Raw genomic sequence first — 72089 nt, 5'->3', positions numbered from 1 at the left:
TCCAGGGTGTCTCCCCCTTTGAAGAGGGGGATGACTGCGGCAGCTTTCCAATCCTTGGGGATCTCAGACGATATGAAAGAGAGGTTGAACAGGCTGGTAATAGGGGTTGCGGCAATGGCGGCGGATAGTTTCAGAAATAGAGGGTCCAGATTGTCAAGCCCAGCTGATTTGTACGGGTCCAGGTTTTGCAGCTCTTTCAGAACATCTGCTATCTGGATTTGGGTAAAGGAGAACCTGGAGAGGCTTGGGCGAGTAGCTGCGGGGCGGGCGGAGCTGTTGGTCGAGGTTGGAGTAGCCAGGCGGAAGGCATGGCCAGCCGTTGAGAAATGCTTGTTGAAGTTTTCGATAATCATGGATTTATCGGTGGTGACCGTGTTACCTAGCCTCAGTGCAGTGGGCAGCTGGGAGGAGGTGCTCTTGTTCTCCATGGACTTCACAGTGTCCTAGAACTTTTTGGAGCTACAGGATGCAAACTTCTGCAAACTTCTGCCTGAAGAAGCTGGCCTTAGCTTTCCTGACTGACTGCGTGTATTGGTTCCTGACTTCCCTGAACAGTTGCATATCGCGGGGACTATTCGATGCTATTGCAGTCCGCCACAGGATGTTTTTGTGCTGGTCGAGGGCAGTCAGGTCTGGAGTGAACCAAGGGCTGTATCTGTTCTTAGTTCTGCATTTTTTAAACGGAGCATGCCTATCTAAAATGGTGAGGAAGTTACTTTTAAAGAATGACCAGGCATCCTCAACTGACGGGATGAGGTCAATGTCCTTCCAGGATACCCGGGCCAGGTCGATTAGAAAGGCCTGCTCACAGAAGTGTTTTAGGGAGCGTTTGACAGTGATGAGGGGTGGTCGTTTGACTGCGGCTCCGTAGCGGATACAGGCAATGAGGCAGTGATCGCTGAGATCCTGGTTGAAGACAGCGGAGGTGTATTTGGAGGGCCAGTTGGTCAGGATGACGTCTATGAGGGTGCCCTTGTTTACAGAGTTAGGGTTGTACCTGGTGGGTTCCTTGATGATTTGTGTGAGATTGAGGGCATCTAGCTTAGATTGTAGGACTGCCGGGGTGTTAAGCATATCCCAGTTTAGGTCACCTAACAGAACAAACTCTGAAGCTAGATGGGGGGCGATCAATTCACAAATGGTGTCCAGGGCACAGCTGGGAGCTGAGGGGGGTCGGTAGCAGGCGGCAACAGTGAGAGACTTATTTCTGGAGAGAGTAATTTTCAAAATTAGTAGTTCGAACTGTTTGGGTATGGATCTGGAAAATATGACATTACCTTGCAGGCTATCTCTGCAGTAGACTGCAACTCCTCCCCCTTTGGCAGTTCTATCTTGACGGAAGATGTTATAGTTGGGTATGGAAATCTCAAAATTTTTGGTGGCCTTCCTGAGCCAGGATTCAGACACGGCAAGGACATCAGGGTTAGATTCCATGTGTTATTTTATAGTTTTGATGTCCACTATTTTTGTACAATGTATAAAATAGTAAAAATAAAGATCTTGGAATGAGCAGGTGACTGGTACTGTCTATATAACTATTAATAACAGAATATCACTTCTCTCTGTCTTCACAGGCGCCCGTCGTGACAGTGACACACAAAGCATGCCTGATTTCCGCAGTAAGTAGAATAGACGAAGGCAATGGGAAAAATATATCAATATTTCAACATACCTGAAAACTGCTTAACCCCATATCATAGCGGAGTTGACAACACCAGCATAAGCACTATGATATGCAAAGTAACACGGGGTTACACAATTTGAGAAGAAAACAAGTCACCCCTTCTTCGCCCTCTCTCCCCTGTAGATGATAGGTACAATGGTCATGATGAGGACTATGCAGAAGCAGAAGCTCAGCGATACAAAATGGTAAACAGTTTCTCCTCTCAATATCGTTCTTGAGAAACTGGATATCATATCCCAGACTCACTACTTCTCCATCCTGTTGTTCTGTCAGATGCGAAAGAACAAGCGCCTGCTCTCTGTTCATCCCATGGACTTGGATGTGGATATAGAAGAGTATTTTCCACCCCACTCTCGCACTCACTCTCGTCGACAATCCTACCAGGTAGACGGACAAAACAGTCCTGGTTTCTACGAGCCAAAAGTAGTGCATTGTGGGAATAGTGGGTTATTTAAGGTTGTGATGGTTATGTCACCTACAGCAGATCCAGGAGGAGCGAGGTGGTGGTCACCGGGGTGACATGGAGTTCATGGATTCCATGCAGCAACAACAACACCGCATGAACCGTAGGAAGAGCCTGGATAGGTACAACATGCGCCCTGGTAAGCAACAAGCACACACACACTCCCACACACACACAGACATTAAATCAGAGCTGGTTAGTTTGCAATGTAATGGCATTACAATACTACAACAACAGTAATCTCACACCAAACCGACATTTTGTAATATAACCTGAGCTAAAGCGATGGTCCTCAGACGATGGGCAGTATGGGATGGTGCGTGCCCGCTCCCTATCCAAGATCAGCTCCTCTATGAACCGCCAGCACTATGTGGACACGTCAGAAGAGGAGGAGGGAGGGCGCAACACCATGTACCAGACCCCCTATCGCCGACGCCCTTCCTACAGCCGAGTTGGCTCTCACGAGAACCTGCAGGCCCCAACACAGCAACCGGTAGGATGTGTGTTGGTGTGTGTGTGTGTGTGAAGGAGAGAGTGAAATAGAGCTGAAACAGAGATGAGACAGATGACGTCTCTCTACACTATTAAACTACCCTGACATGAGACAGATGACGTCTCTCTTCACTATTAAACTACCCTGACATGAGACAGATGACGTCTCTCTTCACTATTAAACTACCCTGACATGAGACAGATGACGTCTCTCTCCACTATTAAACTACCCTGACATGAGACAGATGACGTCTCTCTTCACTATTAAACTACCCTGACATGAGACAGATGACGTCTCTCTTCACTATTAAACTACCCTGACATGAGACAGATGACGTCTCTCTTCACTATTAAACTACCCTGACATGAGACAGATGACGTCTCTCTTCACTATTAAACTACCCTGACATGAGACAGATGACGTCTCTCTTCACTATTAAACTACCCTGACATGAGACAGATGACGTCTCTCTTCACTATTAAACTACCCTGACATGAGACAGATGACGTCTCTCTTCACTATTAAACTACCCTGACATGAGACAGATGACGTCTCTCTTCACTATTAAACTACCCTGACCATAGAAAATGATCCACATTAACTGACAAACAAGGGTGGGCTTGTCCTTCCACTCAAGCCTGGGAAGATGGATTTCAAACACTGTTGGGCTGATTTACATTGTACATGTATTTATTGGAAGTTGTGTGTCTCAAGTGATGCATGCTGGGGTTTTTAGTGGATTGAACTTCAGAGAGCAGAACAAAGACAACTTTGTTTCTTGATTTGGATAATTAAAGATTCTTTTAAATTTGTATTTTATTTTATTTTACCTTTATTTAACCAGGTAGGCAAGTTGAGATCAAGTTCTCATTTACAATTGCGAACAGGCCAAGATAAAGCAAAGCAGTTCGACACATACAACAACACAGAGTTACACATGGAGTAAAACAAACATACAGTCAATAATACAGTAGAAACAAGTCTATATAAGATGTGAGCAAATGAGGTGAGATAAGGGAGGTAAAGGCAATAAAAAGGCCACGGTGGTGAAGTAAATACAATATAGCAATTAAAAACCCTGGAATTGTAGATTTGCAGTAGGTGAATGTGCAAAGTAGAAATACTGGGGTGCAAGGGAGCAAAATAAATAAATAAATACAGTAGGGGATTAGGTAATTGTTTGGGCTATTTATAGATGGGCTATGTACAGGTGCAGTGATCTGTGAGCTGCTCTGACAGCTGGTGGTGTTTCCAGTTTCAGAGATTTTTGTAGTTCATTCCAGTCATTGGCAGCAGAGAACTGGAAGGAGAGGCGGCCAAAGGGGGAATTGGCCCTGGGGGTGACCAGTGAAATACACCTGCTGGAGCGCATGCTACGGGTGGGTGCTGCTATGGTGACCAGCGAGCTGAGATAAGGCGGGACTTTACCTAGCAGTGTCTTGTAGATGACCTGGAACCAGAGGGTTTGGCGACGAGTATGAAGCGAGGGCCAGCCAACGAGAGCGCACAGGTCGCAGTGGTGGGTAGTATATGGGGCTTTGGTGACAAAACGGATGGCACTGTGATAGACTGCATCCAGTTTGTTGAGTAGGGTGTTGGAGGCTATTTTGTAAATGACATCGCCAAAGTCGAGGATCGGTAGGATGGTCAGTTTTACAAGGGTATGTTTGGCAGCATGAGTGAAGGATGCTTTGTTGCAAAATAGGAAGCTAATTCTAGATTTAACTTTGGATTGGAAATGTTTGATATGAGTCTGAAAGGAGAGTTTACAGTCTAACCAGACACCTAGGTATTTGTAGTTGTCCACATATTCTAAGTCAGAACCGTCCAGAGTAGTGATGCTGGACGGGCGGGCAGGTGTAGGCAGCGATCGGTTAAAGAGCATGCATTTATTTTTTACTTATATTTAAGAGCAGTTAGAGGCTACGGAAGGAGAGTTGTATGGCATTGAAGCTCACCTGGAGGGTAGTTAACACAGTGTCCAAAGAAGGGCACACTGAACTCTATGATTTGACACACTGAACTCTATCGGAAAAGTAGTTGGTGAACCAGGCGAGGCAATCTTTTGAGAAACTGAGGCTGTTGAGTCTGCTGATGAGGATGTGGTGATTGACAGAGTCGAAAGCCTTGGCCAGATCAATGAATATGGCTGCACAGTATTGTTTCTTATCGATGGCGGTTAAGATATCGTTTAGAACCTTGAGCGTAGCTGAGGTGCATCCATGACCAGCTCTGAAACCAGATTGCATAGCAGAGAAGGTACGGTGGGATTCAAAATGGTCGGTAATCTGTTTGTTAACTTGGCTTTCGAAGACCTTAGAAAGGCAGGGTAGGATAGATATAGGTCTGTAGCAGTTTGGGTCAAAAGTGTCCCCCCCTTTGAATAGGGGGATGACCGCAGCTGTTTTCCAATCTATGGGAATCTCAGACGACACGAAAGAGAGGTTGAATAGGCTAGTAATAGGGGTTGCAATAATTTAGGCAGATCATTTTAGAAAGAAAGGGTCCATATTGTCTAGCCCGGCTGATTTGTAGGGGTCCAGATTTTGCAGCTCTTTCAGAACATCAGCTGACTGGATTTGGGAGAAGGAGAAATGGGGAAGGCTTGGGCGAGTTGCTGTGGGGGGTGCAGTGCTGTTGACCGGGGTAGCGGTAGCCAGGTGGAAAGCATGGCCAGACGTAGAAAAATGCTTATTGAAATTCTCAATTATGGTGGATTTATCGGCGGTGACAGAGTTTCCTAGCCTCAGTGCAGTGGGCAGCTGGGAGGAGGTGTTCTTATTCTCCATGGACTTTACAGTGTCCCAGAACCTTTTGGAGTTTGTGTTGCAGGGAGCAAATTTCTGCTTGAAAAAGCTAGCCTTGGCTTTTCTATGCCTGTGTATATTGGTTTCTTACTTCACCGAAAAGTTGCATATCACGGGGGCTGTTCGATGCTAATGCAGAACGCCACAGGATGTTTTTGTGTTGGTTAAGGGCAGTCAGGTCTGCAGAGAACCAAGGGCTATATCTGTTCCTGGTTCTACATTTTTTGAATGGGGCATGCTTATTTGAGATGGTGAGGAAGGCATTTTTAAAGAATAACCAGGCATCCTCTAACTGAAGGGATGAGGTCAATATTCTTCCAGGATACCACGGCCAGGTCGATTAGAAAGGCATGCTTGCTGAAGTGTTTCAGGGAGCGTTTGACAGTGATGAGTGGAGGTCGTTTGACCACTGACCCATTACGGTGTCTTTGGAGGGCAAGTTGGTTAGGTTGATATCTATGAGGGTGCCCGTGTTTATGGCTTTGGGGTTGTACCTGGTAGGTTCATTGATAATTTGTGTGAGATTGATGGCAACAAGCTTAGATTGTAGGATGTAGAATAGGGTGTAATCAGCTGCTCTGCTCAGCCAATGATTAGAAGGTCTATTTTGAGTGATTACTCCATGCAAGTCTGGTGTAATACAATATCCAACCTTGTGTCAGGTTTGCGTCTCGATTCGTGCAATGTACATTTTGTATTGGTCTCACCTCATTCCTCTCCTGTCATTTTGTATTGGTCTCACCTCATTCCTCTCCTGTCATTTTGTATTGGTCTCACCTCATTCCTCTCCTGTCATTTTGTATTGGTCTCACCTCATTCCTCTCCTGTCATTTTGTATTGGTCTCACCTCATTCCTCTCCTGTCATTTTGTATTGGTCTCACCTCACTTGGTCTCACCTCACTCCTCTCCTGTCATTTTGTATTGGTCTCACCTCACTTGGTCTCACCTCACTCCTCTCCTGTCATTGTGATACAGGTCAATGCGCTAAACAAGCGCATGTCAGCCATAGAGAGTCTCCTGAACCGGCTGGAGTCCAAGATGACTCTACCCCCCGACGATGAGGTAAGAAAGGGTTAAAAACCTTACTACTGCTCTCCTAACAGAGCTTCTTATTTCTTATTGCCTAACCCTTTCTTGGAATAATCATATTAGAGAGAATCACAGCTGTTCATCAAAGGGTAACTTGTTAGCTAACTCTGGCTTTAACCTGTTGTTGCCCAACTAGAGTTGGGCTCGTTTCCATTACAAACTCCTCCTTGTTTAATTTCTCCTTAAGACATAAGCAATTCAACTCCTAAACGTTCAAGTCTTAAACTGACGAGAACCTAGATGGAACTGACCCCAACCCTATTTCTGTCCACCTGGAATAAAGTCAAGAAAACTGCCCAGAACAGAGTTCACTGGAGATGCACTGTTGAGGCTCGAGGTTCCACCAGCAGCAAAATGGAAAATAGTCTAGTAAGTCAATCCTGTTTGTATCCACAGGAGACGCCCCCGACCGCTGCACAGATAGAGGAGGAGAAGCTGAGGAGGAAGCTGAGCGAGCTGGCGGGGAACATCAGCGTTCCGTCCTCCGACGAGGAAGCAGGAGGGGGGAAGAAGACCCCTTTATTAAAGAGGGCCGCTGTGAAGAGTAACCTCCCAGTCCTCCCCCTAGAGCCCCTCAGTTCCTCCAGCGATGAGGGGCCCACCGAGGCTCAGCAGGTGAATTTTGGGGGTCCTGTTACCCTGTTACATCTCAGACACACACCAAAAAGCTGTAGCGGAGGTGATAGGATCCAACCAATGATGTGTATAAACCCTGGATTGCTGATGCTATGTAATGGCCAATGAGATGTTTTGAAGCCACCTGCCTCCATATTGGTACTCTTCCATAGGAGAACTACATAGGAGAACCACATAGGAGAACCACATAGGAGAACCACATAGGAGAACCACATAGGAGAACCACATAGGAGCACTACATAGGAGAAACCACATAGGATAACCACATAGGAGAACTACATAGGAGAACCACATAGGAGAACCACATAGGAGAACTACATAGGAGAACTACATAGGAGAACTACATAGGAGAACTACATAGGAGAACTACATAGGAGAACTACAGAACTACATAGGAGAACTACATAGGAGAACTCTTTCATAGGAATGAATGGAATTCTACAGTATTTCAATAAAATGTTTCAAGAACAAAATAACATGTATTTAGGTATTTCTCTGTTGTAGTGGGGACAGTATCATTAGTACAACAACAACACATATTTTAAGGAATATATTTTGTATTTTTATGTTCAGTTCACATAATATAAATGTGTTTTGTTTTTTTGTTTTTTTTACCCCTTTTTCTCCCCAATTGGTGGTAAGTCTTGTCCCATCGTTGCAACTCCCCTACGGACTTGAGAGAGGTGAAGATCGAGAGCCATGCGTCCTCCGAAACACGACCTTGCCAAGCTGCACTGCTTCTTGACACACTTCTCGCTTAACCCGCCACAATGAGTCACTAGAGCGCAATGGGACAATGACATCCCGGCCGGCCAAACCCTCCCCTAACCCGGACGACGCTGAGCCAATTGTGCGCCGCCTTATGGGTCTCCCAGTCACGGCCGGCTGCAACAGCCTGGGATTGATCCCAGGTCTGTAGTGACGCCTCCAGCATTGTGATGCAGTTCCTTAGACAGCTGTGACACTTGTGAGGCCCCACATAATGTCATTTAAACGTATGCATTAAAGTGTCTGTAATAGAATATACTTGCCAAAAACCCAATGTAGACATTAATAAATGCAGGGGGAGTACCAAAATGGCCGTATGGTGGCTTCAAAACAACACCCCCTGTCAGTCATCTAGGGTTTACATCATTGGCTCCAACCAGGGACCTCTCGCACGCAGAGTTAACATCTTAAAACAATCCCTAACACTCTTTCTAGCGCTAATACTCACACTTGTCTTTTCTCACTCGCACTTCAGCACTTTGCTGATAGCTGCTTTACTGAGGAAAAGTTGGACTTACTATGACTGTGATATGTGGTTGCACCAACTGTCAGTCCCTCTGGATAAGAGTCTCTTGCTAAATGACCCGCAATGTCAATGTAAATGTCTTCACCATTAGACCAAGACAAAATCCTTGTGGTCTCAGGGTGACATTTGGGCTAGCAAGTCTCAGGCATGGCTATCTGATCACGAAAGTGTGATTCCAAATCACCTCCGCTACATATAGGAGACGTAGGTACTTTCCCACCGGCTAATTTCTGTTCCCTTACATGGCTTTCAGAGATCCACCGCGGCGGCCCTCTGTGACATCACCAAAGAGTTTCTAAGAACCATTAATGCCGCTGAAAGCGCGATGAACGAGTACTTCCCCTCAATAACGTCTAATGACAGCCCCATGATAACTGACGTGGCTGACGTAAGGAAAGCAGCTGAGTCTTACAGGGAACTTGAGGAAAATGTAAGCTTAAAAATCACACTCTTTTCCTCCCAAGCAATCATAATCCAATCAAAATAGCTGTGTCAAGTGTAGGTCTGGAGCCTTTTGTTTAAATCATGTGAAGAGACATCTTGTGTTGTCTTAAAGCAGAGATTCGCTTTGTATTCCAAGCAGTCTAGTCTGGAAACTGTTAGCTTGCTAATGGTGTTTGGTTAGCAGCTCGTCTGTAAGGGTACATTTGTGGTGGTTGTCCTGTGCCCTGTTCCAGGTGTACATGACCTCAGGGAAATCCTTTGATCTGGAGAAGAAGCTGAGGCATCTGGAGCAGAGTGCCAAGAACCGCTTCGGAGGGGCCACAGACTCGGAGCTGTCTGACCTGGAGGACGTGGTGGCTCTGACTGCACATCGGGTCCAGAGCACTGAAAGTGAGGTAGGTAACGAGGCCCTACTGTGGGTTCTACTGAGCAGGCTTTCTACTCAACAGGGATGTGCTGTATGGACTGAAAAGCACACTGTGAACTGTAGATTTCCAAGAACCATTGTAGCCTACAGAGATGCATGAAGAGATAACAATAAAACACAAGAGCTGATTTAGTTGATATATCTATTATTTTCAGATAACTTGTTTTCCTTCAGAAGGGGTAGAATTTGTACTTTCTGTCTTTTCCTTCTCTCTTAGGTGTCTGATTTGGAGAACAAACTTGCTGCTCTAAGTGCTTCAGGGAAGAAAAAGGTGAGTATGTTGTGCAATTCCACAATTCTCTTCAGTTCCTCTTGGGCTTGCTTTGATGCTTATTGTTGTCTCATGCTGTTGTCTAAAACAACTATTCTATCTGACAGATATCAGGTTCACAGAACAGGAAAAGGTTTAACCAAGACTTCCCCACAAGTAAGGCCCAATGCATATTGTGATGCCCCTAATATGTTGTCTTTGAGTCCTGACCAACTGTGCTTATGACCATCTCCTCTTGTTTCCACCATCAGAACCCAGCAACGGCTCAGGATCCCTACGGAAATCCAATCACATGTAAAAGGACTGTACGACGAATGAAATATTATGTCTGTATTATCTTAGTTACTGAAATATACCTTCAACCTTATCTGTCACTGATCCACTGTATATCTGATGTCAATCTCATATCCACATTGTTACAGTATGTGAATGGTATATCCACACCCACAATGCACAGCAGTTATGTGCTGTAAAAGCAGGCTACACCATAGCTATGTTCAATGCAAAAACAACCCTGGTTTACTGCCTGAAAGCCATACGCATTCTAAAGTATCCTCTCAGTCTCAATGTATCTGATGTCTAAACTCATGAAATGCTCTGATGTGATTGGTCAAAAGGGCAATTTGTGGGGAAAAAATATCAGAATTGGGCTTCCTGCTGCAAAACAGTCTAAGTTTCCTGATTTAAAAAATGAATCTGTGCCATATAGGCTACCAACATTCAAGCAGAGGCCAGAGGTGACTTTCTGTGTTAAAATGGAGTTTGATTAGTGAACACTGGTAAAGTGGTAGTTTCTGTACACTATCATGACCTCGTCTAATAATGACCTTTTGGGTTGCATGGGATTCTGGGAAACAAGCACCACGACTTACTATCTTACATCACCAACTGTGTTACATTCAAATAACAGAGTGTCTGTTACATATTGTCGTAGTACATCTCTTTCTGAAAAAGAACAGTGAAATGTTGTCTTGACACTGACCAGACAAATATGATATGAAATAACAAGTTATCTAGTCTGGATAATGATCTCTGTTTGGTTTTCTCTCAATTCATATAAAAAAATATGTCTGAAACCGTTTTCAAGACAATTATAAATATTGCAGTAGGATGAATATATATACTGTATCATTTGAAAAGCTCCAGTGCTGTCACTGGGCTTCTGCATCTAATAAATTGTATCACATCAACTGTTGAGTGTTTGAGTGTTTCTATTCTGAGGGGATCTTAACATACACTACAGGTAAGAAGGCCCGCTCTGCCATGCCCATATTGGTATAGTGATTGCAGGCAGACACGTGCTGCCACCTAGTGACACAGCGTTTTCACATTCATACATTATTGCTTAGCCAATCACGGTAGTTTTGAGATCCTGTTAGCGTAGCATTCTCGAACGTCGATGAGGAAAAAACATTGTCTTCAACATACTGTGGCAAAGCATTGCCAAGGATTTTCACTGATGTTCAACCAAGTCTATGTTTAAGATGTCAATTGTTATTCTGGTGAACGAGCGCACTTGATATAATGATCACAGGATATTGCAATAATAAAAAATACAAATTGTAGCACTTTTTAAACAAACACGTGTACGTTTAAGATTTCGATTAGACTGTAATAACATATCAATGACACTAAAACATCAATTAAACTAATACCATGTCAATGCACTCCACACTGCCCTTCCCACCTGGACAAAAGGAACACCTATGTGAGAATTCTGTTCATTGACTACAACTCAGCGTTCAACACCATAGTGCCCTCAAAGCTCATCACTAAGCTAAGGATCCTGGGACTAAACACCTCCCTCTGCAACTGGATCCTGGGCTTCCTGACGGGCCGCCCCCAGGTGGTAAGGGTAGGTGACAACACATCCGCCACGCTGATCCTCAACACGAGGGCCCCTCAGGGGTGCGTGCTCAGTCCCCTCCTGTACTCCCTGTTCACTCATGACTGCACGGCCAGGCACGACTCCAACACCATCATTAAGTTTGCTGATGACACAACAGTGATCAACGACAACGATGAGACAGCCTATAGGGAGGAGGTCAGAGATCTGGCAGTGTGGTACCAGGACAACAACCTCTCCCTCAATGTGAGCAAGACAAAGGAGATGATTGTGGACTACAGGAAAAGAAGGACCGAGCACGCCCCCATTCTCATCGACGGGCTGTAGTGGAGCAGGTTGAGAGCTTCAAGTTCCTTGGCGTCCACATCACCAACAAACTAACATGGTCCAAGCACACCAAGACAGTCGTGAAGAGGACACGACAAAACCTATTCCCCCTCAGGAGACTGAAAAGATTTGGCATGGGTCCTCAGCTCCTCAAAAGGTTCTACAGCTGCACCATCGAGAGCATCCTGACTGGTTGCAGCACTGCATGGTATGGCAACTGCTCGGCCTCCGACCGCAGGGCACTACAGAGGGTAGTGTGTACGGCCCAGTACATCACTGGGACCAAGCTTCCTGCCATCCAGAACCTCCTCTCTATACCAGGTAATGTCAGAGGAAGGCCCTAAAAATTGTCAAAGACTCCAGCCACCCAAGTCATAGACTGTTCTCTCTGCTACCGCATGGCAAGCAGTACTGGAGCGCCAAGTCTAGGTTCAAGAGGCTCCTAAATAGCTGCTACCCCAAAGCCATGAGACTCCTGAACAGCTAATCAAATGGCTACCCAGACTATTTGCATTGCCCCCCCTCCCCCCGGAACGCTGCTGCTACTCTCTGTTATTATCGATGCATAGTCACCTTAATAACTCTACTTACATGTACATATTACCTCAATGACCTCGACACCGGTGCCCCCGCACATTGACTCTGTACCGGTACCCCCTGTATATAGCCTCCACATTGACTCTGTGCCGGTACCCCCTGTATATAGCCTCCACATTGACTCATTCACTCTGTGCCGGTACCCCCCTGTATATAGCCTCCACCTCCATTGACTCTGTACCGGTACACATTGACTCTGTGCCGGTACCCCCTGTATATAGCCTCCACATTGACTCTGTGCCGTACCCCCCTGTATATAGCCTCCACATTGACTCTGTGCCGGTACCCCCTGTATATAGCCTCCACATTGACTCTGTGCCGGTACCCCCTGTATATAGCCTCCACATTGACTCTGTGCCGGTACCCCCTGTATATAGCCTCCACATTGACTCTGTGCCGGTACCCCCTGTATATAGCCTCCACATTGACTCTGTGCCGGTACCCCCTGTATATAGCCTCCACATTGACTCTGTGCCGGTACCCCCTGTATATAGCCTCCACCTGTATTGACTCCACATTGACTCTGTGCCGGTACCCCCTGTGTATATAGCCTCCACATTGACTCTGTGCCGGTACCCCCTGTATATAGCCTCCACATTGACTCTGTGCCGGTATAGCCCCACATGTGACTCTGTATATATATAGCCTCCACATTGACTCTGTGCCGTGTATATAGCCTCTGTCTGTGCCGGTACCCCCTGTATATAGCCTCCACATTGACTCTGTGCCGGTACCCCCCCTGTATATAGCCTCCACATTGACTCTGTGCCGTGTACCCTGTATATAGCCTCCACACATTGACTCTGTGCCGGTACCCCCCTGTATATAGCCTCCACATTGACTCTGTGTGTGCCGGTACCCCCTGTATATAGCCTCCACATTGACTCTGTGCCGTACCCCCTGTATATAGCCTCCACATTGACTCTGTGCCGGTACCCCCTGTATATAGCCTCCACATTGACTCTGTGCCGGTACCCCCCTGTATATAGCCTCCACATTGACTCTGTGCCACCCCCCCTATATATGAGCCTCCACATTGACTCTGTGCCGGTACCCCCTGTATATAGCCTCCACATTGACTCTGTGCCGGTACCCCCTGTATATAGCCTCCACATTGACTCTGTGCCGGTACCCCCTGTATATAGCCTCCACATTGACTCTGTGCCGGTCCCCTGTATATAGCCTCCACATTGACTCTGTGACTCTGTGCGGTGCCCCCCTGTATATAGCCTCCACATTGACTCTGTGCCGGTACCCCCTGTATATAGCCTCCACATTGACTCTGTGCCGGTACCCCCTGTATATAGCCTCCACATTGACTCTGTGCCGGTACCCCCTGTATATAGCCTCCACATTGACTCTGTGCCGGTACCCCCTGTATATAGCCTCCACATTGACTCTGTGCCGGTGCCCCCTGTATATAGCCTCCACATTGACTCTGTGCCGGTACCCCCTGTATATAGCCTCCACATTGACTCTGTGCCGGTACCCCCTGTATATAGCCTCCACATTGACTCTGTGCCGGTACCCCCTGTATATAGCCTCCACATTGACTCTGTGCCGGTACCCCCTGTATATAGCCTCCACATTGATCTGTGCCGCCTCCATATAGCCTCCATTGACTCTGTGCTCTGTATAGCCTCCACTCTGTGACTCTGTGCCGGTACCCCCTGTATATAGCCTCCACATTGACTCTGTGCCGGTACCCCCTGTTAGCCTCCACATTGACTCTGTATATAGCCTCCACATTGACTCTGTGCCGGTACCCCCTGTATATAGCCTCCACATTGACTCTGTGCCGGTACCCCCCCCTGTATATAGCCTCCACATTGACTCTGTACTCTGTGCCATTGACTCTGTACCCCCCTGTATATAGCCTCCACATTGACTCTGTGCCGGTACCCCCTGTATATAGCCTCCACATTGACTCTGTGCCGGTACCCCCTGTATATAGCCTCCACATTGACTCTGTGCCGGTGCCCCCCCTGTATATAGCCTCCACATTGACTCTGTGCCGTACCCCCTGTATATAGCCTCCACATTGACTCTGTGCCGGTACCCCCTGTATATAGCCTCCACATTGACTCTGTGCCGTACCCCCTGTATATAGCCTCCACATTGACTCTGTGCCGGTACCCCCTGTATATAGCCTCCACATTGACTCTGTATATAGCCTCCACATTGACTCTGTGCCCCCCTGTATATAGCCTCCACATTGACTCTGTGCCGGTACCCCCTGTATATAGCCTCCACATTGACTCTGTGCCGGTACCCCCTGTATATAGCCTCCACATTGACTCTGTGCCGGTACCCCCTGTATATAGCCTCCACATTGACTCTGACTCTGTGCCGGTACCCCCTGTATATAGCCTCCACATTGACTCTGTCTGTGTACCCCCTGTATATAGCCTCCACATTGACTCTGTTGACTCTGTATATAGCCTACCCCTCTGTATATAGTACTCCACATTGACCTCCACATTGACTCTGTGCCGGTACCCCCTGTATATAGCCTCCACATTGACTCTGTGCCAGTGATATAGCCTCCACATGTGACTCTGTGCCCCCCCTGTACATAGCCTCCACATTGACTCATTGACTCTGTGCCGGTACCCCCTGTATATAGCCTCCACATTGACTCATTGACTCTGTGCCGGTACCCCCTGTATATAGCCTCCACATTGACTCTGTCTGTGCCGGTACCCCCTGTATATAGCCTCCACATTGACTCTGTGCCACATTGACTCATTGACTCTGTGCCGGTACCCCCTGTATATAGTCTCCACATTGACTCATTGACTCTGTGCCGGTACCCCCTGTATATAGCCTCCACATTGACTCATTGACTCTGTGCCGGTACCCCCTGTACATAGCCTCCACATTGACTCATTGACTCTGTGCCGGTACCCCCTGTACATAGCCTCCACATTGACTCATTGACTCTGTGCCGGTACCCCCTGTATATAGTCTCCACATTGACTCATTGACTCTGTGCCTGTACCCCCCCCTGTATATAGTCTCCACATTGACTCATTGACTCTGTGCCGGTACCCCCTGTATATAGTCTCCACATTGACTCATTGACTCTGTGCCGGTACCCCCTGTATATAGTCTCCACATTGACTCATTGACTCTGTGCCGGTACCCCCTGTATATAGTCTCCACATTGACTCATTGACTCTGTGCCGGTACCCCCTGTATATAGTCTCCACATTGACTCATTGACTCTGGTACCCCCTGTATATAGTCACCACATTGACTCATTGACTCTGTGCCGGTACCCCCTGTATATAGTCTCCACATTGACTCATTGACTCTGTGCCGGTACCCCCTGTATATAGCCTCCACATTGACTCATTGACTCTGTGCCGGTACCCCCTGTATACAGCCCCACTATTGTTATTTACTGCTGCTCTTGAATCATTTGTTATTCTTATCTCTTACCTTTTTTATAGGTATTATTTTAAACTGCATTGTTGGTTAAAGGGCTTGTAAGTAAGCATTTCCCTGTAAGGTCTACAACTGTTGTATTCGGTGCATGTGACAAATACATTTGATTTGAATGACACTAGAAAACATCAATTCAACTGCAATAACATATGAATTACACTAAAAAAACAACCATTCAGGGCAAATCTGGCAAAACCCTGCATCCCACTGCTGGCTTGCTTCTGAAGCTAAGCAGGGTTGGTCCTGGTCAGTCCCTGGATGGGAGACCAGATGCTGCTGGAAGTGGTGTTGGAGGGCCAGTAGGAGGCACTCTTTCCTCTAGTCTAAAAAAATATCCCAAATCCCCCTGCAGGAGACTGATTGGGGACACTGCCCTGTGTAGGGTGCTGTCTTTTGGATGGGACGTTAAACGGGTGTCCTGACTCTCTGAGGTCATTAAAGATCCCATGGCACTTATCGTAGGAGTGTTAACCCTGGTGTCCTGGTTAAATTCCCAAGCTGTCCCTCATACCATCACGGTCACTTAATCATCCCCAGCTTAAATTTGGCTCATTCATCCCCCTCCTCCCCCCTGTAACTATTCCCCAGGTCGTTGCTGTAAATGAGAACGTGTTCTCAGTCAATTTACCTGGTAATGAAAAGGTAGCCTAGTGGTTAGAGCATTAGGCCAGTAACTGAAAGGTTGCTAGATCAAAACCCTGAGCTGACAAGGTCAAATCTGTCGTGAACTGTTCCTAGGCTGTTCCACTGTTCCTAGGCCGTCATCGTAGTTAAATAAAATATAGGAAGTGATTTCCCCGCAGTAGCTATGGATTGGCACTGAGCTCTCAGGCCTTATCTTTCTCCACTAGAGGGAGTAATTTCCCACCAGTTCCTATGGACTGGCACTCAACTCTCCGGCATAAACAGAAGGCGTTCATCTAGTTTACTGACTAGACATGAGGTCAGAGTTAACGTTACAGATTAAAATAGTCTGATATTATAATTTAGGCTTGAATCAGAAATGCACCTAAACAAAGGAATAAGATGAACACACAGCTATTCAGAGAATTGCCATACAGTCATATGCCACAATTTTGACATGGCAAGTGAGATTTATTTGGTTGAACTCAGTGCTGACCTTCCTTCTAAAATAGCAGTAGGATAATAGGTTTTCTGTTCGCATCGAGACTATTGGAGACGTCTAAAGACCGTGTCAACTGAACTTTCTGCTTCGTGCATTCCAGGGTAATTCCATTCGGGTCATTAGGCTACAGAATATTTGTTAAGGCATCACACCATTCTCAAGATATACGATACATTCTGAACGAAAACACCACAAAGGATCTGCTTTGACTATTGTATGACCAGTAAAATTCGACTGTTTGGAGGACACCCATCCCGTCCATACTGCGGCCACTATCTATCTCCAGCAGGCTCGAGGCTCTGCCCCGGAACGTGTATTCATCCCGCTGTGGTCATCATCCGGGATTGCGCTGCAATAAAACTTTCGTCCATCTGCTTTGACATCTCGGCGACTCCCGCGTTCTCTGCTAAAGCAAAGAACGAGGACATTATTCATTCGCTACCTACAGAACGATTGTTTATTATTATCGCGTGTGTTCTTGTTTTGGTGTTCCATACCGAAACGTATGATATGATGACAATTGCCTAGGATTAGCTAGATGACAATTCGTTTTCCAATGTTCCCAAAGAGGGAAGCCTGATGCTATGAGGGTGTTTTGACACATCAAAGTGACGCGTGTGATGTTAGTTGTTTATCAGCAACAGGAATCAAGGATATTCGTAATGCAGTTTGTTACGTTTGAAGGCGGTTACATTGAAACAATGTATCATAATGGCATCACGTCTCGTGCCTGGGAAGCGAATTGATGATGGATTGCTGTTACATTGTAGCTACCCGATTGTAAATAGTTTACTTCTTTTTGCGTGTTATTGCTGAGCTATTTTTCCATTACGTGGAGATGGTGATTCTATTTTTCCAGCGTGCCCTTCATCGTCATCATTCGGCTCCTGTGTTCCATTTTTGAATTTCTTCGAGGCTGACACGTATGCTACAGTAAGGACTTTATCACAGAATACACAAACATGGGAACTCAGATTACTGGCACTGGAAGAAAAAGAATCCCCAACAGGGAGAGACTGACCGCAGAGGACGATGCCCTCAATCAAATCGCTCGAGAGGTAAGTTGTGGGATATGTTGTTTCTTTCTTATTTTGGGAGGCAATGCTCGTCATACTGCGCCAGACCTATTCCACGGAGTGCCTTCAATCTCAGCCTCTGTTATACATATAGATATTATGCCAACATAAAGACACGAGCATGTCTATCATACATGTAAAGTATAGCCTAGACCAGACGTTCCCGACCTGGGGTAGTAGGACCCCTGGGGGTACTTGGCCTATCCACAGGGGATATTTAAGAAGACTCTCGAGACTATAACCTTACTGGTAAAATGCACACGAGGGGGTACTTCAGGGGTACTCCGGACAGAGCTCAATTTAGTTGGTGGTATAGTAACCGAAAAAGGTTGGGAACCACTAGCCTAGGCTACACTAGGACTATTCAAAAACCATGTATCAGTTGCTGCAGCCCCACACCCTCCTCAACTGACGAACACAGCGTGGTAATTATTATTCACTGGGGGTAATGGATGTGTATGGTGCTGCCTCTCCGATGCTGTATGCAAGGCATTCCCTGGACTAACAGACAAAGACGCATTATTTGTAAAAGGAAACACGGACATTGTTTGCTTGGCCTACATAAACTGGCATGTGGACGGACAGTGGATCAAAGTGACACAATGAATGGGGGATTGTTGAGGGGTAAATTGCTTGATAAAGACAAATGGGGATGACCTTCGTGTCGTTTGCACGTTGAAATGGGTACCAACTGTAATGTCAGACTTCCTAGCTATTGATCCATGTCCTATTCATCTTTCACCTATCATCTATCACCTGTCATCTGTCACCTATCATATATCATCTATTCATCTATCATCTATTCATCTATCATATATCATCTATCACCTATCATATATTACCTATCATATATCATCTATCACCTATCATATATCATCTATCACCTATCATCTATTCATATATCATCTATCACCTATCATCTATTCATATATCATCTATCACCTATCATCTATTCATATATCATCTATCACCTATCATCTATTCATATATCATCTATCACCTATCATCTATTCATATATCATCTATCACCTATCATCTATTCATATATCATCTATCCCCTATCATATATAATCTATCATCTGTCCATCAATCATCTATCATCTATCACCTATTCATCTATCATCTATCCATGACGCTTATTAAAGAAGCAGAAAAGAGAGAGAAAGAGCGAGTGAGAGAGAGAAAAAGATAGATGTAGGTCATACTGCAATGAGGGGTGCATCTCAATATGAGAGGGAGTCTGAACTGGCTTCCTCCCCTTGTCTCCTCCTCTCTTTACAACAATTTGAGGTCACACGATAGGTGAAAACAAATCAGTGCAGACAGGAGATAAAGTAAACCACATCATATCCAAATGTAGCAGATGCTTTTAAACACTTTTCCTGTGGCAATCTCAGCAGGAATTGAACCCACAACCCTAGCATTGCAAGCGCCATGATCTACTTACTGAGCCACAGAGGACCACATTTGATGTGAGATGATGTTTTTTGGGTGGAGGAAACACAGTCAGAAGTTGATGGGGATACAATCATAGGGAGATTGACAGACAGTTTGTCTGACAGTTAGCCTAGTAGTTAGAACTTTGGGCCAGTAACTAAAAGGTTACTGGATCAAATCCCTGAGCTGAAAAGGTAAAAATCTGTTGTTGTCCCCCCTGAATAAGGCAGTTAACCCACTCTTCCCCATTAGGCTGTCATTGTAAATAAGAATTTGTTCTTGTCTAGTTCAAATAAAAAATTCCAGGGCTCTAGTGAGACTCCGGCTAGTATTTGTAAGGACAGGCTTCTGACCAACTATAGACTGAAGTCTGTTGACCAGTGACCACAACATCTTGAAAATATTGACTTGCTGCGCCCGGTGCCCATTGCAAATGGCTTCCAAACTGTCACTAGAGCCCAGCTCTTCCATTTTCATCTGGTTGATTTTATCAACATGTAACCCCGGTCCTTGATGATGTTAAAACAACTCACCAGTGTAATGCTGTGCTGTAGGTTTTCTGACCAGCCATGACTGTAAACTGAAGGAAAAGCCTCACTATGTGGACCATAATATTCCCCCTGAAAGGTTCTAAATGTCCTCACTAGATATCAAAGGGCTTGTTATGCTCTCCTGCTCCCTGCCATTCTTCTAAATAAAGAAGTATACAGGGTAATAAGTCAATGTGCAGTAAGAATCATATGTGTTGGTACAAAAACACAGAAAGGTTATATTAGTCAGAACCACTAGTCAGATCCTTGAACACATAAAGGTCCCTAATTGTCATGGGTGTGGTGAGAGCTAAGCAACCAGGAAGGCAGTATTTTGTTTAGTGCTGACATCAGAGGACTTAGTCACCATATGAGTGACAACATGATGAGAAGGCCCTTCAGAAGACACTCCCACCCGCATGCTAATGAGAATACGATCTGAAATGGGATGTTGGGATGTTGTCATCCTGGAATATAATAACACACTGTGTGCCTCATAACAGTGTTGACAAAGCTATACAGCTGTTCTTAAGCAGAATATGGGGTTGTTTTGAACACACACACACACACGCATACGCACACGCACATAGACAGAGGAATTTTCAAATGCAAACTACTGCAATATAAAATATGCTTCCTCCAGTCCTGTCTCTCTCCCATCTCTACACACTATAATCTATGGCACTGATAAGACTCCATAATACTCCAGTCCTGTCTCTCTCCCATCTCTACACACTATAATCTATGGCACTGATAAGACTCCATAATACTCCAGTCCTGTCTCTCTCCCATCTCTACACACTATAATCTATGGCACTGATAAGACTCCATAATACTCCAGTCCTGTCTCTCTCCCATCTCTACACACTATAATCTATGGCACTGATAAGACTCCATAATACTCCATCCAGTCTGTTGGAAATAGTTCTCAATGAGACGTCAAGTGTCTCTCAAACCAAACCAAGTGCAGTGAGGCCTGAAGCCCCCAGTCATGTGATAACAAACCGTTGAGAGCTGCAGATGACAGACAGACATCATTAATCCAGGGCCCAGAGCACGATGTTGTCATCAACTCATTCTGCTGTCATGCCAGTGATATTCAGCAGGTACCTGCTAGTCATATCATTAGTGCCAGGGTGTTGTTTGACAGTGATATTCATCAGGTACCTGCTAGTCATATCATTAGTGCCAGAGTGTTGTTTGACAGTGATATTCAGCAGGTACCTGCTAGTCATATCATTAGTGCCAGGGTGTTGTTTGACAGTGATATTCAGCAGGTACCTGCTAGTCATATCATTAGTGCCAGGGTGTTGTTTGACAGTGATATTCAGCAGGTACCTGCTAGTCATATCATTAGTGCCAGGGTGTTGTTTGACAGTGATATTCATCAGGTACCTGCTAGTCATATCATTAGTGCCAGGGTGTTGTTTGACAGTGATATTCATCAGGTACCTGCTAGTCATATCATTAGTGCCAGGGTGTTGTTTGACAGTGATATAAACAGGTACCTGCTAGTCATATCATTAGTGCCAGGGTGTTGTTTGACAGTGATATAAACAGGTACCTGCTAGTCATATCATTAGTGCCAGAGTGTTGTTTGACAGTGATATTCAGCAGGTACCTGCTAGTCATATCATTAGTGCCAGGGTGTTGTTTGACAGTGATATTCAGCAGGTACCTGCTAGTCATATCATTAGTGCCAGGGTGTTGTTTGACAGTGATATTCAGCAGGTACCTGCTAGTCATATCATTAGTGCCAGAGTGTTGTTTGACAGTGATATAAACAGGTACCTGCTAGTCATATCATTAGTGCCAGGGTGTTGTTTGACAGTGATATTCAGCAGGTACCTGCTAGTCATATCATTAGTGCCAGAGTGTTGTTTGACAGTGATATTCATCAGGTACCTGCTAGTCATATCATTAGTGCCAGGGTGTTGTTTGACAGTGATATTCAGCAGGTACCTGCTAGTCATATCATTAGTGCCAGAGTGTTGTTTGACAGTGATATTCATCAGGTACCTGCTAGTCATATCATTAGTGCCAGGGTGTTGTTTGACAGTGATATTCAGCAGGTACCTGCTAGTCATATCATTAGTGCCAGGGTGTTGTTTGACAGTGATATTCAGCAGGTACCTGCTAGTCATATCATTAGTGCCAGGGTGTTGTTTGACAGTGATATTCAGCAGGTACCTGCTAGTCATATCATTAGTGCCAGGGTGTTGTTTGACAGTGATATTCATCAGGTACCTGCTAGTCATATCATTAGTGCCAGGGTGTTGTTTGACAGTGATATTCAGCAGGTACCTGCTAGTCATATCATTAGTGCCAGGGTGTTGTTTGACAGTGATATTCATCAGGTACCTGCTAGTCATATCATTAGTGCCAGGGTGTTGTTTGACAGTGATATAAACAGGTACCTGCTAGTCATATCATTAGTGCCAGGGTGTTGTTTGACAGTGATATTCATCAGGTACCTGCTAGTCATATCATTAGTGCCAGGGTGTTGTTTGACAGTGATATTCATCAGGTACCTGCTAGTCATATCATTAGTGCCAGGGTGTTGTTTGACAGTGATATAAACAGGTACCTGCTAGTCATATCATTAGTGCCAGAGTGTTGTTTGACAGTGATATTCATCAGGTACCTGCTAGTCATATCATTAGTGCCAGGGTGTTGTTTGACAGTGATATTCAGCAGGTACCTGCTAGTCATATCATTAGTGCCAGGGTGTTGTTTGACAGTGATATTCATCAGGTACCTGCTAGTCATATCATTAGTGCCAGAGTGTTGTTTGACAGTGATATTCATCAGGTACCTGCTAGTCATATCATTAGTGCCAGGGTGTTGTTTGACAGTGATATTCATCAGGTACCTGCTAGTCATATCATTAGTGCCAGGGTGTTGTTTGACAGTGATATTCAGCAGGTACCTGCTAGTCATATCATTAGTGCCAGGGTGTTGTTTGACAGTGATATTCATCAGGTACCTGCTAGTCATATCATTAGTGCCAGAGTGTTGTTTGACAAATAACAGACAGGCCAGATTCAGAATCCTTAGTCAATGGTGTTAGGGGGTGTGTCCCTGTGGAATTAGGAGGAATTAACAGATAGACAGCTTCAGTATTAAAAGTAGGGGGGGCAGTACAGGGGTCCATGGTGGGCTTGGGTCGGGGGTATGTGAGGGGGAAGAGATGGGCTTTTGGCTGACTTTCATGTTCTAGCTGGTGAAGTCTGACCTACTGGGCAAGCTGACAGCTGTCCCCTTGGGTGCACATGTATGTGTGTATTGGTGTGTGTACATGTTCATGTGTGTGTCCACTTTTGTGTGTGCGGGTGTGTTTTTTATATGTGTGCATGCGATCTGTGCACGTGTGTGTTTGTGTGTAAAAGCACTCAGCAGCCACTCTGCACCAGGGGATTGGACTGTGTCTATGCCAGTGACCTGCATCTCTTAAGCCTCTCAGCATCATCCACATCCTACTTTAATCGCAGGTTGACATTTATTGTCATGAGTCTTGTCCTGAAGGCAGAACTGAGCGATTTCCCCTTAGATAGACCAGCTGGAAAGTCAAAATTGTCTATATTGTAAAAATGACTGAAAACAAAAAAAGTGTTTTTTGGTCTTTTATTTAAGATTAGGGTTAGCAGTCTGGTTAAGGTTAGGGTTAGGCATTAGGGTTAGCAGTCTGGTTAAGGTTAGGGTTAGGCATTAGGGTTAGCAGTCTGGTTAAGGTTAGGGTTAGGCATTAGGGTTAGCAGTCTGGTTAAGGTTAGGGTTAGGCATTAGGGTTAGCAGTCTGGTTAAGGTTAGGGTTAGGCATTAGGGTTAGCAGTCTGGTTAAGGTTAGGGTTAGGCATTAGGGTTAGCAGTCTGGTTAAGGTTAGGGTTAGGCATTAGGGTTAGCAGTCTGGTTAAGGTTAGGGTTAGGCATTAGGGTTAGCAGTCTGGTTAAGGTTAGGGTTAGGCATTAGGGTTAGCAGTCTGGTTAAGGTTAGGGTTAGGCATTAGGGTTAGCAGTCTGGTTAAGGTTAGGGTTAGGCATTAGGGTTAGCAGTCTGGTTAAGGTTAGGGTTAGCAGTCTGGTTAAGGTTAGGGTTAGGCATTAGGGTTAGCAGTCTGGTTAAGGTTAGGGTTAGGCATTAGGGTTAGCTGTCTGGTTAAGGTTAGGGATAAGGTTAGGGTTAGGTTTAAAATCCTCCTCCTATGACTTTGTGGCTGTGCCAGCTAGTACTCTGCAGAGCTGACTCTAGAACAAGATTCATGAAGAAAAACGTGGACCTGCACTTTAATCACTGCTGGAGTAGTGGCATGGCAACAGTAACCAGCTTTTACTCTATTCTGGCTAAATCATTAATCATGTCTCAAATCAAACATTATTTGACCCATTTAATCTAAAAGGGATTCCCAACGAGTTTGAGAGGACCACCTGAAATTTCAGCCTGTTTTGGTGGGATGGAGTTTTGGCCTGCCTGGTGACATCGCCGGAAAATGAGTTAATAGACCAATAAGAAAGAGAGTTCCAAACCTATCTGCTAATAACAGATAGTTTTTAGTTTTCCTCCAGCCAGACCACTCTAAGACAGTCCGAGCAAAATTCTTGTTATAGAAATTGCTCTTTGCTGAGAAGCTATTTTAGTATCTTTTTGACCATTTTAATTGAAAAACAATCACGGTAGCGTACTTAATTTTTACCCAGAAATGTTTTGATATTGAAATAAAAATGACTGCATTGAAACTTTTAAGTCTCTGTGTGGCGTTGGGTGAGGTGGCAGGCGATTAGTGAAGTGTGATGAACAGGCGATTGGTCTAGACTTCCAGCTACCTTTGACCTCCCATCAGCGATCATGATTCAATACATCTACTGAGTCAGAGGCCCAACCTTCCTTCCTTGAAGTGCTGTAGTCACTGTTGTCTGAAATGATCAGGTGAACGTAAACATTTGACTGCTTAGCTTACAGCGACACAGGCGTGCCAGATATCTGAAACATGGGGTCATTGCTACATGTACCGGCTCTCTTAACTTGTCCTCCCTGACTGTGTTGATATTAGGGGATGTGACTGTACTGCCACCCCTCTCCCTCCCCTCACTTCCATCAGCATGTTGGGCATCACGGCAGAGCAATTTTGTCCATTAAGTGTCTTTATAATATGGTCTAAAGAGCCTAACACACACACACACACACACACACACACACACACACACACACACACACACACACACACACACACACACACACACACACACACACACACACACACACACACACAGCAGAAGTCTGCTGCTCTTCAAAGTGCATAAATCTCTGCATGAGGCTCCTCCTAAGAAGATTACCACAGTAAAATGCTGCTATGTATATATCAGGGCACTGGCCTGTACGGGGATGTATCAGACAGACAGACACCATGTGTTCTCTGCATGGACATTAGTCTCAAACACCCCAGAAAACTCCAAGCTAAGTGCTCAACCCCCACTACTGCTTCAACACATCATGAGACTAGAATGTACTTTTATAGTATTATGGGGTTGTCACAACACACCTGAATGGGAAACTCTACACTGCCCCCAACAAGGCCTCATGAGCACAGCATGAGACTAGAATGTACTATAAAGTACAGTGCGTTACGCTTTTACTAAACTATTTAGGTTAAAGTGATCAACCGTTTATAATGATCACATTTTCCTGCACTTATGTGTTCACGATGGGGCGAAGCCTAACTTTCATTGAGGTCAATGGCAGAACAGAGAGAGGATTTCGTCCTAACGGGAAGTTAGGATTTGCCCCTATGAGAGGAGTGCACTGAATAACTTCCAAGAGACTTTATTTTCCAGTAAGTGTTGAGGTGGCCCTTCCCTCTGCTCTCACTCAGAGAGCCTGGCTATGAATAGATCCGTAGGGATGCATCATGTCTGTGAAGGTCTTGACACTGGTGAAGGAAAACATCTGGAGTTACAAAGCTGTTCTGCTTTTAATCCTCCATGAGGTCTGTTCTGGATGGGAGCTGCTGCTGTCCAAGCCGACTAGTGTAAAGCTTCCAGGCCTGTAATAGTACTGATCAGTGCTGCTGCTGTCCAAGCCGACTAGTGTAAAGCTTCCAGGCCTGTAATAGTACTGACCAGTGCTGCTGACTAGTGTAAAGCTTCCAGGCCTGTAATAGTACTGACCAGTGCTGCTGCTGTCCAGGCCGACTAGTGTAAAGCTTCCAGGCCTCTAATAGTACTGACCAGTGCTGCTGCTGTCCAGGCCGACTAGTGTAAAGCTTCCAGGCCTCTAATAGTACTGACCAGTGCTGCTGCTGTCCAGGCCGACTAGTGTAAAGCTTCCAGGCCTCTAATAGTACTGACCAGTGCTGCTGCTGTCCAGGCCGACTAGTACAAAGCTTCCAGGCCTCTAATAGTACTGACCAGTGCTGCTGCTGTCCAGGCCGACTAGTACAAAGCTTCCAGGCCTCTAATAGTACTGACCAGTGGCTAGTTTTATCAGAGCAGTCTTTAAGAACTGGACTCGCGAGTGACGCAGCGGTCTAAGGCACTGCATCTCAGTGCAAGAGGTGTCACTACAGTCCCTGATTCGAATCCAGGCTGTATCACATCAGGCTGTGATTGGGAGTCCCATAGGGCAGCGCACCATTGGCCCAGTGTCATCTAGGATAGGCTGTCATTGTACATAAGAATTTGTTCTTAACTGACTTGCCTAGTTAAATAAAGGTTAAAAGAAACCAGGGGAGTGTTTTGTCTGGAAAGGGATGGATGCTGCCAGTTGTAAAAATCCTGGATTATATTTCTGGTATTTCTGTCCTGTATATAGGCCCACAATACGCGATCCAACGTTACTCTTTTGTGACCAGAGATATACAGTTATGACTTGAAGCATAGACACCATTTTCACAGGTTCATCTTTCATTACTTTTCTCCCAATGAAATTGTATAAATTCTGTTAACTTAGTCATTCACTTTATTGTCACATGTCCCTAAACTTGAATTTGATTTAGTGGCGATATTTCCAAAGATCCACTTAGTTTCACAACCCTAGTGGTTAAAATGACACTATGGAGGATAGTGTATACAGCCCAGTACATCACTGGGGCCAAGCTTCCTGCCTTCTAGGACCTCTATACCAGGCGGTGTCAGAGGGTAGTGTATACAGCCCAGTACATCACTGGGGCCAAGCTTCCTGCCTTCTAGGACCTCTATACCAGGCGGTGTCAGAGGGTAGTGTATACAGCCCAGTACATCACTGGGGCCAAGCTTCCTGCCTTCTAGGACCTCTATACCAGGCGGTGTCAGAGGGTAGTGTATACAGCCCAGTACATCACTGGGGCCAAGCTTCCTGCCTTCTAGGACCACTATACCAGGCGGTGTCAGAGGGTAGTGTATACAGCCCAGTACATCACTGGGGCCAAGCTTCCTGCCTTCTAGGACCTCTATACCAGGCGGTGTCAGAGGGTAGTGTATACAGCCCAGTACATCACTGTGGCCAAGCTTCCTGCCTTCCAGGACCTCTATACCAGGCGGTGTCAGAGGGTAGTGTATACAGCCCAGTACATCACTGGGGCCAAGCTTCCTGCCTTCTAGGACCTCTATACCAGGCGGTGTCAGAGGGTAGTGTATACAGCCCAGTACATCACTGGGGCCAAGCTTCCTGCCTTCTAGGACCTCTATACCAGGCGGTGTCAGAGGGTAGTGTATACAGCCCAGTACATCACTGTGGCCAAGCTTCCTGCCTTCCAGGACCTCTATACCAGGCGGTGTCAGAGGGTAGTGTATACAGCCCAGTACATCACTGGGGCCAAGCTTCCTGCCTTCTAGGACCTCTATACCAGGCGGTGTCAGAGGGTAGTGTATACAGCCCAGTACATCACTGGGGCCTTTTTTTTTACCTTGCTGCTACTCGCTGTTTATTATCGATGCACAGTCACTTTACCCCTACCTATATGTACATATTACCTCAATTACCTCTACTAACTTGTACCCCCGCACATTGACTGAGTACCGGTACACCCTGTATATTGCTTTCAATGAAAATGACAGATCTATAACTCACATTCCTCTGTAGATTTGGTTGTGTCACCGAACAAGTGACATATCACAGCTTTAAGGCAGGATGTGAATGAGTGTCTGCAATGATCCACGATGCTTAATCTGATATGGTCTACACTTGTCTAGGCAGCCCCGGACCTCCACACTCCTCATCAGTCTCTGTTGACAGGCAGCCCCGGACCTCCACCCTCCTCATCGGTCTCTGTTGACAGGCAGCCCCGGACCTCCACCCTCCTCATCAGTCTCTGTTGACAGGCAGCCCCGGACCTCCACCCTCCTCATCGGTCTCTGTTGACAGGCAGCCCCGGACCTCCACCCTCCTCATCAGGTCTCTGTTGACAGGCAGCCCCAGACCTCCACCCTCCTCATCGGTCTCTGTTGACAGGCAGCCCCAGACCACCCTCCTCATCGGCCTCTGTTGACAGGCAGCCCCAGACCTCCACCCTCCTCATCAGTCTCTGTTGACAGGCAGCCCCAGACCTCCACCCTCCACATCGGTCTCTGTTAACAGGCAGCCCCAGACCTCCACCCTCCTCATCAGTTTTTGTTGACAGGCAGACCAGGCAAGCTGTAAGGCAGGTTGGGCTGGGCAGGCTGCCATATGATTTCTTCACAGTGAAGGCCCATGAACCGGACTGAGTCTCACCAGGTTTACCTGCCTAATCTACCCTGACATAATCCTGTATCCTAATCTCCTGAATAGTGCTGCAGTCTTTTGACCCAATGAGGCCACCGTACTGTACCAATGACGCTCAATGTGAGACTATGAGCCGGAGACTCACAGCGTGGAATGCTGCTTGTTACTAATGAATAACCCATGTGTCTCAGTCTCAAGGCAGCATCCAAGCTATTTCACTTCTCTCCAACAGCCAAGCCAGATTGAATCCTTGCCTCAGTCTCTCAGTTCTCTCTCTGCAGGTTCTTGACTGCTTGAGGCAATAGGCACACAGCAGTGCAGTCACATGTGGTTGTAATTAGTTAGTAATAGCTCTTTGCTTCACATTTTAGTGAAGATAAATACCTTTATGGTTATTGCATTTTCCTTCGTTTCTTGAGTTTGGTTTGTTTACTGGCTCGGCTGGCATTCTCATCCAGGTTCTATCTTCTGTTTGGTTTGTTTACTGGCTCGGCTGGCATTCTCATCCAGGTTCTATCTTCTGTTTGGTTTGTTTACTGGCTCGGCTGGCATTCTCATCCAGGTTCTATCTTCTGTTTGGTTTGTTTACTGGCTCGGCTGGCATTCTCATCCAGGTTCTATCTTCTGTTTGGTTTGTTTACTGGCTCGGCTGGCATTCTCATCCAGGTTCTATCTTCTGTTTGGTTTGTTTACTGGCTCGGCTGGCATTCTCATCCAGGTTCTATCTTCTGTTTGGTTTGTTTACTGGCTCGGCTGGCATTCTCATCCAGGTTCTATCTTCTGTTTGGTTTGTTTACTGGCTCGGCTGGCATTCTCATCCAGGTTCTATCTTCTGTTTGGTTTGTTTACTGGCTCGGCTGGCATTCTCATCCAGGTTCTATCTTCTGTTTGGTTTGTTTACTGGCTCGGCTTCTCATCCAGGCATTCTCATCCAGGTTCTATCTTCTGTTTGGTTTGTTTACTGGCTCGGCTGGCATTCTCATCCAGGTTCTATCTTCTGTTTGGTTTGTTTACTGGCTCGGCTGGCATTCTCATCCAGGTTCTATCTTCTGTTTGGTTTGTTTACTGGCTCGGCTGGCATTCTCATCCAGGTTCTATCTTCTGTTTGGTTTGTTTACTGGCTCGGCTGGCATTCTCATCCAGGTTCTATCTTCTGTTTGGTTTGTTTACTGGCTCGGCTGGCATTCTCATCCAGGTTCTATCTTCTGTTTGGTTTGTTTACTGGCTCGGCTGGCATTCTCATCCAGGTTCTATCTTCTGTTTGGTTTGTTTACTGGCTCGGCTGGCATTCTCATCCAGGTTCTATCTTCTGTTTGGTTTGTTTACTGGCTCGGCTGGCATTCTCATCCAGGTTCTATCTTCTGTTTGGTTTGTTTACTGGCTCGGCTGGCATTCTCATCCAGGTTCTATCTTCTGTTTGGTTTGTTTACTGGTTCTCATCTTCTATCTTCTGTTTGGTTTGTTTACTGGCTCGGCTGGCATTCTCATCCAGGTTCTATCTTCTGTTTGGTTTGTTTACTGGCTCGGCTGGCATTCTCATCCAGGTTCTATCTTCTGTTTGGTTTGTTTACTGGCTCGGCTGGCATTCTCATCCAGGTTCTATCTTCTGTTTGGTTTGTTTACTGGCTCGGCTGGCATTCTCATCCAGGTTCTATCTTCTGTTTGGTTTGTTTACTGGCTCGGCATTCTCATCCAGGTTCTATCTTCTGTTTGGTTTGTTTACTGGCAGGTTCTCATCCAGGTTCTGTTTGGTTTGTTTACTGGCTCGGCTGGCATTCTCATCCAGGTTCTATCTTCTGTTTGGTTTGTTTACTGGCTCGGCTGGCATTCTCATCCAGGTTCTATCTTCTGTTTTGTTTTGTATCGTTAATGTGATGCCGTTGAATGCTTTGCACCACTAGCTCTCTTGGAGTGAGAACATTAAGATTGCTCCTGAGTGGCACTGCGGTCTAAGTCACTGCATCTCAGTGCAAGAGGTGTCACTGCAATCCCTGGTTCAAATCCAGGCTACATCACATCCAGCCGTGATTGGGAGTCCCATAGGGCGGTGCACAATTGGCCCGGGGTCGGCCGTCATTGTAAATAAGAATTTGTTCTTAACTGACTTGCCTAGTTAAATAAAGGTTGATAATTCAGTTACATTTCATCCTGTTCAATTCATGTTAAAGGTCCAATGCAGCCATTTATATCTCAATATCAAATCATTTCTGTGTAACAATTAAGTACCTTCCTGTCATTGTTTTCAATCCCAAAAATATGTTTTTTTAGCAAAAAAATGTATAGGACTGTCTGTTAGTTAAAACTATCTGTTATTGTCAGGAAGGTTTGGAACCCTCTTTCTTATTGGTCTATTAACTAATTCACTGCCTGAGGCAGGCCAAAACTCCATCCCACCACAACAGACTGTGATTTCAGGAGGTCTTTTCAAACAGCTCTTACACTAAAAGGGGTTTATCAAAATGTTCACAATTTCACAGTATTATTCCAACCTCCTAGTGTGGAAATAGATATAAAACACAGGAAATGAATCATGTTTTTGACGGCACTGGGCCTTTAACAGCCTGTGTTCATTTACAAACAGTTGTGCAGTATTGCTGCTCAAACGGTTTCCTGTGTGCTGACTGCTATCTCCGTCCTCTCAACGAGCTGTGAAACAAACACAATGGGGAAAACAGGCCTGACTGGATCAAGGCCTTTCCAGGCTAACATAAAGCGCCAGCCTCAACTAGCAGACTGGTATTCCATTTACCTTTGTCTTTGTTGTAGTTAGGCAGAAGTGAGCCTTCAGTAGCCTGATGATCTCTATAGTTACACCCTCTTCCATTGGCTCTGACTAAATCTTCCCAGGCCTGTGTGAACAAAATGATCACTTGGCCTCCCATCACAATTCACAAGGGTAATTGAAAGTGAACAGACCAGATGAACTGGAAAGACATTCACCCTTCCGGGTGGCCAAAAATAACTAATTGAAAGCCACGCCCTCAACAAGCCATGCCTCTGAATCTCCTCTCAATATTATTGAACAGTATTTGCATATTTGCCAGCAGTCTTTGCACAACAATAACAAATAACATTGGAACTGTTCATTGAGGTTTGTTATGTGAACCAAATAGATGTACAAGTCATCAATACATTCAAATATTTAGTGGCATGTAGTGGCATTTTTTTTTTAAAGTTACAAATGACCATGACTGGGATGTGTTGCTGTGCAAACGACATGTAGGCCCATCTTTCAGTTAAACAATGTAATGACTTTTGCAATGGTCTATAGTGTACAAATTCTAGGGCCTGCTATGCAGATACCTAGAAGGCCAATGCAACACTTGATAGTGGGAGTTTGCAGGCCCCCCATAGCCAAGGGCCCCAGTGCACACACATTGCCAGCACTGCCTGGCCCTATGCCACTGCCCTCCCCTCTTCACAGTACTTATAAACATTCAGATTGAGAGTATGACAGTGGAGGATGAACTGGAATGGTGCCTTTGAATCCTCAACGATCTTATGGATTTGATCTCTTCTGCAAATAGACAACGAAACAAGCATTAAAGATGACATGGACATCAAAAAGTGGAATCTGATTATTTGAATATGTTTTAAAGGGAATCAGATGTGCTTGGTTGTAGGCTGGGCTGTTGCTAGGGGAAGCAGTGTTGTTATGGTCAGAGTGAAGGTGGGTGTGTCCTCACCAGTGCCCAGACAGAAATGCTGGCTCATCCACAGCCTCTCTCAGTAATAAAACGACATAGGGAACACTCCCCTCTTGTGGTTGCTGCTAGTCCTGCGTTTTTCAGAATCACTTTCATTCTTGTGATTGAAGATTGTGGGAGAAGCTGTAAATTTGGACACATATGTTTCCTAAAGGCCACTTCAGTGGTGAACTAGAAAGTGAAAGCCGTTCTCATATGGTTTGGTTGTGGAATAGAGAGACAATCTTAAAGTAGTGGGTTTCTGTCCTGAATGGATTTTCTGTCTGCAGTTTCTCAGTTGAAGGTAAGACAGCCAGTGATTTGTTTAGTATTTTATTTTGGGGCCCTGATCTCAGCTTTCACTGAACGACTCGGGACCTTATTCATTTTTGGCGATGCAATCATGACCTCTGATAGCTGGTCTGAAAGCTCTGTGTCACCAGACCAGTAATCAGCTGATGCCATTAAAACGTGTGTGTGTGTGTGTGTGTGTGTGTGTGTGTGTGTGTGTGTGTGTGTGTGTGTGTGTGTGTGTGTGTGTGTGTGTGTGTGTGTGTCAGTGTGTGAGTGAGTGAGTGAGTAGTGTGTGAAATCACTGAAGCAGAACTAGAAAAGACTGAAGCAGAACTAGAAAAGACTGAAGCAGAACTAGAAAAGACTGAAGCAGAACTAGAAAAGACTGAAGCAGAACTAGAATAGACTGAAGCAGAACTAGAAAAGACTGAAGCAGAACTAGAAAAGACTGAAGCAGAACTAGAAAAGACTGAAGCAGAACTAGAAAAGACTGAAGCAGAACTAGAAAAGACTGAAGCAGAACTAGAATAGACTGAAGCAGAACTAGAAAAGACTGAAGCAGAACTAGAATAGACTGAAGCAGAACTAGAATAGACTGAAGCAGAACTAGAATAGACTGAAGCAGAACTAGAATAGACTGAAAGAGAACTAGAAAAGACTGAAGCAGAACTAGAATAGACTGAAGCAGAACTAGAATAGACTGAAAGAGAACTAGAAAAGACTGAAGCAGAACTAGAAAAGACTTAAGCAGAACTAGAATAGACTGAAGCAGAACTAGAAAAGACTGAAGCAGAACTAGAATAGACTGAAGCAGAACTAGAATAGACTGAAGCAGAACTAGAATAGACTGAAGCAGAACTAGAATAGACTGAAAGAGAACTAGAAAAGACTGAAGCAGAACTAGAAAAGACTGAAGCAGAACTAGAAAAGACTGAAGTGAAACTAGAAACGACTGATCATACGTATCAAATTATTTTTGTTCTTTGTTTAGAATAATATAATAACAATAATATTGGGCGGCAGGTAGCCTAATGGTTATAGTCTTGGGCAGGTGACCGAAAGGTTACTGAATCTAATTCCCAAGCGGACGAGGTAAACATCTGTCGTTCTGCCCCTGAACAAGGCAGTTAACCCACTGTTCCCCGGTAGGCTGTCATTGTAAATAAGAATTTGTTGTTAACTGACCTGCTTAGTTAAATAAATGTTTTGTTGTTTTTTTTACAAAAATAATATCATACAGTGTATTAGAATAAGTGGATTACCTGGAACCTATACAGCAATCAGCTGTTTGTGTGTGTGTGTGTGTGTGTGTGTGTGTGTGTGTGTGTGTGTGTGTGTGTGTGTGTGTGTGTGTGTGTGTGTGTGTGTGTGTGTGTGTGTGTGTGTGTGTGTGTGTGTGTGTCTGTGTGTGTGTGTGTGTGTGTGTGTCTGTGTGTCTGTGTGTGTGGTGTGTGTGTGTGTGTGTGTGTGTGTGTGTGTGTGTGTTAAGCATGGCTAATGGTCACCATGGTATTCTCTTAAACAATGAAATGAGTGACGAGATCACAGCAGCATTGATAACCAAATGCTAAAGGTTATTGAGGACGGGTAGACTTAAACGCACTCTGATCTAATTTAACTTCAAAGGCTTGTTTCAAGCTATATTAGCCAGCTAGCTGCATAGTAAACACTAACAGAAAGACAGGAACCACAGCCTCAACACCAAGCTCCCAGTCCCTCACTCTTAGCTGCTATGGTAACGCTTCCCTCTCATTTGGAACTTAATAATTAACTATTATTTCATTAACTGTTTCCATGTCAATTACTACTTATTTGATGGCAGCACGGCTCAATGTGTCATCTTTACCTAATGGGCTTACTGAGTTTTATGTTGAACTTTCTGCTCAGCTTGCTTACGCTAACACTAGCAGTAATGGCAGTCATTGCAGAGATAATGATTAGAGACCATGGAATATTGTATGGTCTGCTTTGATTGGACTGTTATACATACACCCTGTTGAATGTATATTGTCTTTCTCTGTCTGTGTCGTCTTCAGGCTGAGGCGAGACTGGCAGCGAAGCGGGCGGCCAGAGCAGAGGCACGGGAGATACGCATGAAGGAACTGGAGAGACAGCAGAAAGAGGTGACACACACACATCTCTGCACGGTGGTAATATACTTGACCAAAAAACTGTTCGTCTTCCATATACTAACAACATGTCCTAACCTACTGTCTTTCTATTGTCCTGCCTTCTCTTCTCTGTGGTGTCCTGCTCCTTCTGTCCACCATTTTGTTTTAGGTGTATCAAAGCCAGAAGGTAGGCCTCCTTGCTTCAAAATTTCTCCTTCTCTCTTTCCTGTTCACCTTTCACTCCTATTGGCATCTGAATGCTAACTGTCGTTGTCAGATCAAAGATCAATGAATGTATCTTTCAAATCCCTTGACCTAAATCAAATGACTCGCTGTGTGTATCTTTTGTCAAACATGTACGATTATTTGGGTTCAGCACTGTTAAAAAACAAGTCGCTTTTACCTCTCTCCATTTCCTTGTCTCTCCTTTCTAATGTCTTCCTTCCTCTGGTCTCCTCTTCCTGCCCTCTCCTCTCCGCCCCCAGAAATACTATGGTCTGGACAACAAATGGGGCCACATTGAGCAGTGGATGGTAGGACGTGTACTGCAGTATAAGATCCCTGCTAGTTTCTGTTAGACTGCTGTGATTGCATGATGACTCTGATAATATAATATACACTGTCTGTTGAAACAGCTTACTGCACTCTGATAATATAATATACACTGTCTGTTGAAACAGTTTACTACACTCTGATAATATAATATATACTGTCTGTTGAAACAGCTTACTGCACTCTGATAATATAATATATACTGTCTGTTGAAACAGCTTACTACACTCTGATAATATAATATATACTGTCTGTTGAAACAGCTTACTACACTCTGATAATATAATATATACTGTCTGTTGAAACAGCTTACTACACTCTGATAATATAATATATACTGTCTGTTGAAACAGCTTACTACACTCTGATAATATAATATATACTGTCTGTTGAAACAGCTTACTACACTCTGATAATATAATATATACTGTCTGTTGAAACAGCTTACTACACTCTGATAATATAATATATACTGTCTGTTGAAACAGCTTACTACACTCTGATAATATAATATATACTGTCTGTTGAAACAGCTTACTACACTCTGATAATATAATATATACTGTCTGTTGAAACAGCTTACTGCACTCTGATAATATAATATATACTGTCTGTTGAAACAGCTTACTGCACTCTGATAATATAATATATACTGTCTGTTGAAACAGCTTACTACACTCTGATAATATAATATATACTGTCTGTTGAAACAGCTTACTACACTCTGATAATATAATATATACTGTCTGTTGAAACAGCTTACTACACTCTGATAATATAATATATACTGTCTGTTGAAACAGCTTACTACACTCTGATAATATAATATATACTGTCTGTTGAAACAGCTTACTACACTCTGATAATATAATATATACTGTCTGTTGAAACAGCTTACTACACTCTGATAATATAATATATACTGTCTGTTGAAACAGCTGTTAAACAGCACTCTGATAATATAATATATACTGTGTGTTGAAACAGCTTACTACACTCTGATAATATAATATATACTGTCTGTTGAAACAGCTTACTACACTCTGATAATATAATATATACTGTCTGTTGAAACAGCTTACTACACACTGATAATATAATATATACTGTCTGTTGAAACAGCTTACTGCACTCTGATAATATAATATATACTGTCTGTTGAAACAGCTTACTACACTCTGATAATATAATATATACTGTCTGTTGAAACAGCTTACTACACTCTGATAATATAATATATACTGTCTGTTGAAACAGCTTACTACACTCTGATAATATAATATATACTGTCTGTTGAAACAGCTTACTACACTCTGATAATATAATATATACTGTCTGTTGAAACAGCTTACAATATAATATATACTGCTTACTGCACACTGATAATATAATATATACTGTCTGTTGAAACAGCTTACTGCACTCTGATAATATAATATATACTGTCTGGTGAAACAGCTTACTACACACTGATAATATAATATACACTGTCTGTTGAAACAGCTTACTACACTCTGATAATATAATATATACTGTCTGTTGAAACAGCTTACTGCACACTGATAATATAATATATACTGTCTGTTGAAACAGCTTACTACACTCTGATAATATAATATATACTGTCTGTTGAAACAGCTTACTGCACACTGATAATATAATATATACTGTCTGTTGAAACAGCTTACTACACTCTGATAATATAATATATACTGTCTGTTGAAACAGCTTACTACACTCTGATAATATAATATATACTGTCTGTTGAAACAGCTTACTACACTCTGATAATATAATATATACTGTCTGTTGAAACAGCTTACTGCACTCTGATAATATAATATATACTGTCTGTTGAAACAGCTTACTACACTCTGATAATATAATATATACTGTCTGTTGAAACAGCTTACTACACTCTGATAATATAATATATACTGTCTGTTGAAACAGCTTACTACACTCTGATAATATAATATATACTGTCTGTTGAAACAGCTTACTACACTCTGATAATATAATATATACTGTCTGTTGAAACAGCTTACTGCACACTGATAATATAATATATACTGTCTGTTGAAACAGCTTACTGCACACTGATAATATAATATATACTGTCTGTTGAAACAGCTTACTGCACTCTGATAATATAATATATACTGTCTGTTGAAACAGCTTACTACACTCTGATAATATAATATATACTGTCTGTTGAAACAGCTTACTACACTCTGATAATATAATATATACTGTCTGTTGAAACAGCTTACTACACACTGATAATATAATATATACTGTCTGTTGAAACAGCTTACTGCACTCTGATAATATAATATATACTGTCTGTTGAAACAGCTTACTGCACTCTGATAATATAATATATACTGTCTGTTGAAACAGCTTACTACACTCTGATAATATAATATATACTGTCTGTTGAAACAGCTTACTACACTCTGATAATATAATATATACTGTCTGTTGAAACAGCTTACTGCACACTGATAATATAATATATACTGTCTGTTGAAACAGCTTACTGCACACTGATAATATAATATACTGTCTGTTGAAACAGCTTACTACACTCTGATAATATAATATATACTGTCTGTTGAAACAGCTTACTACACTCTGATAATATAATATATACTGTCTGTTGAAACAGCTTACTACACTCTGATAATATAATATATACTGTCTGTTGAAACAGCTTACTGCACTCTGATAATATAATATATACTGTCTGTTGAAACAGCTTACTGCACTCTGATAATATAATATATACTAGTCTGTTGAAACAGCTTACTACACTCTGATAATATAATATATACTGTCTGTTGAAACAGCTTACTGCACACTGATAATATAATATATACTGTCTGTTGAAACAGCTTACTACACTCTGATAATATAATATATACTGTCTGTTGAAACAGCTTACTGCACTCTGATAATATAATATATACTGTCTGTTGAAACAGCTTACTACACTCTGATAATATAATATATACTGTCTGTTGAAACAGCTTACTACACTCTGATAATATAATATATACTGTCTGTTGAAACAGCTTACTGCACACTGATAATATAATATATACTGTCTGGTGAAACAGCTTACTACACTCTGATAATATAATATATACTGTCTGTCAGCTTGAATATAATATATACTGTCTGTTGAAACAGCTTACACACTCTGATAATATAATATATACTGTCTGTTGAAACAGCTTACTGCACACTGATAATATAATATATACTGTCTGTTGAAACAGCTTACTGCACACTGATAATATAATATATACTGTCTGTTGAAACAGCTTACTGCACACTGATAATATAATATATACTGTCTGTTGAAACAGCTTACTGCACACTGATAATATAATATATACTGTCTGTTGAAACAGCTTAAACATAATATAATATATACTGTCTGTTGAAACAGCTTACTGACTATAATATAATATATACTGTCTGTTGAAACAGCTTACTGCACACTGATAATATAATATATACTGTCTGTTGAAACAGCTTACTACACACTGATAATATAATATATACTGTCTGTTGAAACAGCTTACTGCACACTGATAATATAATATATACTGTCTGTTGAAACAGCTTACTGCACACTGATAATATAATATATACTGTCTGTTGAAACAGCTTACTACACTCTGATAATATAATATATACTGTCTGTTGAAACAGCTTACTACACTCTGATAATATAATATATACTGTCTGTTGAAACAGCTTACTGCACACTGATAATATAATATATACTGTCTGTTGAAACAGCTTACTGCACACTGATAATATAATATATACTGTCTGGTGAAACAGCTTACTACACTCTGATAATATAATATATACTGTGTGTTGAAACAGCTTACTACACTCTGATAATATAATATATACTGTCTGTTGAAACAGCTTACTGCACTCTGATAATATAATATATACTGTCTGGTGAAACAGCTTACTACACTCTGATAATATAATATATACTGTCTGTTGAAACAGCTTACTGCACACTGATAATATAATATATACTGTCTGTTGAAACAGCTTACTGCACACTGGTAATATAATATATACTGTCTGTTGAAACAGCTTACTACACTCTGATAATATAATATATACTGTCTGTTGAAACAGCTTACTGCACACTGATAATATAATATATACTGTCTGTTGAAACAGCTTACTACACTCTGATAATATAATATATACTGTCTGTTGAAACAGCTTACTGCACACTGGTAATATAATATATACTGTCTGTTGAAACAGCTTACTGCACACTGGTAATATAATATATACTGTCTGGTGAAACAGCTTACTACACTCTGATAATATAATATATACTGTCTGTTGAAACAGCTTACTGCACACTGGTAATATAATATATACTGTCTGGTGAAACAGCTTACTACACTCTGATAATATAATATACACTGTCTGTTGAAACAGCTTACTGCACACTGGTAATATAATATATACTGTCTGGTGAAACAGCTTACTACACTCTGATAATATAATATATACTGTCTGTTGAAACAGCTTACTGCACACTGATAATATAATATATACTGTCTGTTGAAACAGCTTACTGCACACTGATAATATAATATATACTGTCTGTTGAAACAGCTTACTGCACACTGATAATATAATATATACTGTCTGTTGAAACAGCTTACTGCACACTGATAATATAATATATACTGTCTGTTGAAACAGCTTACTACACTCTGATAATATAATATATACTGTCTGTTGAAACAGCTTACTACACTCTGATAATATAATATATACTGTCTGTTGAAACAGCTTACTGCACACTGATAATATAATATATACTGTCTGTTGAAACAGCTTACTACACACTGATAATATAATATATACTGTCTGTTGAAACAGCTTACTGCACACTGATAATATAATATATACTGTCTGTTGAAACAGCTTACTGCACACTGATAATATAATATATACTGTCTGTTGAAACAGCTTACTGCACACTGATAATATAATATATACTGTCTGTTGAAACAGCTTACTACACTCTGATAATATAATATATACTGTCTGTTGAAACAGCTTACTGCACACTGGTAATATAATATATACTGTCTGTTGAAACAGCTTACTGCACACTGGTAATATAATATATACTGTCTGTTGAAACAGCTTACTACACACTGGTAATATACTATATACTGTCTGTTGAAACAGCTTACTGCACTCTGATAATATACTATATACTGTCTGTTGAAACAGCTTACTGCACTCTGATAATATACTATATACTGTCTGTTGAAACAGCTTACTGCACACTGATAATATAATATATACTGTCTGTTGAAACAGCTTACTGCACTCTGATAATATAATATATACTGTCTGTTGAAACAGCTTACTGCACTCTGATAATATAATATATACTGTCTGTTGAAACAGCTTACTGCACTCTGATAATATAATATATACTGTCTGTTGAAACAGCTTACTGCACTCTGATAATATAATATATACTGTCTGTTGAAACAGCTTACTGCACTCTGATAATATAATATATACTGTCTGTTGAAACAGCTTACTGCACACTGATAATATAATATATACTGTCTGTTGAAACAGCTTACTACACTCTGATAATATAATATATACTGTCTGTTGAAACAGCTTACTGCACTCTGATAATATAATATATACTGTCTGTTGAAACAGCTTACTGCACACTGATAATATAATATATACTGTCTGTTGAAACAGCTTACTGCACACTGATAATATAATATATACTGTCTGTTGAAACAGCTTACTACACTCTGATAATATAATATATACTGTCTGTTGAAACAGCTTACTGCACACTGATAATATAATATATACTGTCTGTTGAAACAGCTTACTGCACACTGATAATATAATATATACTGTCTGTTGAAACAGCTTACTGCACTCTGATAATATAATATATACTGTCTGTTGAAACAGCTTACTACACTCTGATAATATAATATATACTGTCTGTTGAAACAGCTTACTGCACACTGGTAATATAATATATACTGTCTGTTGAAACAGCTTACTGCACACTGGTAATATAATATATACTGTCTGTTGAAACAGCTTACTACACACTGGTAATATACTATATACTGTCTGTTGAAACAGCTTACTGCACTCTGATAATATACTATATACTGTCTGTTGAAACAGCTTACTGCACACTGGTAATATAATATATACTGTCTGGTGAAACAGCTTACTACACTCTGATAATATAATATATACTGTCTGTTGAAACAGCTTACTGCACACTGGTAATATAATATATACTGTCTGTTGAAACAGCTTACTGCACACTGGTAATATAATATATACTGTCTGTTGAAACAGCTTACTACACTCTGATAATATAATATATACTGTCTGTTGAAACAGCTTACTGCACACTGATAATATAATATATACTGTCTGTTGAAACAGCTTACTGCACACTGATAATATAATATATACTGTCTGTTGAAACAGCTTACTGCACACTGATAATATAATATATACTGTCTGTTGAAACAGCTTACTGCACACTGATAATATAATATATACTGTCTGTTGAAACAGCTTACTACACTCTGATAATATAATATATACTGTCTGTTGAAACAGCTTACTACACTCTGATAATATAATATATACTGTCTGTTGAAACAGCTTACTGCACACTGATAATATAATATATACTGTCTGTTGAAACAGCTTACTACACTCTGATAATATAATATATACTGTCTGTTGAAACAGCTTACTGCACACTGATAATATAATATATACTGTCTGTTGAAACAGCTTACTGCACACTGATAATATAATATATACTGTCTGTTGAAACAGCTTACTGCACACTGATAATATAATATATACTGTCTGTTGAAACAGCTTACTACACTCTGATAATATAATATATACTGTGTGTTGAAACAGCTTACTGCACACTGATAATATAATATATACTGTCTGTTGAAACAGCTTACTACACTCTGATAATATAATATATACTGTGTGTTGAAACAGCTTACTGCACACTGATAATATAATATATACTGTCTGTTGAAACAGCTTACTGCACTCTGATAATATAATATATACTGTCTGTTGAAACAGCTTACTGCACACTGATAATATAATATATACTGTCTGTTGAAACAGCTTACTGCACACTGATAATATAATATATACTGTCTGTTGAAACAGCTTACTTTGATAATATAATATATACTGTCTGTTGAAACAGCTTACTACACTCTGATAATATAATATATACTGTCTGTTGAAACAGCTTACTGCACACTGATAATATAATATATACTGTCTGTTGAAACAGCTTACTGCACTCTGATAATATAATATATACTGTCTGTTGAAACAGCTTACTGCACTCTGATAATATAATATATACTGTCTGTTGAAACAGCTTACTGCACACTGATAATATAATATATACTGTCTGTTGAAACAGCTTACTACACTCTGATAATATAATATATACTGTCTGTTGAAACAGCTTACTACACTCTGATAATATAATATATACTGTCTGTTGAAACAGCTTACTGCACACTGATAATATAATATATACTGTCTGTTGAAACAGCTTACTGCACACTGATAATATAATATATACTGTCTGTTGAAACAGCTTACTACACTCTGATAATATAATATATACTGTCTGTTGAAACAGCTTACTACACTCTGATAATATAATATATACTGTCTGTTGAAACAGCTTACTGCACTCTGATAATATAATATATACTGTCTGTTGAAACAGCTTACTGCACACTGATAATATAATATATACTGTCTGTTGAAACAGCTTACTGCACTCTGATAATATAATATATACTGTCTGTTGAAACAGCTTACTGCACTCTGATAATATAATATATACTGTCTGTTGAAACAGCTTACTGCACTCTGATAATATAATATATACTGTCTGTTGAAACAGCTCACTGCACTCTGATAATATAATATATACTGTCTGTTGAAACAGCTTACTGCACTCTGATAATATAATATATACTGTCTGTTGAAACAGCTTACTGCACTCTGATAATATAATATATACTGTCTGTTGAAACAGCTTACTACACTCTGATAATATAATATATACTGTCTGTTGAAACAGCTTACTGCACTCTGATAATATAATATATACTGTCTGTTGAAACAGCTTACTACACTCTGATAATATAATATATACTGTCTGTTGAAACAGCTTACTGCACTCTGATAATATAATATATACTGTCTGTTGAAACAGCTTACTGCACACTGATAATATAATATATACTGTCTGTTGAAACAGCTTACTGCACACTGATAATATAATATATACTGTCTGTTGAAACAGCTTACTACACTCTGATAATATAATATATACTGTCTGTTGAAACAGCTTACTACACTCTGGTAATATAATATACACTGTCTGTTGAAACAGCTTACTGCACTCTGATAATATAATATATACTGTCTGGTGAAACAGCTTACTGCACTCTGATAATATAATATATACTGTCTGTTGAAACAGCTTACTACACTCTGATAATATAATATATACTGTCTGTTGAAACAGCTTACTGCACTCTGATAATATAATATATACTGTCTGGTGAAACAGCTTACTGCACACTGGTAATATAATATATACTGTCTGTTGAAACAGCTTACTACACTCTGATAATATAATATATACTGTCTGTTGAAACAGCTTACTGCACTCTGATAATATAATATATACTGTCTGTTGAAACAGCTTACTGCACACTGATAATATAATATATACTGTCTGTTGAAACAGCTTACTACACTCTGATAATATAATATATACTGTCTGTTGAAACAGCTTACTGCACTCTGATAATATAATATATACTGTCTGTTGAAACAGCTTACTACACTCTGATAATATAATATATACTGTCTGTTGAAACAGCTTACTGCACACTGATAATATAATATATACTGTCTGTTGAAACAGCTTACTGCACACTGATAATATAATATATACTGTCTGTTGAAACAGCTTACTACACTCTGATAATATAATATATACTGTCTGTTGAAACAGCTTACTACACTCTGATAATATAATATATACTGTCTGTTGAAACAGCTTACTGCACACTGATAATATAATATATACTGTCTGTTGAAACAGCTTACTACACTGATAATATAATATATACTGTCTGTTGAAACAGCTTACTGCACACTGATAATATAATATATACTGTCTGTTGAAACAGCTTACTGCACACTGATAATATAATATATACTGTCTGTTGAAACAGCTTACTACACTCTGATAATATAATATATACTGTCTGTTGAAACAGCTTACTACACTCTGATAATATAATATATACTGTCTGTTGAAACAGCTTACTGCACACTGATAATATAATATATACTGTCTGTTGAAACAGCTTACTGCACACTGATAATATAATATATACTGTCTGTTGAAACAGCTTACTGCACTGATAATATAATATATACTGTCTGTTGAAACAGCTTACTGCACTCTGATAATATAATATATACTGTCTGTTGAAACAGCTTACTGCACTCTGATAATATAATATATACTGTCTGTTGAAACAGCTTACTGCACTCTGATAATATAATATATACTGTCTGTTGAAACAGCTCACTGCACTCTGATAATATAATATATACTGTCTGTTGAAACAGCTTACTACACTCTGATAATATAATATATACTGTCTGTTGAAACAGCTTACTACACTCTGATAATATAATATATACTGTCTGTTGAAACAGCTTACTACACTCTGATAATATACTATATACTGTCTGTTGAAACAGCTTACTGCACTCTGATAATATACTATATACTGTCTGTTGAAACAGCTTACTGCACTCTGATAATATAATATATACTGTCTGTTGAAACAGCTTACTGCACACTGATAATATAATATATACTGTCTGTTGAAACAGCTTACTACACTCTGATAATATAATATATACTGTCTGTTGAAACAGCTTACTGCACACTGGTAATATAATATATACTGTCTGTTGAAACAGCTTACTGCACACTGGTAATATAATATATACTGTCTGTTGAAACAGCTTACTGCACACTGATAATATAATATATACTGTCTGTTGAAACAGCTTACTGCACTCTGATAATATAATATATACTGTCTGTTGAAACAGCTTACTGCACTCTGATAATATAATATATACTGTCTGTTGAAACAGCTTACTGCACTCTGATAATATAATATATACTGTCTGTTGAAACAGCTTACTGCACTCTGATAATATAATATATACTGTCTGTTGAAACAGCTTACTACACTCTGATAATATAATATATACTGTCTGTTGAAACAGCTTACTGCACTCTGATAATATAATATATACTGTCTGTTGAAACAGCTTACTGCACTCTGATAATATAATATATACTGTCTGTTGAAACAGCTTACTACACTCTGATAATATAATATATACTGTCTGTTGAAACAGCTTACTGCACTCTGATAATATAATATATACTGTCTGTTGAAACAGCTTACTGCACTCTGATAATATAATATATACTGTCTGTTGAAACAGCTTACTGCACTCTGATAATATAATATATACTGTCTGTTGAAACAGCTTACTACACTCTGATAATATAATATATACTGTCTGTTGAAACAGCTTACTGCACACTGATAATATAATATATACTGTCTGTTGAAACAGCTTACTACACTCTGATAATATAATATATACTGTCTGTTGAAACAGCTTACTGCACTCTGATAATATAATATATACTGTGTGTTGAAACAGCTTACTACACTCTGATAATATAATATATACTGTCTGTTGAAACAGCTTACTGCACTCTGATAATATAATATATACTGTCTGTTGAAACAGCTTACTACACTCTGGTAATATAATATATACTGTCTGTTGAAACAGCTTACTACACTCTGATAATATAATATATACTGTCTGTTGAAACAGCTTACTGCACACTGATAATATAATATATACTGTCTGGTGAAACAGCTTACTACACTCTGGTAATATAATATATACTGTGTGTTGAAACAGCTTACTACACTCTGATAATATAATATATACTGTCTGTTGAAACAGCTTACTGCACACTGATAATATAATATATACTGTCTGTTGAAACAGCTTACTACACTGATAATATAATATATACTGTCTGTTGAAACAGCTTACTGCACACTGATAATATAATATATACTGTCTGTTGAAACAGCTTACTGCACACTGATAATATAATATATACTGTCTGTTGAAACAGCTGATAATATAATATAATATATACTGTCTGTTGAAACAGCTTACTACACTCTGATAATATAATATATACTGTCTGTTGAAACAGCTTACTGCACACTGATAATATAATATATACTGTCTGTTGAAACAGCTTACTGCACACTGATAATATAATATATACTGTCTGTTGAAACAGCTTACTACACTCTGATAATATAATATATACTGTCTGTTGAAACAGCTTACTCACTCTGATAATATAATATATACTGTCTGTTGAAACAGCTTACTGCACACTGATAATATAATATATACTGTCTGTTGAAACAGCTTACTGCACACTGATAATATAATATATACTGTCTGTTGAAACAGCTTACTGCACTCTGATAATATAATATATACTGTCTGTTGAAACAGCTTACTGCACTCTGATAATATAATATATACTGTCTGTTGAAACAGCTCACTGCACTCTGATAATATAATATATACTGTCTGTTGAAACAGCTTACTGCACTCTGATAATATAATATATACTGTCTGTTGAAACAGCTTACTGCACTCTGATAATATAATATATACTGTCTGTTGAAACAGCTCACTGCAAACCCTAGGTAGTAGTACTGTTTGCACTGTGTACAGTACATTGCCTGCATCGCCTGCATCGCCTGCATCGAGGAAGTGTTTAGTAAATGTGAGGCATGCACAGTGTTGAAAACAACACCGCCTGTGTTGTGCAATATATGTGTTTAGTATTCTCTATTTCAATGTCCCATCCTGTTGATAATATCACAGTTGTCCTGGATACAGCTGGACCTAATAGCTTGGCATGTGTATGTACTCTCAGACAACACAAGGGAAGCATGTGTGCTTTTAAAGGTCTGTCGTGAACCAGGCCAGACAGGGACAGAGCTGATCCTCATTTCACTAGATCCTGTACCGCTACGGGGGTCTCCCATGCCATCTGACAGGGGTTAAACCCTTTTCACGGTACTGGGATCGCCATGGCAACCCACCGGGAGGATTAAACCCTCACCCCACCCCCACCTCTCTCTGGGCTTGTCTAACCAGTGGCTGTCTGCCTGCATCAGAGTAGAGAGGCCAGGGAATGCATAAGTAGTGGACTGTAAATAAACGCATGCAGTTTCATGTCATGTCAAGACATGGGTTTGATTCCATTCCAATTTCAGTCATTTGGAGATGTTCTATATCCAGGTCAACTGACAGGAATGGAAATGGAAATAACCCCAGCCCAGTCCCAGTGTTCCCGAAACCAATCCAGTGCAGATTGTGTTTTTGTTTGGTCTTTGTCTATAAAATCCACATCTGGTGGCAGAACCAGAACCACTTCCTTCTTGACCTTTCCTCCTGACCTCTAACCTTTAACCGGGTACTTTCTTTTCCTCTTTCCTTCCGGGCCTTCCAGGAGGAGAGTGAGAGGTACTCCTCCCGTCCTTCACGGAGACACACGTCGGTCTGTATCCTCACCCTGTCTTCTCCTCTCTACCGTTATACAGCCTGACTCCCCGTCTTCTCCTCTCTACCGTTGTACGGCCTGACTCCCCCTGTCTTCTCCTCTCTACCGTTATACAGCCTGACTCCCCTGTCTTCTCCTCTATCTATTATACAGCCTGACTCCCCATCTTCTCCTCTCTACCGTTATACAGCCTGACTCCCCCTGTCTTCTCCTCTCTACCGTTATACGGCCTGACTCCCCTGTCTTCTCCTCTCTACATTATACAGCCTGACTCCCCGTCTTCTCCTCTCTACCGTTATACGGCCTGACTCCCCCTGTCTTCTCCTCTCTACAGTTATACAGCCTGACTCCCCCTGTCTTCTCCTCTCTACCGTTATACGGCCTGACTCCCCCTGTCTTCTCCTCTCTACCATTATACAGCCTGACTCCCCTGTCTTCTCCTCTCTACCATTATACAGCCTGACTCCCCGTCTTCTCCTCTCTACCGTTATACAGCCTGACTCCCCTGTCTTCTCCTCTCTACCGTTATACAGCCTGACTCCTTCCGCCTCTTCTCCTCTCTACCGTTATACGGCCTGACTCCCCCTGTCTTCTCCTCTCTACCGTTATACGGCCTGACTCCCCCTGTCTTCTCCTCTCTATCATTATACAGCCTGACTCCCCGTCTTCTCCTCTCTACCGTTATACGGCCTGACTCCCCTGTCTTCTCCTCTCTACCGTTATACGGCCTGACTCCCCCTGTCTTCTCCTCTCTATCATTATACAGCCTGACTCCCCGTCTTCTCCTCTCTACCGTTATACGGCCTGACTTCTCCTGTCTTCTCCTCTCTACCGTTATACGGCCTGACTCCCCCTGTCTTCTCCTCTCTACCGTTATACAGCCTGACTCCCCGTCTTCTCCTCTCTACCGTTATACGCCTGACTCCCCCTGTCTCTGTCTTCTCCTCTCTACCGTTATACAGCCTGACTCCCCTGTCTTCTCCTCTCTACCGTTATACAGCCTGACTCCCCGTCTTCTCCTCTCTACCGTTATACAGCCTGACTCCCCCTGTCTTCTCCTCTCTACCGTTATACAGCCTGACTCCCCGTCTTCTCCTCTCTACCGTTATACGGCCTGACTCCCCCTGTCTTCTCCTCTCTACCGTTATACGGCCTGACTCCCCCTGTCTTCTCCTCTCTATCATTATACAGCCTGACTCCCCCTGTCTTCTCCTCTCTACCGTTATACGGCCTGACTCCCCCTGTCTTCTCCTCTCTATCATTATACAGCCTGACTTCTCTCCTCTCTACCGTTATACGGCCTGACTCCCCCTGTCTTCTCCTCTCTACCGTTATACAGCCTGACTCCCCCTGTCTTCTCCTCTCTACCGTTATACAGCCTGACTCCCCCTGTCTTCTCCTCTCTACCGTTATACAGCCTGACTCCCCGTCTTCTCCTCTCTACAGTTATACGGCCTGTCTGACAAACATGTGCTTTCTTTTCTATATGTTATTGTGTATATAACTAATGATTCCGGAACGCTCTGAGGTAGAGGCTGCCTCTATACACAGCTCTAGGATCAGCTCACCCTCTCCAAATCCAAACCAGAACTGGGTTTGATTCAAATGGGAACTTTTGGTCCTTAGGTCAGTGTCTAGGGGCAGCTTCAATCCACTGCTAGAGCTGAACAACCCACAATGATACACAATGATGTGTAATTGATTGAATGTTGTGTGTTTATGTGTCCCTTTCCCTCCCAGATTTCAGACGATGAGGAACGGATGTCGGTGGGGAGCCGAGGAAGCCTTAGGGTTAGTATATACCATAGAGATCCTATTAAATGACTAATTCTATGATATCTACTTCCTGCTTCTCTAACATCTCATAGTATAAGGTCTACTGTATATAGGACAGACTAAGAGCTCCATTCAATCTGTATAGCTGCAGTAAAGGCAATGTTCCCACGTTAGTGAAGACTGCATTCACCGTAAGCACTGCATATGTCGGCTCAATACATTTCCATCACGCAATCTGTAATGCTTCAGCTATCCAGGCTGAATGGAGCCCTGACTTAACACACATCTCATTGAACTCCCACTGTTCATATATGACATCAAGAATGTCAGCAATGAGACGGTACGGGTTGTAAAAGTCTCTTCCTCCATGTGTTGTGACGTCTCAGAGATACTACACATGACTGAGGTAACATTCCGGTACATGTATCCGGTATCAGAGTTGGAATGTGGCCTTTGAAACATGGTTTAACCGTTGCAAAAGTCTGGGCGATGTTCTCTACCTTTTTAAAGGAACTCCTCCATGCCCAGTCCCAACATGGTGATGTTCTCTACCTTTTTAAAGGAACTCCTCCATGCCCCGTCCCAACATGGTGATGTTCTCTACCTTTTTAAAGGAACTCCTCCATGCCCAGTCCCAACATGGTGATGTTCTCTACCTTTTTAAAGGAACTCCTCCATGCCCAGTCCCAACATGGTGATGTTCTCTACCTTTTTAAAGGAACTCCTCCATGCCCAGTCCCAACATGGTGATGTTCTCTACCTTTTAAAGGAACTCCTCCATGCCCAGTCCCAACATGGTGATGTTCTCTACCTTTTAAAGGAACTCCTCCATGCCCAGTCCCAACATGGTGATGTTCTCTACCTTTTTAAAGGAACTCCTCCATGCCCCGTCCCAACATGGTGATGTTCTCTACCTTTTTAAAGGAACTCCTCCATGCCCAGTCCCAACATGGTGATGTTCTCTACCTTTTAAAGGAACTCCTCCATGCCCAGTCCCAACATGGTGATGTTCTCTACCTTTTAAAGGAACTCCTCCATGCCCAGTGATGTTCTCTACCTTTTAAAGGAACTCCTCCATGCCCAGTCCCAACATGGTGATGTTCTCTACCTTTTTAAAGGAACTCCTCCATGCCCAGTCCCAACATGGTGATGTTCTCTACCTTTTTAAAGGAACTCCTCCATGCCCAGTCCCAACATGGTGATGTTCTCTACCTTTTAAAGGAACTCCTCCATGCCCAGTCCCAACATGGTGATGTTCCCAACATGGTGATGTTCTCTACCTTTTTAAAGGAACTCCTCCATGCCCAGTCCCAACATGGTGATGTTCTCTACCTTTTAAAGGAACTCCTCCATGCCCAGTCCCAACATGGTGATGTTCTCACCTTTTAAAGGAACTCCTCCATGCCCAGTCCCAACATGGTGATGTTCTCTACCTTTTTAAAGGAACTCCTCCATGCCCCGTCCCAACATGGTGATGTTCTCTACCTTTTTAAAGGAACTCCTCCATGCCCAGTCCCAACATGGTGATGTTCTCTACCTTTTTAAAGGAACTCCTCCATGCCCCGTCCCAACATGGTGATGTTCTCTACCTTTTTAAAGGAACTCCTCCATGCCCAGTCCCAACATGGTGATGTTCTCTACCTTTTTAAAGGAACTCCTCCATGCCCAGTCCCAACATGGTGATGTTCTCTACCTTTTAAAGGAACTCCTCCATGCCCAAACATGGTGATGTTCTCTACCTTTTTAAAGGAACTCCTCCATGCCCAGTCCCAACATGGTGATGTTCTCTACCTTTTTAAAGGAACTCCTCCATGCCCCGTCCCAACATGGTGATGTTCTCTACCTTTTAAAGGAACTCCTCCATGCCCAGTCCCAACATGGTGATGTTCTCTACCTTTTTAAAGGAACTCCTCCATGCCCAGTCCCAACATGGTGATGTTCTCTTCCTTTTTAAAGGAACTCCACATGGTGATGTTCTCTACCTTTTTAAAGGAACTCCTCCATGCCCAGTCCCAACATGGTGATGTTCTCTTAAAAGGAACTCCTCCATGCCCAGTCCCAACATGGTGATGTTCTCTACCTTTTTAAAGGAACTCCTCCATGCCCAGTCCCAACATGGTGATGTTCTCTACCTTTTTAAAGGAACTCCTCCATGCCCAGTCCCAACATGGTGATGTTCTCTACCTTTTAAAGGAACTCCTCCATGCCCAGTCCCAACATGGTGATGTTCTCTACCTTTTAAAGGAACTCCTCCATGCCCAGTCCCAACATGGTGATGTTCTCTACCTTTTAAAGGAACTCCTCCATGCCCCGTCCCAACATGGTGATGTTCTCTACCTTTTTAAAGGAACTCCTCCATGCCCCGTCCCAACATGGTGATGTTCTCTACCTTTTTAAAGGAACTCCTCCATGCCCAGTCCCAACATGGTGATGTTCTCTACCTTTTTATCCTCCATGCCCAGTCCTCAACATGGTGATGTTCTCTATGCCCTCCATGCCCAGTCCCAACATGGTGATGTTCTCTACCTTTTTAAAGGAACTCCTCCATGCCCCGTCCCAACATGGTGATGTTCTCTACCTTTTAAAGGAACTCCTCCATGCCCAGTCCCAACATGGTGATGTTCTCTACCTTTTTAAAGGAACTCCTCCATGCCCCGTCCCAACATGGTGATGTTCTCTACCTTTTAAAGGAACTCCTCCATGCCCCGTCCCAACATGGTGATGTTCTACCTTTTTAAAGGAACTCCTCCATGCCCCGTCCCAACATGGTGATGTTCTCTACCTTTTTAAAGGAACTCCTCCATGCCCCGTCCCAACATGGTGATGTTCTACTTTTTTAAAGGAACTCCTCCATGCCTCGTCCCAACATGGCGATGGGACCCCGCCTGATGTGAGAACACCACCTATGGTGTGAAAAACACCTCTATTTAAATCTGAGGTGATGATGATGGAATCACTGACGGTGAAGGTGTTCTATTAAAAAGGGGTTTTGAAGACACACAAGGTTCAGACACTGAGAGTTGTGGCATTATCAAACAAACCAGACGACATGGTTTTAAGCTATAGGCTAGTTAACACTGGTACACAGACAGTTGTTGATACAACAGTTGGTAATGATACTGTAGTCTTTTGGCCGGGAAGGCATCTGAGTGGTTGAAATGGCTCACAACCCAACTAGTTATCAGCACACCCCAGACAGTGAACGTGGTTTAACAGGACGGTCTGGTTGTCGGCTGCATTGTCACCGCACTTCCCTTGTCATAATAACTGTCACTAATGAATGTCTGAAATGCCTATAGACATAACAACATGCCTTTTTGTTTTGGTCCCTTGTCAAAGGAGTTGACAAGGGACCAAACACATTTTTATCTCTCTCTGTTTCTCTATTCTTATTTTGTTTCTCTCTCTTTCACTCTCCCCTCATCTTTGTGTGTGTCTCTCTCTCTCTCTCTCTCTCTCTCTCTCTCTCTCTCTCTCTGTGGTGTGGCATTGTAGAGAAACTTCTCATCTGATCTGTACTGCAGCTCCAACAGTCTTCCCTCACTCAGACATCAAAATTCCACTCAAAATGGCCGGGTCTGTCCCCACTCATTTATTCCTCTCTCCTTCACGTCTCATTCATCCCTCTTTCCATTTCCCAATGCTGCTCCACCTTTTCCCCTCCCTCCCTCCTTCCCTACCCACTCAACCTCTCCCTCCTTCCCTACCCACTCACCCTTTCCTTCCCTCCTTCCCTACCCACTCAACCTCTCCTTTCCTCCTTCCCTACCCACTCAACCTCTCCCTCCTTCCCTACCCACTCACCCTCTCCTTCCCTACCCACTCAACCTCTCCCTCCTTCCCTACCCACTCAACCTCCCCTCCTTCCCTACCCACTCACCCTCTCCTTCACCAACCCACTCAACCTCCCCCTCCTTCCCTACCCACTCACCCTCTCCTTCCCTACCCACTCAACCTCTCCCTCCTTCCCTATCCGCTCACCCTCTCCTTCCCTACCCACTCAACCTCTCCCTCCTTCCCTACCCACTCAATCTCTCTCTCCTTCCCTAACCACTTAACCTCTCCCTCCTTCCCTACCCACTCAACCTCACCCTTCTGTTGGTTTCTTAGAATGACAGAACATGAGATTCTCAAAACAGAGAGCTTTTTCCAGTTGTACATACTTGATAGAATCACTGTTGTTTATCACTTACAGTGCAATGTTGGATTGTTTCCCTCTCTGTCCATCTTCAGCCCTCCATGCTCTTTATTGATGGCCCACGTACCCAGAGTCACAGGGTTGGTTCCTCTTTCCTATGACCTCTGACCCTTCACCGCTTGTTTAGACAGTAGATAAATAGATAGATCTGTGATGTGTCACTACTAGTGTCATTATAAGGCATGTGAGAATGGTTTGGCAGAGGGGCTAGATGTTGTCAAGACCCACATACAGTCCTGGCCCTAAAAGTTACATTTCCAAAACACTTTGATGTGTGAAGGAGAACGTGAGACAGTAAGCTGAGTTGCAGAAGCACAGTGGTGTCTTCAAGGTGGCATGCTGTAAGACATTCTGGGATGTACAGCTGATCCTTCTGGTCCTTTTCCTGCATGATTACTGAGATGGATGTGTCTGTATACGTTCCTGAGGTGAAGCCTGATGCAGTGTTTGTGTGTGTTTGTGTGTGTTTGTGTGTGTGTGTGTGTGATTGTGAGTTGAAGTCTGAGCCAGAGTGTGTATGTGTGCGTGAGGTGAAGTCTGATGCCGTGTGTGTGTCTCTCTCCTATCTACAGGGCTCTGTGTGTGACGAGGCTGTGCAGAGTAGCACACGGCGCTTTAGTGGCTCCATCTCTCGCGGTGTAAGAAGCCCTGACTCCCCCTCTCTTACCCCGAGGGAGGTTGCTTGGCATGCCTCCTGTGGCAACATGGGATTGCATAGTTCAGCGGTGGTCAACCCTCCTCCTGGAGAGATACGAGCTACTGGGTATGCAGGCTTTTGTTCCAGCCCTGCTCTAATACGATTCAGCTAATCAACACCCAGGTGAACAGCTGATTTAGTAGAATCAGTTGTATTGGAGCAGGTCTGGAGCAAAAGCCTGCACATCCAATAAGTTTCTGGGAAGACAGTCGGCCACCCCTGGCCATAGTCTGTCTGCATGACAGTGTTGTCAGTCTCTACTTCTATCAGGGTCAGTGGTGTCTTCTGTTTTTATCAGACTCACCAAACAAGGAACCCTTCTTTAATTCGTTGTATTCCACTAATTCCCACCCTGTCTTGTGTGTTGATGACTTCTGGAAACACCGTGCAAAGTCCTAGTGAGATTGTGTGGGGTTTTCAAATCCAAAGGGAGGCTTGAATAGACAGCATGCATGGAATGTATCACTGTGTTACCCTGATGAGGGGACTTGCTTGGCATGCCTCATGTGCCAACGTGGAATTGCATTGTGGGGTCCACCCACCCTCCTCTTGAAGCGATACTAGCAGCAGGCTGGGTGTGCAGGCTTTTATTCCAGCCCTGCTCGAACACAGCTGATTCTCTCCAGTGGGAGGGTTGGTCCCCCCAGGAGAAAAGTGCATGACAGTGTCGTCACCCCACTACTTCTTTCTATTGAGGTTTCTTGTGTCTTTCCCACATGTGGATTTCAGACTTCCAGAAGAAGGAATCCATGTTTTCAGTTAGCTGAATTCCACCAATAACCATCCTGAATTATCTTACAGTGTGTCTTGTGTGTCGATGACCTTCACAAACACTGTGCCAAGTCACAGTTTAATTGTGACTTTGTTGCGTGGGGTTTGCAGTATGTCTAGAATGGTGGAGTCTAGAGTGGAGCGTATACGTGGAATTGTATGTGTCTGGGTTTTGATGTGTGGGAAGGTTGTCTTTGGTCTAACAGGGCCTGGTTGACTTGTCTATCAATGTATTCCCTTGTCTCTTCAGCTCTGTCTGTCCCTGCTTCAGCTCTGTCTGTCCCTGCTTCAGCTCTGTCTGTCCCTGCTTCAGCTCTGTCTGTCCCTGCTTCAGCTCTGTCTGTCCCTGCTTCCCCTGCTCTGTCTGTCCCTGCTTCAGCTCTGTCTCTCCCTGCTTCAGCTCTGTCTGTCCCTGTTTCAGCTCTGTCTGTCCCTGCTTCAGCTCTGTCTGTCCCTGCTTCAGCTCTGTCTCTCCCTGCTTCAGCTCTGTCTGTCCCTGTTTCAGCTCTGTCTGTCCCTGCTTCAGCTCTGTCTGTCCCTGCTTCAGCTCTGTCTCTCCCTGCTTGCTGACTGACAAACTCTGTGACTAACATCTCTCTCTCTCTCTTTTTCATTTCCTTCTCTTTTCCTATTTTATCCATCTTCTTTTTGTGCCAGCCTTCAGACTACAGTGGTTTTCTGGGCTCCAACTCTCGGGCCTCGTCCAGGGCCAGCTCTGCCCGTGCCAGCCCAGTGGTGAGCTCTCTTCATTGGTCACTCCCTCTAACCCGCAGCCTTCTTTAGGCCTCGTCCTTACATCCTTTTCTCTGTTCTCTATTCTGTTAAATGCCCACTTATTATCATCCCAATGAAGAGTGCATTGTCCAGAGAACTGAACTCTATGGTCCTGTCCTGTGTGTCCTCTGCACCAAGGTAATGCTCATAGACAGCTGACAGTGCTCAGGTCCCTTATGCCCCCTGGTGGACATTACAAAGACTGCAGCTTTGGTACAAGCAAAGAATATATGGTCCCGACCTGGCCAATGTGAGGTGGGCCTCTGTGTGGACGCATTGATGTGTGGGTGACACTGACAACTAACATGCAGCCTGGACTGGAGTGGATATGATATGACTAACTCTGTAGTGTCCAGTGATATGATTAACTGTAGTGTCCAGTGATATGATTAACTGTAGTGTCCAGTGGATATGATAAGATTAACTCTGTAGTGTCCAGTGGATATGATAAGATTAACTCTGTAGTGTCCAGTGATATGATAAGATTAACTCTGTAGTGTCCAGTGATATGATTAACTGTAGTGTCCAGTGGATATGATAAGATTAACTCTGTAGTGTCCAGTGATATGACTAACTCTGTCGTGTCCAGTGGATATGATAAGATTAACTCTGTAGTGTCCAGTGGATATGATATTACTAACTCTGTGGTGTCCAGTGGATATGATATTACTAACTCTGTGGTGTCCAGTGGATATGATATTACTAACTCTGTGGTGTCCAGTGGATATTATATTACTAACTCTGTAGTGTCCAGTGGATATAATATGAGTAAGTCTGTAGTGTCCAGTAGATATAATATGAGTAAGTCTGTAGTGTCCAGTGGATATAATATGAGTAAGTCTGTAGTGTCCAGTGGATATAATATGAGTAAGTCTGTAGTGTCCAGTGGATATAATATGAGTAAGTCTGTAGTGTCCAGTAGATATAATATGAGTAAGTCTGTAGTGTCCAATGGATATAATATGAGTAAGTCTGTAGTGTCCAGTGGATATAATATGAGTAAGTCTGTAGTGTCCAGTGGATATAATATGAGTAAGTCTGTAGTGTCCAGTGGATATGATATGAGTAAGTCTGTAGTGTCCAGTGGATATAATATGAGTAAGTCTGTAGTGTCCAGTGGATATAATATGAGTAAGTCTGTAGTGTCCAGTGGATATGAAATGAGTAAGTCTGTAGTGTCCAGTGGATATAATATGAGTAAGTCTGTAGTGTCCAGTGGATATAATATGAGTAAGTCTGTAGTGTCCAGTGGATATGATATGAGTAAGTCTGTAGTGTCCAGTGGATATAATATGAGTAAGTCTGTAGTGTCCAGTGGATATGATATGAGTAAGTCTGTAGTGTCCAGTGGATATAATATGAGTAAGTCTGTAGTGTCCAGTGGATATAATATGAGTAAGTCTGTAGTGTCCAGTGGATATAATATGAGTAAGTCTGTAGTGTCCAGTGGTTCTGAATCAGATGGTGATCCAGAGAGGGTTAACTATGACTCTATGATGCTTGTTGTGATGCAGTGTGTGGATTTACAGATTTTTGTGTTTTCTTTATTATTTTGGTTAGGACAGGGTGTGATATGGGTATTTATGGGTATTTATGGGTATTTATGTGGTGTGTTTTGTCTAGGTTTTTTTTGTAGGTTATGGGATTGTGGTTTAGTGAAGTAGTCTAGGTAAGTCTATGGCACTCTCCCTGGGTCGACCGCCCACCTGTCTATTTCCTCCCAAGTCTTATAGTCCTGACTTCGCTGCTCCTGCTGCCGCTGCCTGTCACCACGCCGCTTGGTCCTGTTGTGGTGGGTGATTCTGTTACGGTTTTCTTCTGTTGAAAGAGAGGAGGACCAAAATGCAGCGTGGTTATCTTTATACATCTTTAATAAAAGATGAAAAAGGAACAATATACAAAGCAAGAAACGTGAAAAACTGAAACAGCCCTATCTGGTGCAACAAACACAGAGACAGGAACAAACACCCACGAAATACTCAAAGAATATGGTTGCCTAGAGTGGTTCTCAATCAGAGGCAGGTGTTTATCGTTGTCTCTGATTGGGAACCATATTTAGGCAGCCATAGACTTACCTAGACTACTTCACTAAATCACAATCCCATTACCTACAAAAAAAAACAAGACAAAACACACCACATAAATAACCCATGTCACACCCTGGCCTGACCAAAATAATAAAGAAAACACAGAATACTAACACCAGGGCGTGACAGACGGATACTTTATGGGCATGGCCTGGATTTACGGTGTGTCAATCAACTACATTTGTGACATTGTAAATATGTGTATCTCCTCTCCTTATCCTCTCCTAAGAGTAACCAAGTTGTTTTACCCTCTACAGGTGGAGGAGAGATCAGACAGGGACTTCCTGGAAAAGGTACGGGTCACACACCTGATCTGAAACTCTAGCTTTTAATCTATTAAAGATGAAGTAGGGAATATGACTGTTGTGAAACAGCCTTCAAGACGGCCCTGTCCTGTTTCCTCCCAGGGTTCCAGGACTGCCTCTACCCTCTCAGCAGCCACTCTAGCATCGCTGGGAGGGCCCTCCTCTCGCAGAGGCAGCTGTGACACCTCTATCTCAGTAGAGACAGAGGCCTCCATTCGAGAGATAAAGGTAGGACCATAGAGATACTTCTATGAGTAGGACCATACAGTATATCTGGGAAAGAGATGGTCCATGGTCTAACGTCCATGGACCATACAGTATATCTGGGAAAGAGATGGTCTAACGTCCATGGACCATACAGTATATCTGGGAAAGACATGGTCTAAAGTCCATGTTTTTACAATTATTTTGTTGACTCCAGAAACACTTCTGATTATTACAGTACCTATTCCACGGTTGAAGACGAACAACGTCTGCGTAGTTGTTTTTGAGATATTAACTGCTTAACTGTTTTGCTTTGTTTCTCCCCTGACCTCTCACCCCTCCACTGTCCTCCATTTTGTCTCTCAACAGGACTCCCTGGTGGAGTCTGAGGAGAAGTACCGTAAGGCCATGGTGTCCAACGCCCAGCTACACAACGAGAAGTCCAACCTCATGTACCAGGTGGACACGCTGAAGGACTCGCTCATTGAGCTGGAGGAGCAGCTGTACGAGTCTAAACGAGAGTACAACGACAAGGCCAAGGAGTTTGAGAGGGAGAGGCACGCCCACAGTGTTCTGCAGCGCCAGTTTAAGGAGATGAGAGAGACGCTGAAACAGAGTGAAGAACTGTTAACCGTGAGTACTCAGGTCATCGCAAAGACTTCCTGCTAACAACAATACGGTAACAAAAACAGTACTTCCACTCAGAACATCACACTAACATAGATCTAACTTAGGTCTCTTGCTAAACTTGCTGTAGTCTCTTTTCCTGCTGCAAACCCTCTGCATGCTGATTGTCCCTCCTTTCTCCTCTGTCCCTTCTCCTCTGTCCCTTCTTCTCCTCCATCTTGCTTTCATCCCGTGGCCAGGAGGTGGGCCAGCTCCGTCTCAAACGGGACAGCTGTGTTAGGGAGATCTCCGACCTGCAGGAGACCCTCGGATGGAAGGAGAAAAAGATTGGGGTACGCTTGCGGAATAGAGGGTGAACCCCAAACCGTTAGCCGGATCATTGTTCCAGGAAGTTCTACAGGAAACGCTTCCGGTCCTGTCAGCTACTCAAGTTTAACGCTCCAAACTAACCAAGACATTTCCACTGTATCTCTTTTTTCCTCTCAATGCTTCTCTCTTACTTTACTGTGTTTATCCTTCCCTTCTTTACCCACTCTTCCTCCTCCTCCTCCTCCTCCTCCTCCTCCCCCTGCTGCTGCTTGGGTATGGCTCAGGCCTTAGAGAGGCAGAGGGAATTCTCAGACGCCGGCGTGCGGGATGAGCGGGAAAAGCTCAGGGATCAGGTGGTCCACCTCAAAGACACTCTGAAGGTACAGCACCTTGAAGTACTGCTGAGGGAAGGTTTCCTCATCATGACTTCCAAGAGGGCCTCCGTGCACATGTCAGCAAACACTAGAACAATAGGAAGTTCTAATGGAAAAAAAAACTTTCTGAAAGATTATTCAGCTTTATTTGACTCGTTCTCTCCCAAATCAGAAACATGGGATAGTGCTGTCACCTGAAGTAACCACCAATGGGGATGCAGGACAGATGATTGACGGGCCTCGCAGTGCAGACTCTACCCGATTGGCTCAGGAGTCCCAGCCGTCTCATGGTGGGGAGAGCATGCTTGGTAAGACAATAACCCACCGGTGCAGTTGCTCATATCTGATCTCTGCTTATTTACCACCATCCTACTCGAATCATGTTGAATGATATTGTGCAGTCATGTGTTTTATTTCACTTGTCTTCTGTCATTCGGATGAACCACCATTAGAAATGTCAGGGTTATGTTTGTGTTGCATGATGGGATACAAAACGAGGATGGTTGGCTTTCTTTTCTTTTTTCTGATGTCATTGTTTTGCAGTATTGTCCTCTGTGGGATTATCATCATAATGTTAATTAATCCTGTTGAGTCAGTTGCTGATTCTGCATTCTAATTCAGCCGGGATCAAGGCCTTGATTCTAGTCTCTACAAATGTCTCCAAATTAATTCCCCTCCAGCGATCATTGAATTTCCGTGCTTGCACTGTCAGACGCTGAAGAATGACCTGTGTCTGGCCCTCCAATCTATTCCCTGTGATCTTCCAGGCGAAGCACCAGAGATGCAGTTGGACCATGGCGAGGTGAGGACACCAGGGGGAGGCAGACTTCTACATGAGGCTGACAACTACTCACATGACCAGGAGAGGGCACTACTGGAGATAGAATCTTCGGACAAGTTGAACCAAGACAAGTTGAATGACAGCCTGCAGCAACAAACAGACACTGAAGCAGAGCAGTCCAAGTACTGTGACCAAGAGACCCAGGTGGATGTTGCTGCACCTGAAGAAGCCATTTTGGTGCATTTTGGTGACAAAAAGACTCAGATTGAATATGAAGTAGAGAAACCCCAATACTGCGACACAGAAACTCTGGTGGAACCTGCTGAACTTGAGGGAGCCATTTTGGTTCAAAAGGAATATACAGATGGTGGCAGTGACAATGGAGAGGGGTTGAATCAAAGAGGATTTGAACCAGAATCCCAGGAACAGGCAGAGAATGAGGAAAACAGTGGAGAAAGTAACAAGGAAGCTGTACCAGTAAGCGGTGGCACTGACGGACAATGTGAGGAAAACACACACCTTGAGAAAGGACGGGAATACACAGAGCTTCTCACAGCTGTGTCTACTGACTTTGAAGAACAGGACATCTCTGGCCCAACTCTCTGTGATGAGACAGAGGCAACTCTTAGTCAAATCCAAAGTGACCTGCAAGGAGAGAACACCCAGGAGTATGATCCTGGGACTAAAGGTCAAGTCATTCCAGAAAACTCAAGGATCACGGAATCTGAGATGATTAAGATGATTCTGAGGATTTCTGTATGTCTAGGGGAGGCAAAGACCAGCCCAAATCAGATCTCTCAAGGATCATTAAAGAAAACAGAAACAATAGGGATGGAGATGAAGAATCATCCAGGGCATCCTGCAGAGCATCAGGCAGAGACTGGCCAAGTAACATCTACTGGAACATCTGCTATCTCATCTACAGTCTCTATTGAACTGTTTATCTCTGAATGTCCTGATGAGGTTGGAATCAAGACAGATCCGCTCATAATAAACACTTTAAGTGAATTTGAGAAAGATACACAGAATTCTCTAGAACTTCAGCAACATAAGAATGATCATTTCAGTACAGAAAGCTCTGTGGAAATTGTGCCAAAGATCACAGACTCTGACGGACAGAAATTATCTGAGAGGGTTGAAGAGCTGGAGTCGAGTTCAGTGGAGAGCAAGCCAGATCAGATTTGGCAGGAATCTGTATGTGGCATGAAGGAAGATGAACCAAATACTAAAGAGCTTCAGGCAAAGGAGCCCCCATCCACTATCGCTGACAAAACGGTTACACCTATCATAACAGAGGAGGGGAAGACTAGACTAGACAAACAGGTGATCCCTGATTTACCAGAGAAGCTAGAGACCAGCTTAGAAAATACCTTACCAGGAGTTCAAGGTGATCAGAAGATGGATGTAGCAGAATCAAGGGAGAAACAAGGATGTACCTGTAAATGTACATGTAAACAATCCGAGAGTGATCAAGTACTGATGGAAAACTCACTGGATGTAGCTCTAACTCAGAGGATCAGTGACTCTAGTGGAGAGGTTATCTCAGACAGGACAGAGGCGGTAGAGCCCAGCCCAGACAGGAGCCAATCAGAATCACCCAGTTGTGTAGAGAGAGAAGAATGGTGCATCATTGAGGAGAACATCTATGAGGAGAATCTCCAGCAGGAAGCCATTCAGGAGGAGCAACAGACAGAACAGGGGGAGGCTTCAACAAGTTCACCAGCAGGGGGAGACAATGAGTTAAACGATGGGGCCTCCGCTGGATATATAGACAGTTGTGAAGAAGCCGTTCTACTTGTGAAAGAGGAGGAAACCTATCTACCTGTAGAAGAAGAGCACATCAGCTCCTCACCCGGACCCTCGGCACTTGGCCAAGAGATACAGCCATTACCCGAGGCGGTGGAGGAGGGGAGAGAGCGCCCCCCAGTGGAAGAAGCCCAGAAACAGGAGAGCGGTGTAAGAAAGGGACAAAGGGGCAATAGGAAGGGCAAGGGCAAAGATCCTTGCAGAGTAAACTAGTTGATGATACTGTACTCTCAAAGTGTTATTTGATGTGTAATAGACTACTGACTGGGGTTGCAGCCAGTGTCTGTGGGTTTCTTTGTTTTACTCAAAGGAATTACATGTTTTATTTAATGACTTATTTAGTGCCTTGAATAAATGAACCATGTTGAAGAGCGATCGGTTTTGTTTTATTTTGCACTATTGCATACTGATTTCTGGCTTCCATAAAACCTCCCCAAGCTTCCATTTATCCACAGGGGGTCGGATTATATTACACAACAACAATTCTGTATTGTCCACCAAGCTTCCATTCATGCACAGCGGGTAGAATTATATTACACAACCACAATTCTGTATTGTCCACCAAGCTTCCATTCATGCACAGCGGGTAGGATTATATTACACAACCACAATTCTGTATTGTCCACCAAGCTTCCATTCATGCACAGCGGGTAGGATTATATTACACAACAACAATTCTGTATTGTCCACCAAGCTTCCATTCATGCACAGCGGGTAGGATTATATTACACAACCACAATTCTGTATTGTCCACCAAGCTTCCATTCATGCACAGCGGGTAGGATTATATTACACAACAACAATTCTGTATTGTCCAATTCATGCATTCAACCACAATTCTGTATTGTCCACCAAGCTTCCATTCATGCACAGCGGGTAGGATTATATTACACAACCACAATTCTGTATTGTCCACCAAGCTTCCATTCATGCACAGCGGGTAGGATTATATTACACAACAACAATTCTGTATTGTCCACCAAGCTTCCATTCATGCACAGCGGGTAGGATTATATTACACAACAACAATTCTGTATTGTTCACCTGTCAGGTTTTTACATGCAACATACTAGATAACAATTACATGATTAAATAGGTAATAAGTGGGAGAATATATCAATCCCATGACATGTTATCTCCACTCATTTGTATGTGTCATCTGTTTTAAACTCTTTTCATCCATACTCACAGTCCCTCCAACACACTGTACAGTATTTCAGCGGTAAGCGACTGTGTCCATATTCTCAGGTTTTCAATGAACTGCAGATTGTGAATGAATTAATACATAGTGTCTATTTATACAGTCCCAGTCAAACGTTTGTACACACCTACTCATCCCAGGGTTTTTATTTTATTTTTTACTATTTTCTACATTTTAAAATAATAGTGAAGACATCACAACTAGGAAATAACACATGTATGAATCGTGTAGTAAAAAAGTGTTCAACAAATCAACATATTGTTTATATTTGAGATTCTTCAAAGTAGCCACTCTTTGAATTGATGACAGCTTTACACACTCTTGGCATTCTCTCAACTAGCTTCATGAGGTTGTCACCTGGAATGCATTTAAATAAACAGGTGTGCCTTGTTAAAAGTTCATTTGTGGAATTTCTTTCCTTCTTAATGCATTTGAACCAATCAGTTGTGTTGTGACAAGGTAGGGGTGGTGTACAGAAGACAGCCCTATTTGGTTAAAGACCAAGTCCATATTATGGCAAGAACAGCTCAAATAAGCAAAGAAAAACGACAGTCCATCATTACTTTAGGACATTAAGGTCTGTCAATCCGTAAAATTTCAAGAAGGTTTTTCATTTATTCAAGTGCAGTCACAAAAACCATCAAGAGCTATGATGAAACTGGCTCTCATGAGGACCGCCACAGGAAAGGAAGACCAAGAGTATACATTTTTTTAAATGTCACCTTTATTTAACTAGGCAAGTCAGTTATGAACAAATTCTTATTTTCAATGACAGCCTAGGAATAGTGGGTTAACTGCCTTGTTCAGGGGCAGAATGACAGATTTTTTACCTTGTCAGCTCAGGGATTTGATCTTGCAACCTTTTGGTTACAAGTCCAACACTCTAACCACTAGGCTACCTGCCACCCCAAGAGTAAGCTCATTAGAGTTACCAGACTCAGAAATTGCAACCCAAATAGATTCTTCACAGATTTCAAGTAACAGACACACCTCAACATCAACTGTTCAGAGGAGAATGCGTGAATCAGGCCTTCGTGGTTGAATTGCTGCAAAGAAACCACTACTAAAGGACACCAACAATAAGAAGAGACTTGCCAACAAACAAGAGCAATGAACATTAGACCGTTGGAAATCTGTCCTTTGGTCTGATGAGTCCAAATTTGAGATTTTTTTGTTTTGTTGTTCAAACAGCAGTGTCTTTGTGAGACACAGAGTAGGTGAATGGATGATCTTCGTATGTGTGGTTCCCACCATGAAGCATGGAAGAGGGGGTGTGATGGTGCTTTGCTGGTGACACTGTCAGTGAATTATTTATAATTAAAGGCACACTTAAACGGCATGGCTACCACAGCATTCTGCAGCGATATGCCGTCCCATCTGGTTTATGCTTAGTGGGACTATCATTTGTTTTTCAACAGGACAATGACCTAATACACACCTCCAGGCTGTGTAAGGGCTATTTTACCAAGGAGAGTGATGGAGTGCGCATCAGATGACCTAGCCTCCACCATCACCAGACCTCAACCGAATTGAAATGGTTTGGGATGAGTTGGACCGCAGTGAAGGAAAATCAGCAAAAAGTGCCCAGCATATGTGGGAACTCCTTCAAGGCTGTTGGAAAAGCATTCCTCATGAAGCTGGTTGAGAGAATGCCAAGAGTGGGCAAAGCTCTCATCAAGGCAAAGGGTGGCTACTTTGAAGAATCTAAAATCTATTTTGATTTGTTTAACACTTTTTTGCTTGCTACATGATTCCATATGTGCTATTTCATAGTTTTTATATCTTCACTATTATTCTACAATGTAGAAAATAGTAAAAATAAAGAAAAACCCCTGAATGAGTAGGTGAGTCCAAACGTTTGACTAGTACTGTGTATATATATATATATACATCTGGGTAATTAAGTACAATGTGTTGTATGTATTAAAAAAATAATACAGATTAGAAACTAAAAAAACAAGGCTGTTAATGGTGTGGTAAATGTTGACGTACAAAACTACTCTATTACTGATCTCGACTACTCAAACTACCCTATTACTAACCAACTATTAGAATTTCATGCTGTTGATTCAAAGTCAGCTGTCTGTTTGTATTGCAGAAGTCAGACTGAGGAAAATAGTTGATGAGAGAGAGAGTTTAGCTGATCAGGTGAAGAGGCTGAAGTCTCAGCTGGAGGGGAAACAGAGGAACGGGACCGAGGGTTTGAGTCCTGAGGAGGATGGACTTGAGAACGGCATGGACCCCCACATCCTCGACTTACAGAGTGAGTCACATTTCACGTTTACTAAGACAGATCTAGCCTTTTACCTGGCTGTCTCCCTAGTGTACTTTGTCAAGTGTGTAAGTGGAGTATACATTATGCAAACCTATACAACAATATTTGACTCACATCCTTCTATCTTTATTTCTTCTTCTACAGGGGATGCCAACCGGCAAATCAGTGACCTCAAGTTTAAACTGGTGAAATCAGAACAGGAAGTCACAGCCCTGGAACAGAATGTAAGTACCGTTTTAGTTCCTAGACAGAGGAAGACATGTATGACTATATCCATGAAACACCTGACCAATCACGTTCCTCATGGTAAACGTGCGATAATAAGTAGTATCATGTACAGTCTGGGTTGGAGACTATTGACCATTTTCTCCACTAGGAGCTCCATGGAATATGTCCCGTAAGTTACGTGTTCAGTCCAGTATGAGGCACATCACATTTCATCCATCAATCCATTTATTCACCCCTTCATTTCTCTCTTGGCCAGATCATCCGGTTGGAGGGTCAGGTGACTCGTTACAAGTCGGCCTCTGAGAGCGCAGAGAAAGTAGAGGACGAGCTCAAAGTGGAGAAACGCAAGCTACAGAGAGAGGTAGGCTACTATAATGTCAGGTTTACAAAAACAGCCAAAGAATCAACGAACCCACAAGTCGTTGGGTCATATCTAGTATGTCAACCCCACATGTTTTGGTATCAAGTCTACACCAGGTATACGTTGTTGCCTTTAGGTTGCTTCTCCCCTCTCAAACTCTAAACCTTTTCTCTCCGTTCTCTCTAGCTGAGGTCTGCCCTGGACAGGATTGATGAGCTGGAGGCCAGTAACAGCCACCTGGCCAAGCGCCTGGAGAAGATGAAGGCTAATCGGACCGCCCTATTGGCCCAGCAGTGATGTACTTATTGGTTGTCATGGCAATTTGCATCCATGACCTCCCTATGACCTTTGATCTATCAGGCACTCTATTAAAACACACCCAGAAAATTCAAACCAAGCGAGGACTTGCTGGAGCAAAAGCTTCAATGAAACATATCCACACATATTGTAATCACAGATTCATTCAGTGTTGTGCCCATCTGTACAGTATATCCAGTGATTCACCAAGAGACACAGAGGGAACGTGTTACTGACCCTGAGAACACTCCTCACTGACTGTGACCGAGGCTGGACTTCTCAACTAACTGGTGAAGGGGGAATATTCTGCACAAACGAACAGCAAAGAGGACCTATCTCCTCCTATAGCTCTTAAGAGGACCTATCCTCTTCCTATAGCTCTTAAGATGACCTATCCTCCTATAGCTCTTAAGATGACCTATCCTCCTATAGCTCTTAAGATGACCTATCCTCCTATAGCTCTTAAGATGACCTATCCTCCTATAGCTCTTAAGATGACCTATCCTCCTATAGCTCTTAAGATGACCTATCCTCCTATAGCTCTTAAGAGGACCTATCCTCCTATAGCTCTTAAGAGGACCTATCCTCCTATAGCTCTTACGTCGCCCTGTGCCATGATTACCCCTAAAGCATTTCTTCCCAATCATGAATCTCTCTCTGTTCTCTGTAACACATGGCACTATCTCTCTGTGCTACTTGGGCTCCATGTCTGCTCCAGTAAGTTTATCCATCCACGGAGTTTATCCATCCAAGAAAGACTCAAAAGGAGTGTGTTTCATGTATATTCTTTTATTGTCAATATATTTTGAAGTGAAAATGCAATCTGCTCCCTCCTGTCCCCCAAGCCAAACTCTGATGTTAATGTGTAAGGTGATGTTTATTTTTATGTGTGTATGTCTCCATAGGTATATGTCAAGTACATAAAATGGGTGGAAATACACGTGGCACAACATTAATTAAGCAATAAGGCCCGAGGAGGTGTGGTATATGGTCAACATACCACGGCTAAGAGCTATTTGTTGGCCATATACCATAAACCTCCGAGGTGCCTTATTGCTATTATTAACAGGTTACCAATGTAATTAGAGCAGTAAAAATACATGTTTTGTCATAACCGTGGTATACAACGGCTGTCAGCCAATCAGCTTTCAGGGCTCGAACCAACCAGTTATAATCAGGATTGTCCTATACATCTCATTGTTTGTGCCACGTGATGAAAAGTATAATGGTATTTGAGGAAAAATATCACCAGGTCTTAACGTCTGAAATACTATGTCCTCCCTTGAGCAATTTAAACGACTCATTGGGGAACGACAACTCGATCAATCAGTTGAATAATGTACTTCTACTGCAACAGTTTTCGAACCATTCAGATCGGCTGTCGCAGTAACACGCTGTAAATGTTCGACAATCTGACAAACCAGATCTCATGCAGATAAAACAAAACATCAGTTATATTCTGACATAAAGGGAATTGTTCCCTTATTATCCTGCTCCTCAGTCTCAAGCATGTCATGCCTTATTGGGGGGTGCTTTGGACATAACGTTTCCCTTCCTAACCCCTATACATTAGTTAAGCTCGGACATCTACTTTTTGGGGAAGTTCCAGCTGTTTACATGCTTTAAAACTATTATTTGTCCATGAATGAAGCTAATTGTAAACATTGTGCAATATTGGAAATGTCTTTGGGAAGTTGAGGCTGTATGGTCCTTGCTTTACTTGAGAAATGTAAAGGATGTTTGAGGTTGCATTGACAAGCACCACATTAAACTAATGCAAACTCTCTGCTAAAACATTATTTGTCCATATGTGAATAGTTTGGTAAAAGATGCCAAACGCATTCATGATTTATGACAACCAGCAGAGGGAAGAAGCCTGATGCCGTGTCACATTATGGGATGCTGAAGAGAAACGCGGTCCGTGTTAAGCAGAATTTCTTCACTTTGGACATTCAGAACTTGACAGGGGAAAATGTTTACACTGCCAGGTCTTTCTCCGTTGTGGTGCTGAGCATGACTTTGGCAGGAGCTCACCGGAACTGAGTACCGGTGTTATAATACTGATGGTTTATCCGGACTGATAGTTTCTAAAGTAGTGCCTAGAACGGTTCAGCTCCAACGAGTGGCAGCGTCGGGGACCACAGTTATTGAAATCTACCATTTTCTTATCCGAACCTTATTCTCAACTGCTGTGTTAATTCTGTTGGGTAAATTCAGGTAGGTCCATCAGTTTCGTTTCCCTCCATTTAAGACAATACTCGGCGGGACTCGTATTTGTTTTGTTAGTCCATTGACATGTTTTCGCTTGTCAGCCATCCAGCTAAAATATGTCACTTTCAAAATGCAGAACTCATCCATGTATGATGCATTTTGCATCATGATACAAAACGTAGCACACAGGGAAGATGTATGCATTTTGCATCATGATACAAAACGTAGCACACAGGGAAGATGTATGTGTTTTGCATCATGATACAAAACGTAGCACACGTAGCACACAGGGAAGATGTATGTGTTTTGCATCATGATACAAAACGTAGCACACAGGGAAGATGTATGTGTTTTGCATCATGATACAAAACAAAACGTATCATGATACAAAACAGCAGGGAAGATGTATGTTTTTCATGATACAAAACGTCATGATCATGATACAAAACGTAGCACACAGGGAAGATGTATGTGTTTTGCATCATGATACAAAACGTAGCACACAGGGAAGATGTATGTGTTTTGCATCATGATACAAAACGTAGCACACAGGGAAGATGTATGTGTTTTGCATCATGATACAAAACACACAGGGAAGATGTATGTGTTTTGCATCATGATACAAAACAGCACACAGGAAGATGTATGTGTTTTGCATCATGATACAAAACGTAGCACACAGGGAAGATGTATGTGTTTTGCATCATGATACAAAACGTAGCACACAGGGAAGATGATACAAAACGTAGCACATGTGTTTTTTTGCATCATGATACAAAACGTAGCACACAGGGAAGATGTATGTGTTTTGCATCATGATACAAAACGTAGCACACAGGAAGATGTATGTGTTTTGCATCATGATACAAAACGTAGCACACAGAGAAGATGTATGTGTTTTGCATCATGATACAAAACGTAGCACACAGGGAAGATGTATGTGTTTTGCATCATGATACAAAACGTAGCACACAGGGAAGATGTATGTGTTTTGCATCATGATACAAAACGTAGCACACAGGGAAGATGTATGTGTTTTGAAGTTAAACGTCTTGAATACTTGATGGCTGACAAGCAGCTGGAAAGGCAGCACTGTATGAAGAGTCAGCTGCAATTGGAGATGAATGTAATTACCTTCTCAGCAGCAACATGTGGCCACATCTAAAATACTCTGCAACAGTGTTCATTTTGATAAAAAGCTGAGGAAAAAGGCCAGATATGTAACTGTTGAGGCGATACGGTGCACAAACATTGGCGTAGAAAAGGTGTACATTTTGGATTCTGGTGGGGTACGATAGTTGAACTTAACTCAAGGCATTTATAGGCCCGAGATATATTCTCCAAGAATCAAAATGGTGTACACAATTTAAAATAAAGGATTCTAGCGTTAAGAGTTCCGGTTCTCAGATTTTGCCATCAATAAAAATCTGCATCAAAATTCTGTGCATGATAAAAACAATAAAAATGATCATTCATATTACAATTGATAGAGCAGGAAAGCTAAAGACAGTCACTAAAAATGAACAAGAGCTGGAGCAAATAGTCTACTGTTAAATATGAAAAAAAGGAAATCAGTGACTATAATTCTGTTCATTTACTTGTGGCATTCGTCAAGGATGAAACGTGTTTTAGTCCAACCAAAATTAGACTGCACAGAATATTCAAAACTCAAGGCCATAGAATCACTAATTAGTTTGAACAAAGAGCTAGGGCAGCAAGGGTTGGACTTTTACTGTGGTCAAGATGTTGAAGGTGGAACGCCTGAACACAACAGCACAAACATTCAACTGTACATATTGCAGTGTTATTGGGTCCATAAAGCCAAACTCTAGTACCGTCTACCTAGCCAGCCAACTCATACAAACTCAGTGAAATAGCATGACAGGCTCAAAAATATTATAGCACATGATAAGACATTTAACATAAATCATAGGAAGGTGTCTGAATGGATTTATTTTTTATACATCATGAATAAACAGTTGACACTTTCTACTATTGCATGGGAGACTCATTGTGAAAACATTCAGCCTTCTGAACCAGAAGCTATAGTTGCCAGTTAACTCTTCACAGACCCAGGCCAGTTGGATCACTCCTGCAACTCACGGAAGGACTAGCCATCATGTTGAGGATGCTTCCCTCATATATGGTGTAGTTACTCTGTAGGAGGAGCAGAGGAACAGAATAAACAGTAGGTTTGGATGTTGCAGCATTGTCATTGAGTGGATGCTTACGTTATGTTCGTTGCTGATAAACCCAATCTGAGGGACCTTCTTCATTGTGGCCTCATGCTCAGCAATGGACGCCTGGTCCCAAGCTTTAGTCTTCAACATCTCCACAATACCTCTGTGGGGCACAGACATTATGGTTTACATAGTCTGGACTATCCACTGAACTAACCAGACAGTTCCAGTCTATAAACAGATTATTTTTTTTCTTCACCTGGTAGACTAGTTGAGAACAAGTTCTCATTTACAACTGCGACCTGGCCAAGATAAAGCAAAGCAGTTCGACACATACAACAGATGGAATAAATAGATGCAATAAGTAGGCCATGGTGGCGAAGTAATTACAATATAGCAATTAAACACTGGAATGGTAGATGTGCAGAAGATGAATGTGCAAGTAG

General features: G+C 42.6%; 2 protein-coding genes and 1 long non-coding RNA gene across 27 annotated transcripts in view; 2 read left to right on the top strand and 1 right to left on the bottom strand.

Annotated features, from left to right (window-relative positions):
• mlpha (melanophilin a) overlaps positions 1-10791 on the top strand; it is a 21568-nt gene extending 10777 nt beyond the window's left edge. Inside the window, exons 5-16 of one of the 2 annotated variants that reach the window (XM_042314259.1) lie at positions 1575-1619; positions 1808-1869; positions 1958-2068; positions 2166-2286; positions 2444-2640; positions 6424-6510; positions 6934-7152; positions 8721-8897; positions 9145-9306; positions 9556-9609; positions 9717-9765; positions 9861-10791. In XM_042314259.1, the coding sequence (XP_042170193.1) occupies positions 1575-1619; positions 1808-1869; positions 1958-2068; positions 2166-2286; positions 2444-2640; positions 6424-6510; positions 6934-7152; positions 8721-8897; positions 9145-9306; positions 9556-9609; positions 9717-9765; positions 9861-9907 (1331 nt within the window). In that variant the 3' untranslated portion in view covers positions 9908-10791. The remainder of the gene's footprint in view (positions 1-1574; positions 1620-1807; positions 1870-1957; positions 2069-2165; positions 2287-2443; positions 2641-6423; positions 6511-6933; positions 7153-8720; positions 8898-9144; positions 9307-9555; positions 9610-9716; positions 9766-9860) is intronic. The other variant, XM_042314260.1, reaches the window with a different exon arrangement.
• A 5993-nt stretch (positions 10792-16784) lies between these two features.
• On the top strand, positions 16785-69036 carry lrrfip1b (leucine rich repeat (in FLII) interacting protein 1b). 24 transcript variants are annotated; one of them, XM_042314285.1, is made up of 20 exons: positions 16965-18013; positions 34690-34776; positions 34934-34951; positions 35250-35297; positions 48131-48178; positions 49922-49972; positions 53453-53533; positions 54191-54235; positions 54728-54793; positions 56281-56358; positions 58742-58777; positions 58892-59017; positions 59363-59626; positions 59860-59952; positions 60214-60309; positions 60476-60611; positions 66190-66354; positions 66511-66590; positions 66851-66955; positions 67142-69036. In XM_042314285.1, the coding sequence occupies exons 1-20, from the start codon at positions 17918-17920 to the stop codon at positions 67250-67252; spliced, it is 1830 nt and encodes a 609-aa protein (XP_042170219.1). In that variant the 5' UTR covers positions 16965-17917; the 3' UTR covers positions 67253-69036. The 24 variants fall into 24 exon arrangements, with proteins under 24 accessions (XP_042170200.1, XP_042170195.1, XP_042170196.1 ...); XM_042314261.1 differs by lacking the exons at positions 66190-66354; positions 66511-66590; positions 66851-66955; positions 67142-69036 and adding an exon at positions 61071-63261 and having other exon boundaries at positions 16787-18013; XM_042314264.1 differs by lacking the exons at positions 16965-18013; positions 66190-66354; positions 66511-66590; positions 66851-66955; positions 67142-69036 and adding exons at positions 31159-32663; positions 61071-63261.
• On the bottom strand, positions 51554-51767 carry LOC121844321. The gene is made up of 2 exons (XR_006081944.1): positions 51697-51767; positions 51554-51650 (listed from the first exon to the last, which is right to left on the bottom strand). It is a non-coding gene; the product is annotated as an uncharacterized LOC121844321 (long non-coding RNA).
• Positions 69037-72089: the final 3053 nt, after the last annotated feature.

This window comes from Oncorhynchus tshawytscha, unplaced genomic scaffold (assembly GCF_018296145.1).
Source record: "Oncorhynchus tshawytscha isolate Ot180627B unplaced genomic scaffold, Otsh_v2.0 Un_contig_6203_pilon_pilon, whole genome shotgun sequence".
Taxonomy (NCBI): Eukaryota; Metazoa; Chordata; class Actinopteri; order Salmoniformes; family Salmonidae; genus Oncorhynchus; species Oncorhynchus tshawytscha.
Note: the sequence above shows the minus strand (reverse complement) of the source record. Positions and strands in the feature narration are given on the sequence as shown.

Coding starts and splice junctions, on each gene's coding strand:
- lrrfip1b (XM_042314261.1), top strand. CDS start 17,918: ATGGGAACTCAGATTACTGGCACTGGAAGAAAAAGAATCCCCAACAGG. Junction 49,973..53,452: donor GGAGCCGAGGAAGCCTTAGG/GTTAGTATATAC, acceptor GTGGCATTGTAG/AGAAACTTCTCATCTGATCT. Junction 53,534..54,190: donor ATTCCACTCAAAATGGCCGG/GTCTGTCCCCAC, acceptor GTCCATCTTCAG/CCCTCCATGCTCTTTATTGA.